This window comes from Phaseolus vulgaris, chromosome 8 (assembly GCF_051622355.1).
Source record: "Phaseolus vulgaris cultivar YP4 chromosome 8, ASM5162235v1, whole genome shotgun sequence".
NCBI lineage: Eukaryota > Viridiplantae > Streptophyta > Magnoliopsida > Fabales > Fabaceae > Phaseolus > Phaseolus vulgaris.
In genome coordinates, this window is record NC_143505.1 from 20,378,121 (window position 1) to 20,450,209 (window position 72,089).

The 72,089-nt window shown below is 36.7% G+C and overlaps 4 protein-coding genes across 8 annotated transcripts; all 4 read left to right on the top strand.

Moving 5' to 3' along the window:
- Nucleotides 1-21,346: 21,346 nt before the first annotated feature.
- Nucleotides 21,347-23,507, top strand: LOC150025501 (UDP-glucosyl transferase 73CC6-like). 4 transcript variants are annotated; one of them, XM_090294397.1, is made up of 3 exons: nucleotides 21,347-21,560; nucleotides 21,811-22,605; nucleotides 22,736-23,507. In XM_090294397.1, exons 2-3 carry the CDS (start codon nucleotides 21,847-21,849, stop codon nucleotides 23,381-23,383), a joined length of 1,407 nt encoding a protein of 468 aa, XP_090150523.1. In that variant the 5' UTR covers nucleotides 21,347-21,560; nucleotides 21,811-21,846; the 3' UTR covers nucleotides 23,384-23,507. The 4 variants fall into 4 exon arrangements, with proteins under 4 accessions (XP_090150523.1, XP_090150524.1, XP_068487857.2 ...); XM_090294398.1 differs by having other exon boundaries at nucleotides 21,347-21,541; XM_068631756.2 differs by having other exon boundaries at nucleotides 21,384-21,541; nucleotides 21,811-22,617.
- Nucleotides 23,508-24,149: 642 nt separating this feature from the next.
- On the top strand, nucleotides 24,150-25,846 carry LOC137825942 (putative inactive dual specificity protein phosphatase-like At4g18593). 2 transcript variants are annotated; one of them, XM_090294399.1, is made up of 3 exons: nucleotides 24,150-24,289; nucleotides 25,150-25,420; nucleotides 25,511-25,846. In XM_090294399.1, exons 2-3 carry the CDS (start codon nucleotides 25,186-25,188, stop codon nucleotides 25,663-25,665), a joined length of 390 nt encoding a protein of 129 aa, XP_090150525.1. In that variant the 5' UTR covers nucleotides 24,150-24,289; nucleotides 25,150-25,185; the 3' UTR covers nucleotides 25,666-25,846. The 2 variants fall into 2 exon arrangements, with proteins under 2 accessions (XP_090150525.1, XP_090150526.1); XM_090294400.1 differs by lacking the exon at nucleotides 24,150-24,289 and having other exon boundaries at nucleotides 25,044-25,420.
- Nucleotides 25,847-29,993: 4,147 nt separating this feature from the next.
- Nucleotides 29,994-30,470, top strand: LOC137824738 (uncharacterized). The gene has a single exon (XM_068630410.2). The coding sequence runs from the start codon at nucleotides 29,994-29,996 to the stop codon at nucleotides 30,468-30,470; it is 477 nt and encodes a 158-aa protein (XP_068486511.2).
- A 9,915-nt stretch (nucleotides 30,471-40,385) lies between these two features.
- LOC150025502 (uncharacterized) lies at nucleotides 40,386-50,784 on the top strand. Its single transcript, XM_090294067.1, has 3 exons — nucleotides 40,386-40,699; nucleotides 43,305-44,685; nucleotides 50,449-50,784. The coding sequence occupies exons 1-3, from the start codon at nucleotides 40,386-40,388 to the stop codon at nucleotides 50,782-50,784; spliced, it is 2,031 nt and encodes a 676-aa protein (XP_090150193.1).
- The last annotated feature ends 21,305 nt before the right edge of the window (nucleotides 50,785-72,089 follow it).

The window sequence follows — 72,089 nt, forward strand, 5'->3', positions numbered from 1 at the left end:
TTCCGAAGGGTAGCTCGGACACAGTTTCCGAAGCGTCTTTTGAAAAGACGTCTCACCATAATAAATATGGTGCGTACACGTGGCACATCATCAATGGTGGGGAGACCTACCATTTCAACTTCCCCTTTTCAAAAGTAACACTCTTCCCTCTCCAAACTCACTACTCACGCTCTCTCACTCCTGTGCAAAACAAACTTCTTTTCCCCTTCTCCTCACCATCTTACATCCCCGTGTCTCACCATAAAAACAGGTACGTTTCGTCCGTACAAAATTCTATTAAGTGGTGGTGATTATCATTTGTTATTGATTTCAAATAGAATAATGCACTTTGTTATACTTCAATTTAGCTTATTCTGTATATGTTTTTCCTAAACTGTGCTTTGTATTCCATTTTTGTTTATGTCTTAGTTGCTTTCAAAGATGGATTATAGCTCTACTTATCCTTGGGCCAAAAAGGAACTGCTTAAAGAATTAAATAAGCTTCTATTTACACTTCCCGTTTGAGAATTAGGGAGTTAAGGGAATCGGGGGCGTTAAGCAAGAAAGATGAAAACTTAGTAAAAGTCGTAGTTTGTAGGGAGGGTGAGCCTATATGTAGTGACTGTTAGAATATATGGCCTTAAACAAGAGGGGGGTGAATTATTTATAAAAGATTTTCGCAAACTTTAAAGGTATAATGAAAGCCAATGAAGAATCACATAGAAAAGAATCAAGGAAACAAATACCCAAAACTGTTTTAAGATGATATCAGAAAAACAATCGGTTGTTTTGTCGAAACAATCGGTTGTTTTGTCGAAACAATCGGTTGTTTTGTCGAAACAATCGGTTGTTTTGTCGAAACAATCGGTTGTTTTTATCAGCAGATAATAAAAACAACTTAAAACAGATATATGTGAGATCAGGGAAAGAGAGAATCACACAAACAAATTTATATTGGTTCACTCTTACACCAAGAGCTACATCCAGTCCCTAAAAACCACTGAGTAGTCCACTATGCAATCAAAACCAGATTACACACATCACACACCAAAGTAGTGACCTTGAACCCCTCAAGAAACACACTACCTTTGGCAAAACATACCAAAAATGTTGATCTTGAACACCTCAAGAACACACAACACTCTTTGGCAACACAACTACAAAAATACAGTAATCAAGGAAGAAGGGAATAGAATACACCTGGGTATTACAAAGCTTAAAGTTCAGAATTACAACCCAATCCTATTCCACACACTTAAGAATGATCTAAAGCTCTTTCAAATCTTGGAAAAACTGTTTTGATAAACTCTTTCTCTTACTCCAAGATTAGGAGCGTAAAACCACCTTTATATAGACCAACCAAGTGGTCAAAAACATTTAATAAAGGAGTCAAGTTAGTTAGGATCATTTAAAACATATTAAAACCACTTAACAAAATTCTGTTAAGGTTTACAGGAAAACAATCGATTGTTTTGTCGAAACAATCAGTTGAATTGACTTGACAGCAAAGTCAAGCTTTTCAAAAACCTTTTCAAAAACTGCTAAGGTAAAAACAACCTGTTGTTTCAAACAACTTGTTGAAATTTTAAAAGAATTTTAGAAAACTCATCTTTTCAAAAGGTTAAAGATTCAAATGAACTTGGATCATCTTAAGGAGTGAATTAACAAGTTTCAAACAACTAGACAACACACACACACACCCAGCAGGAAGGTCTTCAAGCTTTCCTTTTGGATTTGGAGACATCAAAGCATCTTGTTCAACAATCTCCCCCTATTTGATGAAGACAAATCCCTGGTTTGTTTGTGTTGTTGTTTTTGAACTTAAAAGGTCCTGCAAAACAGAATTTGTGCATATACAAAGCAAGTATACCAGCAAGATACCAAGGCACACAAAACCAGTTTTTTGCATAAGCCTTTAAGTAGAAAAACCATTAAAATAACCGTAAAAAATGGGACTTGTGTACAACAGAACTTTGGTGAATAAGAGCATGGCAACAACATAATTTGAACCATGATAAAACCAGATAACACCAGAGTGTAGCAGCAGCACTACAACACATAAAATCAAACCATTCTCCCCCTATTTGTCTTCTCAAATAGAATGAAAGAAGGGATAAAATCAGGATTAAGAAAAAACCATAATACCAGTATGTGTAGCAGCACCATTGCAGCAACAAACCTGTGATACCATATCAAAATTGCAGCAAAGATCTATGGTGTATCAGAGTTATGACAGCAGCAAAATCAAAGTACCATAGATCCCAGAAATTTCAGCAAGGAGACCACAGTTTCTCCCCTATCTTTTCTTCATCAAGCAATTCAAGTTGGTTAAATGATTGCTCAAGAGTTGGATTAGGTAGAAATATTCTTTCTTCTGTTAAGAGCAAACCTTCCAGACACTCCAAAGATACATTGACAAATATTCATCAACCTCATGACCACCAATGTGGTTGCCATTCATAAAAAGCTTTGAATTTCAAGAGAAACAAAGAATATATCTCTTTATGATCTAATTCAGAGGCATAAAGAATGCATATTTGACTCATAATGGGTTATGAAAGAAAATAAACAGTTGTAATCATGCATAAGAAATCATATCAGCTTTATTCAAATGTGCCAGAGGTAAAACAATCGGTTGTTTCGTAAAAACAATCGGCTGTTTTTATGAGACAACAAAAAAATGTTATTTTTCAAAGCAAATCATCTTTCAAAGTGATGGGAAATGCATAATGAAATACATTCATATCTTTGCATTACCTCAAGCATGTTTAGAATCTCATTTGGTCTTATGAAGCCAAAAGCATATGATGAATATATACAACTTACTTTACAAAGGATGAACATATACAAGTTACTAAGCCTCTCATACCACACTGTGTTGGAGCTTGCTTAAGCCCATACAAGACCTTTTTCAGCTTGTATGCATCGTTATGATGTTTATGATCTTCAAAGCCCGGTGGTTGTTCAACATAGACTTCTTCATTGATGATTCCATTGAGGAAAGCACACTTAACATCCATTTGAAACAATTTGATTCCACTCAAACAAGCAAAGGCCAGCAACAACCTTACAACTTCTAATCTTGCATCTGGAGCAAAGGTTTCACCATAATCTATGCCTTCTTCTTGATTATAACCTTTAGCCATAAGCCTTGCCTTGTTCCTTGTAATTACTCCAGATTCATCCAGCTTGTTTATGAAAACCCATTTGCATCCAATGATGTTCTCCACTGAAAGATCCCTTGGAATTCTCCATTCCTTTGGCAACTTTTCCTGTTGTAGATAACAAGACACACACAAACCAGTTTTCTGCATATACACCATTAGTAGAAAAACCAGAAAAATTGAAGTAATCAAGTGCAGAGAAGCAACAACATAATGCATCAGTTTTAAAGCTATCTTGTACAACCAAATCAAGCATAAACAACTCCCCCTATTTGCTCTCACAAATAGACAATGGAAGGGTTGTACAAAGCAGAAATCAGAATGATAATATAGTAGACCAGCAGTACAAACAATGTTGACATTTCAAGAATAAAAAATGATATAGAGCTTTCAAGAAAACAAGTGGATATAATATTTTATTATCAAATTCTGAGGCACACTAAATGTATATTTGTCCAAAAACCAAGATTTGAAAAAGAGGAATGGTTTAATCATGCATAAGCAAACTTGGCAGCATTATACAAAGGTGTCAAAGGAAAAACAATCGGTTGTTTCGCAGAAACAATCGGTTGTTTTACTGTGACAGCAAAAAGAACATTTTTCATAACAAAAAATTACCTTTTAAATTGATGAAAAATGCAGTATGCAATTTGTTCATACCCTGTTACCAGCAGTGAGTCATTCTTTGCTAATAGATGGTGAGCTCCCAATTCCTTTGCCAACAACATTCCTGCTATCGGGGCTTCGTACTCGTCCTGGTTGTTACTTGCCTTAAATGCAAACCTAATAGCTTTCTCGATTAAGACCCCCATTTTGTCCCTCCAAAATGACACCACCACCACTCCCTTGTAAGTTGGAGGACCCATTAACAGAAAGGACCCAGTAAAAATTGTTTAAATCAGGTTCGAAACCTTTGAGGGAGAGCTCTGTCATGATGTCTGCATATACCTGGCACGTGATTGGTCCTCGCGGCTCATAGTGCATGTCAAATTCAGATAACTCAACCGCCCACCGCACCATTCTTCCTGCAATATTAGGTTTCTAAAAGACCTTTCGAATGGGTAGGTCGGTCATTACCACTATAGTGAAACTTTGGAAGTAGTGGCGGAGTCGTCGAGCTGTGCCAAAGCCACCTTCTTGATAGCTTGATACCTAACCTCTGCCCCCTGCAACACTTTGCTTATGAAATAAATTGGTTTCTCTACCTTCTCCTCCTCCTGCAAGATGACTGAGCTGATGGCCCGGTCAGTCATTGAAAAATACAAACGAATAGGAATTCTATTCCACACACTTTGATCAATACAAGCAGAATCCTATTCCACACACTTTGATCAATCACAAACTCTAAGCAATCTCAGCTCTTTGAAAAACTCAAAATCTCTTTTTAAAATCTTGTAAAAGATATATTGTTACTCAAATCTGTTTTTTTGAATTTATTCAAAGATATTGTTTGTTATCAAATCTTAACAAACTCTTAAATTGAATTAAAAGATTGGTCAAAGCATTTAATGACTGGAGCGTAAGCAGTTAAATCATTTAAAGCTCAGTCAAAGATAAAACAGTTTTTCTATTATGGTCCCAAAACAAACAATCGGTTGTTTCCTTGAATCAATCGGTTGTTTTGGTTCTAACAGTTCAACCATTTGAAAAACAGTTTTCAATCTTTTCTCAAAATATCTAAGTATAAACAATCGGTTGTTTCGACAAAACAATCGGTTGTTTTAACTTAGTTTGAAAACATTTTACTTTAAAAAAGATTGAGAATGCCTATGCTTTAGATTTAATCAAAAGGTGGATTACAACACTCAAACTACCCCAGAACTAAACTAAACCAGCACAACAACAACAAACGCATCAAAGGCTTCAACATCCTTCAAAGGATTTGGATTCTTCAAAACTTGAACACCACATGGTTCAACAATCTCCCCCTATTTAATGAAGACAAATCTCTGGTGCTTGTGTTTGATCTGATTGAATCTGAAGCAGTACCTGCAAAAATAGCATTTATACTATCCAATGCTTCTTACAACAACATGTTAGATTTTTATATATTCAAAGCATAAAACATGATAAACAATCGGTTGTTTACACGAAACAATCGATTGTTTTTATCACCAACAACAGAAAACACTTTTATATAAGAGATTTTAACAGATTATACAATATCAGATAAAGATATACAAGAACCAATTAATTCTCCCCCTATTTGTCTTTACAAATAGACTTTAGCATGTATCAAAATAGATTTAGGAGAGATTATTAAGATCAAGGATACCTAACTCATTTTTTAAGAAGAAAAACCTATCTTTTGGTAAAGGTTTTGTGAAGATGTCAGCTAACTGCAGTTTGGTCTCCACAAACTTCACTTCACAGTTCTCATTGTTTACATGATCCCTGATGAAATGATGCCTTATCTCAATATGTTTGGTCCTTGAGTGCTGAATCTGATTTTTGGTAAGATTGATGGCACTTGTGTTATCACACATCACCTTGCTGATTTGTAATCCAAAGTCTGCAAGTTGTTGTTTGAGCCACAAAATCTGTGCACAACAGCTTCCAACAACAATGTATTCAGCCTCAGCAGTAGAGAGAGCAACACATGCTTGCTTCTTGCTATGCCATGAGATTAGGCTTGAGCAAAGAAGGTGGCAAGTGCCACTTGTGCTCTTTCTATCTAGCTTGCAACCTGCAAAATCAGAATCTGAATAACAAATTAAATGGATTGGAGAGTAAGAAGGATACCATAATTCAACAGATGATGTTCCTTTGAGATATTTCAAAATTCTTTTTGCAGCTTTGAAGTGTGACTCTTTAGGATTTGCTTGATATCTTGCACATAGACACACCGCAAACATGATGTCCGACCTACTAGCTGTTAGATAAAGCAAAGATCCAATCAATCCTCTGTATTTTGTTTGATCTACACCTTTTCCAGCAGCATCCGCATCCATGTAACAACTTGATGACATTGGAGTGCTTGCTTATTTGCAACTCTCCATTTCAAATTTCTTGAGAATCTCCTTGCAATACTTTGATTGACTTAAGAAGATCCCATCCTTTGTTTGCTTAACCTGCAATCCAAGAAAGAAAGACAGTTCTCCCATCATAGACATTTCAAACTCGCATTTCATTGCAGTCACAAATTCTTCACACAAACTATCTTGTGTAGCACCAAAGATGATATCATCAACATAGATTTGCACAAGAATTATTTATGTATTTGACTTCTTGATGAAGAGAGTCTTGTCTACCATTCCCCTTTCATATCCATGAGATAGCAAGAAGTTGCTAAGCCTCTCATACCACTGTCTTGGAGCTTGCTTCAGTCCATACAAAGCTTTCTTCAACTTGAAGACATGGTTGGGATACTTATGATCTTCAAAGCCTGGTGGTTGATCTACATAGACTTCCTCATTGATGTAGCCATTCAAGAAGGAACTCTTGACATCCATTTGGAAGATTTTGAAACCACTCATACACGCAAAAGCCAGCAACAGCCTCACAGCCTCCAATCTAGCAACAGGAGCAAAGGTTTCACCATAATCTATGCCCTCTTTTTGATTGTAGCCTTTGGCAACTAGCCTTGCTTTGTTCCTTGTGATCACACCATCCTCATCTAGCTTGTTCCTGAAAACCCATTTCGAACCAATAATATTCATTTCATTAATTTTAGGGACAAGAAACCATACCTCATTCCTTGCAAACTGATTCAACTCTTCATGCATAGCTTCAACCCACTTCTCATCCTTGAGAGACAAAAGCTGTGTGCCTGCAGAAGTTTGAGATGGAGCTACGTGTGGAGACACCTTCCTTTATCTGCCCTATGATGTTATCCACTGACAGATCTCTAGGAATCCTCCACTCCTTGGGCAACACACTCTGTTGCAGAATTTCAATCGGTTGTTTCTGCGAATCAACCGGTTGTTTTTCTGCACAGATTTCCAGCTTCTCCAAACTGATGCTCTGTTCATCTTCTTCAGCACTGGTCTTTGGGATTTGATTGATTCTGCGATCTACCTCATAAAAGACAACGTGAACTGATTCTTCTACAGTCATCAACCTCTTGTTGTAGACTCTATATGCATGACTTGTGAGTGAATACCCCATGAAGATACCAAGGTTCGCTTTCTCATCAAACTTTCCCAAGTTTTCCTTTCCATTGTTAAGAACGAAATAGCTGCAGCCAAAGACTTTGAGATGACTAATGTTAGACTTCCTTCCATTGAAGAGTTCATATGGAGTTTTCTTCAAAATAGGCCTTATAAGCACCTTATTCATCAAATAACATGAGGTGCTCACTGCATCTGCCCAAAAGTACTCAGGAAGTGATGATTCACTAAGAATTGTCCTTACTAGCTTCTTCAAGAGACATGTTCTTCCTCTCTATCACTCCATTCTGTTGTGGTGTTCTTGGAGCAAAGAAGTTGTGCATAATTCCCATCTTCTCACAGAATTTGTTGAACTTCTCTGCTCAAATAAGATAAATAATATCTTAATATTTTACAAATTAAATATATCAATGTATAATTTTTAAATTAACAAACAATGTTAGTATATGTTTGAATAATTTTAAATTCTTAACTTTTTTTCTTTGGATGCAAGTTTCAGTTTCTTCTAAATCTATTAAAATATTCTTATTTAGTCCATGAACACCCTTGCGGTCCCTAGAGAAATGTTATACCTTTTGCTCCATTCAAGTGCATTTGAACTTGATGAAAGGGTTTAAGATAAAGAACCATTCTCCATGTACTCATAAACCAACAACCTATGTTTTCCCTCTGCATTATACTTGAACATGCATATTAAGTTCATTTAGTTAAACTTTCCAATGGTGCTTACCTTAGTCAGAAACTCATTTTCTCCTTGGTTTGCTACTTCATGCAAATGCTTTATTTTCATAACTTGTTTATCGATTAAGACACCCTTACATTTCACCTCTAAAACCCTTTTCAATCTCTTCACCGAAACCTTTGCTAGCTTGTTTCAATTTAGATTAATTGAAGTAGCTAGTGCAAGAACATACCCTTTGTTCCCAAGTTAGTGAAAATCAACATCTTACTTAGGATCGGAAAGATAAACATGAATCGTAAATCAGAAGATCGTAACACGGATCGTAAGATCCTACAAAGTTTATGAAATTCATAATTGAACCTGTTAAAATGTATGACTTTAAACTAGAGGGGGGTGAATGGTTTAAAGAGGGTTTTCACAAACTTTTGAGTCTAGAATGAAAACACTTCGAGAATAACTTGAATCAGAATTCAGTTTGCCAAAACACAAAGCAAAAAACACAGCACCAGAAAAAATATCAGTTGTTTCGCAGAAACAATCGGTTGTTTATACCAGTTCACAAATATAAAAACTAAATTTAAAGAGATTAAGGATAGAGAGAATGCACACAGAGGTTTATACTGGTTCACTCTTAACCAAGAGCTACATCCAGTCTTCTCAGAAACCACTAGGGAACACTAAGCAATCTACCCTAGATTACTTACAACACAACCAAAGAAGTGACCTTGATTCCCTCAAGACACACACTTCCTTTGGTCCAACACAACACCACTAAGAATGCTGATCTTGATCCCCTCAAGAACACACAACACTTCTCAGCTATACACATAGAGTTTCTTTCAACAGTACAAAGGATTACACTTGTTACAAAACAAATTTGAAATCAATACAAGATGAAAATCCTATCTCACACTCTTTGATCAATGCAATCTCTAAGCAATTCTCAACTTTTTAAAATCTCAATCTCAGTGAAAAAGTCAAATCTGTTTTTTTGTATCTTATCAAAGTTGTTTGTTGCATAATCTTAACAAACTATTAATTGCATTTAAAGATTGGTCAAAGCATTAAAAACTGGAGCGTAAACAGTTAGAAAAACATTTAATGCTCAGTCAAAGCACAAAACAGTTTTCTGTTATGGTCCCAAAACAAACAATCGGTTGTTTCCACGAATCAATCAGTTGTTTTGGTTTGACATCAAGTCAACCATCAAAAACAATTTTCAACCTTTCTAAAAACACCTAAGTATCAAACAATCGGTTCTTTCGACAAAACAACAGGTTATTTTTCACTTAGTTTGAAAAACACTTTTCAATTAAAAGGTTTGAGAATGCTTATTTTTTGGATTCAATCAAGAGTGGATTTATACAATTTAACTACCCCAGATCCTATCTAAGGACAACTCAGCAACAACAAGTACAACTAGCCTTTCATCAACCTTCAAAGGGTTTGGATTTTTCCAAGCTTGAACACACTTGGTTCAACAGAACCTCATAATATATAAAAGAGTACATAGTTAGGTGTAAACAACACATCCTATGATAAAAAAATGACACTTGATTACAAAGTGAAAAAATAGAGAAAAAAAGAAAATTGCACTTGGTTGTAGTGAGAAAAAAAGAGGGAAAAAAAACTGCACTTGGTTACAAAGAGAAAAAACAAAGGAGAGCGGGACTGCAGTGGGGAAGTTGAAAGGGAAGGGGAGAGAAGAGCGAGTCATAATTGCATAGGCTTAAAAAAATTAATTTTGTTGGAGAAGTTGTAAAGTTTTCGGTAAAAAATTAAAAATTTGACTGTGCAGTAGGTGGTTTCTTTCACTGTGCAGTAAGTGGATTCTTTTTACTTATATGGGCTTTTTATTTAATTGAGCCCATATGATGTTGTTGCCTCCATCTTAAACAGAAACCCTAATATCAACTACCCCATTTGCTGCTGTCACACCACAGCCACCGTGCCACACATCGCCGTCGCGTTGTGACACTATAAGCGTTGTCGCGCCGCTGCAACAATGTAAGAAGCGTTGCATGTGGTGATTTCCAGCATCGCGAAACTCGACGATCCCACGCAAGTTGCGATTTGCAACGCCGATTTCATGCGATCTGCCGAAATCATATTATTCTTGTGATTGTAGATCGACACCATAAGTATATATCGTAAAATCGTACGATCTTACGATGCAACTCACGATTTTGACTACCATGCTCTTTCCTTAGCACCTGAGGGTATACCATAAATTAACAAGCTAATATGGTTAAACTACAATTCTAATTAAGTAACACTAAAAAATTATGTTTTATCTACAATTACCCTTTTAAAATATTTAATTATTTTATTGTATGTGTTTTATTATTATTATTATTATGATTATTATTATTAGTCATTAAGGAGTTATGTGTTTGGTTTTATTGAAAACTAAAAAGTTTTAGGGAGTGTTAAATGATAATAGATTAAGTTACCAAAACACAAATTTGTTCACCATTATTTAATTAGTGAGATGTATTCTAGTATTTGAATTTAAACAAGAAAAAAAATTGTTTTTAAATATTTTACATCAATCAATCACTACAAGAAAAATCATAAATAGAAACCAATTTTTAGAAACAAAAAATAATTAGTTGCTATAATGACTAAATTAGAGACTATTTTAGAGACTAAAAAAAACTGGTTTTTAAATTAGTTTCTATTATTCTTAAATGGTTTCTAAATTGGTATCTAATTAGCTACCAAGGTTTTAACTACCAATAATTTATATTGTAAATTTTGTAGCAAAAACTTTGAAGCTCACATCTGATAGATAATCATTTATTTAGGATATATAAAGTAGTGATAAACACCAATTGTTGTTGAGCTAGGTAACAGTGATTTGTGACCCAAGTTGGGATAGTAAGGTGATGAAAGAAACAATATTGGAGTAAGAAGAAGATAATGTGTTATTTAGTGTTTCTTCTCCTTAGATATAATAAACATAAGTATGGTTGAATTGTGATTCCTTGTTAGGACTGTCGCCCGCGACCATTGAGCTTGTGCTGGAGAGTAGTGTGTCTGCAGTGGAAGAGAGAAAATAGGAGGATTGTTAGAGATGGTGGACAACGGGGTTGAAGGTTATTTCAAATGACAAGTCATTTTATGAAAAATTTGAAACTCATGGTATTTTATAAAGGTTCTTAAACCCATCAGAGGTTTTGAAACCCATGGTATTTTACGGATGTTCTTAAACCCATGGTATTTAATAGAGGTTCTGAAAGTGTTTTTCTTATTAGGATTGATGGCTATAACAAGAGGGGAGGGGGTGAATTGTTTACAAAAGATTTTCACAAATAGTTTGCTCATAATGAAACTTTAACAATCAACTCGGAAAAGCAATCCAGAAAGCCAATCAAAGTACCAAACAAAAACAGATAACAGAATTATAATCAGTTAAAATTACGATTCAACCGGTTGTTTATGACAGCGAAAAATATCAAACAGATATGGAGAGAAGAGATAGAGAGAATTGCACACAAGGTTTATACTGGTTCACTCTATCGAAGAGCTACATCCAGTCCTCAGTCAAACCATTGAGTATTTCACTATGCAACCAATCACAAATTACACATACACTACACAAGGTAGATTTGAACAACCAAATCAATTAAAATAGGTTTTCAAAAAACTGTTATGAAAACACACATTTAATCGGTTAAAACCGCGATTTAACCGGTTAAATGGTTTTGACAGTTATGCAACTGATTCAAAAAACAGTTTTAAAACACCTTTGCCAGCTAAGTGACAAACAACCGATTATCTTGAAACTTTAATCAGTTGTTTTTTCCTTTGCATGGAAAAACACTTAAATCTTTAAAACTGATTGGAATAAGCTTTGTTTGAGAATCAAGACTGATCTTACAAAGACTCTAAACCCCAAACCTAAACCTAAACCTAAACCACAACACAACTTCAAGCTTCAAAGAGGATTTGATACATCAAAGCTTCCCATCTTCAACAATCTCCCCCTATTTGATGGAGACAAATCCTTGGGATGCTTTTAGGAATGTTCTTTGTTTAGAATTTATTGAATCCTGCAATCAGTGAACAAACACAAAATAGTCTAGTCCAAAACAAATATGCACAGTATATCATATTTCAAATAAGCAGAGCTGCATAGAACAATCGGTTATATCACAGAGATAACCGGTTAAAAAACTGAAAACCAGAAAACACATCTGCTTTAAAACTTCCAGAAATAAAGCAGTAACACAGTCAATGAGGGCAATGTTCTAAAGCAGTAAACACAATTAAACACAGTTTAAGAATCATTACAACTTCCCAACAATACTTCTCCCCCTATTTTTCTCATCAAATGGACAAAAGATAGGATTAAAAACAACATAAGAAAAAAAATTGTTAAGCTAAAAAGAAGGGTTATCCTCCCTTTGAAATTGCAGTTCCAGAATATGCCTCTGAACTTCTTCAATTTGTTCATCCAGAGTAGAGAACCGTGTATCCATGTAAGTAAACCTTGACTCGCACATCTCATAGAGGTTCCTTTGATTTAGCAAAGGTATACATTCTATTGATCATTTGCATTTCAAAGGATGACATGTTTGGCATCCTTTCTTCCATATTGATGTTATGATGTATACCTTCTTGAGTTTCAACAGCAGGTTCATCTTGAATTGTCGTTTCTTCAGTTTCATCTCCTTCATGAGTTCCACTTGGGCCAGCTAGATCACCATCCTTGCTTACCCATCTTCCACCAATTTTAGTAAATCCCACCTTGCTTAGGGATCCACTGTTGATTTCATTGGAGGGCTTGATAACTTCTGCTAGCTCTCCTTCTATGTCGACTTCAAAATAGTGAAGAAACTTAGAAATCAAAATGGCATAAGGATAATGAAAGTCACATAACCTCATAGTTTTTTGCATGTGCTATTTGATAGTGTGAATCCAGTTTATCTCCACTTTATTCATGATGCAGTAGATTAAGAGAAGATCTTCTTCAGATAGAGTTGAATGGTTGCTCCCCCTAGGTGTGATAATCCATGAAACTATGAAGGCCACCAACCTTTCATCAAGCTTCAACCCTTCAATAGAAAAATTCCTCACTTTGGAGTGGGGATTCTTGAGACAACCTTTGTAAAACTGGATTTTGTTGAAATCTTCCATTACTTCAAGGTTTCCTCTATTGATCCTTAGTCCAAAAGACTTCAGTCTGGTCACAACAGACCATACCTCACTTGTGATGATCATATCTACACCTTTGACATGAGAAACAAGTGAGTCACCATCAAAACTAAGGTTAGTGTAAAATACCTTTACAAGATCAAAATAGATATTCCCTGTAAGTTCTAGGAATCTCTTCAACTTTTGTTCTTTGAGAATACTCCTTACAAAATCCAACTTCTGTTGTTTCATCCATGTGAAGGAAACAAATTTTGGGGTATTCACATTCCTTCTACTAGTCTCAACTAGATACTTGTGAAGAGATTGGTATCTCCTGCAAACCACCCTTCAAGCTTTCCAGAGCTTTTGACACCCCTGGATTTCATTCTTTTCGCAGATGGAGGAGTTTCAGCCGTTGCTTAAGTCAGAAACAATTTCTGCAAAGAAAGCTTTTAGAGATAGATATAAATAATAGTTCTATTTCAATCGGTTATTTGTGAGTGAAAGCAGCAACTACAAGCTTTGGGTTTTATAGCAGAGAACACCTGGTCAAAGCTGGTTGCATTCAACATAAAAACGAATCAAATCTGAATCATAAAACTGACATAGACAGTCAAATCAGAAAGTACAGTATCACATGTGATATTTGACCAAGCATTTAAGACATTTGATTTTCAAGATAGCTAGAGATTTGATCTATTAAAAGCAAAAATACTAGAGTTAACCTGTATTCAACCATCCAATTAATGCGTTTTTGACCATACACGTCACTAGGTCTAACAGAATAACAAACCAAAAATTAAAAAAAAAAACATATTTGTCCAGAGCTTATCATATATAAAATAATTGGTTATTTTGAGGAAACAATCAGTTAAATTTCTGTTCCGAAGAAAAACAACTCGTTTTAAACCAAAAACACATGTTGCATGTAATTATTATGTTTTCACATATTTGCAAGCTATAAAACATATGAAGAGTAGATGGAACAAATAGAAAATACACATAGAATCAAAGAGAAGCATATTGAATTGAATTTTATACACCAATAGTTCTCAACAAGGAATGAGAAATTCATTCTCAGATCACTGAATTTCTAATTACAAAAGTTCAAGAAACCAACAAAACTTTGATATGTTGACATGTACAGAACATCCAGTCCTTGCTGAACCTTTCAAAAGAAATCTGAAATCTGCAAAACAGAACTTTGTCAAATCTCAAGATTTGATCCCTTGAAGAATTTGGGACCTTAAGTGTTAGCTTTATCTTTTGTATTGATAGTATATCTTGGAATCCACTAATAGATGCCTTTAGGTACAAGAGATTTACGAAACTTGCAATACTTGAAAAATGGCCTTTCTTCATACAATAGAAGCATGTAACAACCGGTTGAAACGACACTTCAACCGATTGTTTTTCTGGAAAATTTGAAAAAGGTTTTGCAATCTTTTTTTCTTTACTTTGAGGATAAAATCCCAAACCTACTTTTCCAAATACACATTTCGGTGAGGCTAAAACATCTTCAAAGTTGGACTTTCCACTTGTAAGCTTGTCCAAGGTTTTCAAAAGATAGCAAATCTTCTTTTCAAGAAGTTCACAATTTTCACAACTTATTTTCTCACAACTGCAAGAAGAATTCTTATAGATTAAATCCAGATTTTCTAAATCTTCATTTGTTTTGCACATCTCTTCTTCTAGATCCTTAACTTTATTTTCTAACCAGTTATTTAATCCTTTCAACCGGTTAAGAGAAAGGGCCAATCGGTTGGCTTCATCATGAGTTTCATAAAAGCATTAAGCAACTGATCATAGGTGGTACCTTTACTTGTTGAAGTAGAATCCACACTACATGTTACTGATGCTAGAAGGAAAAGATTAGCTTCCTCATCATCTGAAGAACTTAAGGATGAGACATCATTGTCATCCCATGCTATATATGCTTTCTTAGCTTTTCCCTTTTTCTCCCTTTTGAAGTCTCCCTTTTCTTTGACTTCATTGTTTGGACATTCAGACTTAATATGTCCCTATTCACCACAACCATAACAGTTATACTTATTAGAATTGAATTCACCAGATTTCTTTGAATCATACCTTTTAGAAGCTTGTTTCTTTCTCAAGAATTTGTTGAATTTTCTTGATAACAAACTTATGTTCTCTTCTTCACTTTCACTAGAAACATGTTGTTGTTTGCTAGCTTTAAGTGTTATGCTCTTGTTATGCTTGTCTTCACTCTCTTGAACAACAAGCCTTTGAATCTCAATTTCATGCTCTCTTAGTTTGCCGAAAAGAGATGCCGCAGTCATTGAGGTGAGATCCTTTGATTCTGAAATGGCAGTAACCTTTGGTTGTCATGTTCTATAAAGACACTTCAGTACCTTGATGTTAAGTTAATCTTCATCAAACTTCTTACCAAGACTCATAAGATGATTCACAATGTGAGAAAACCTCTTTTGCACATCACATATTGATTCTCCCTTTTGTATTCTGAAGAGTTCGTACTCTTGGATCAGAGCATACTTTCTAGCTCTCTTCACATCATTTGTGCCTTCATGTGTGACCTCCAAGATGTCCCAAATTTCTTTGGCCAAGCTACATTGCGAAACCCTGAAAAACTCATCACAACTTAGAGCAGATGTTATAATATTTTTGGCTCTCCAATCAAATTTAACCTTCTTACTTTCTGCCTCAGTCCACTCGGATGAAGGTTTATCAACTAAAACATCATCTTCTTAACTTGAGGTACAAAAGGACCATTTTCAATTGACTCCCAAAATGCCTTTATCAGTTGAGTGTATAAACTTTTCATTCTCACTTTCCAAAATTGGTAATTGACTCAACAAAACAGAGGTGGCTTGTTTATTGAGGCACCATCCCCAAAGGACATTTTATCAGCCATCAAAAGATTTTAAAAAATTAGAAATCAAAACTTGAGTAACTTTCTAGAACCTTGCTCTTGATGTCAATTGTTAGGATTGATGGCTATAACAAGTGGGGTGGCGAGGGGGGGGTGTGAATTGTTTCTAAAAGATTTTCACAAATACTTTGCTCAGAATGAAACTTTAACAATCAACTCAGAAAAGCAATCCAGAAAGCCAATCAAATTACCAAACAGAAACAGATAACAAAATTATAATCAGTTAAAATTACGATTCAACCGGTTGTTTATGACAGAGGAAAATATCAAACAGATATGGAGAGAAGAGATAGAGAGAATTGCACACAAGGTTTATACTGGTTCACTCTATCGAAGAGCTACATCCAGTCTTTAGTCAAACCACTAAGTATTTCACTATGCAACCAATCACAGATTACACATACATCACACAAAGAGGTGACTTTGAATCCCACAAAGCTTACTCACCCTCTTTGCACACAGCCAACACCTCAAGCCATAATCACACTACTTTACAGGATTTTACAACAGTTTTTCAGAGAGTAATATGAACAATTACAAGAACCTAAACAAGAATAAAAAACACCTAGAATCACAGTACACCAGAAACCCTATTGACCAGTTCTTGAATCACAGCAAAGCTCAAAAGCAATCTTGCTAACACTTGGTAAAAAACCTTTTTACAAACAGTTGGTAATCTCTCAAATCAATCTCTAATTAGAGTATCAAAATTCTCTGTTTTATTAATCTTTTCATGTTTGAAAGAAGACTAATTTTATATTACATGAGAAGCTACCGTTGAAGGTAGATTTGAACAAGCAAATCAGTTAAAACAGGTTTTCAAAAAACTGTTATGAAAACACACATTTAATTAGTTAAAACTGAGATTTAACCGGTTAAATGGTTTTGACAGTTATATAACTTATTCAAAAAACAGTTTCAAAACACCTTTCCCAGCTAAGTGACAAACAACCGATTATCTCGAAACTTTAATCGATTGTTTTTCCCTTTGCATGGAAAAACACTTAAATCTTTAAAACTGATTGGAATAAGCTTTGTTTGAGAATCAAGATCTTACAAAGACTCTAAACCCCACACCAAAACCTAAACCTAAAACACAACATAGCTTCAGGCTTCAAAGAGGATTTTATACATCAAAGCTTCCGATCTTCAACATTTCCAAGGTTTAAAAAAATCCTGGGGAACACGTTTTCCAGGGATGGTTTATCGAGAAAAACTGCAACATTGGGTATATGACTTATTAGACCTATTAACCCTATATAATGTAAAAATAAACCCTCACTAAAATCATGTTTTCTTGTAGTGTATTACTCATTTACGAAATGTTTACTTGATTTTGTTAAAAATTAAAAAATTTACTTGAACATTAAATGATAATTTATTGAATTACAAAAATGAGAAATTTATTCAGTATCTTTCAATCATGAGGTTTTTTTTCAATGTTTTAATTAAAAAAATAATAAATTTGTTTTTAAGTATTTTGCATCAATTACTCCTTATAATACCTAATTTTTTTATTGTATCATATTTTATTTATTTATTATTATCAATACTTTTTTACGAATTGAATTCTTAAATTTGTTAAGTTTCTAACAAAATATTAAATGATAATTTGTTGACTTATAAAATACGTTATCTTTATTCACTATCTTATAATGATTGTTGTATGTTTTAATATTTTAAATTTAAAAAAAAGTAAATTTATTTTTAAATATTTTTTCATCAATTATCCATTTAAAATATTTAATTATTTTATTGTACTGTATTTTTTAGTTATTATTATTAGTCATTAAGGAGTTATGTGTTTGGTTTTATTGAAAAAGTTTTGTGGAGAGTTAAATGATAATAAGTTAAGTTACCAAAATGTCAAATTTATTCAGCATTATTCCATTAGTGAGATGTGTTCCAATATTTAAACAAGAAAAAAATTGTTTTAAAATATTTTACATAATCAATATTTTACAAATATTTAATTGTTTTAGTGTATCGAATTTGTAATTATTAATATTATTATTATTATTATTATTATTTTTGTTTACCAATTGTGTACTTAGTTTTATTAGAAAGCGAAAAATATCCTACCATGTTAAATGATAATATTATTAAGTTACGGGAAAATCAAATTGTTGGGTCTATTAATGTCTAAGTTCAAGAGGGGAGGGGTGAATTGAAGTTATAAAATTTTCGCAAACACACACTGTTTTTTAGTTTATCAGAGGAAAAAGAACAGATTGATTTTAGAATGAACAGATTGATTCTTCACAACACTTTAACACAAACAAAACCTATTCAGATCAGAATGGAGATCAGACAGTGAAATATGGCAAAAGCAGATTGGTTCACTTTTAACAGTTTTGAAGAACACAAAATATGTCAAAAGAGCAATCAAGAGTATTCAACTCAAGGTTTTAAAGACAATGAATCTTTATCAAGGATTTAATGAAGAAAACTATTCTTCCCCTAATCAATTACAAACTTATGTTCAAAAGCTTTGTTTATGTCTTGAAGAACTTTTCCAGATCACAAAGAACAATTTTTATTAAGCCCAGAATTAACAAGTTTATTTTCAAGTAAACAAATTTTGTTCTTGACAAATTAAACAAAAAACCAGAAACTAGTGCAGGGTTGAGAAGATTTATGCAAGTACGGTTTATACTGGTTCACTCATAAAGAGCTACATCCAGTTTCACCTCACTCCAAGGTGAATTCCACTAAAAACCAATTCCAAACAATTACAACACAACAGTTCTTGAAACCTACAAGAACAATACCAACAAAGCTTAAAAAACCCTATTTCAGCACACCTTGCACTCCAAGAAACTCTATCAAAGAGTGACTAACATTTACACCTTTACAAACAAGAATAAAGGAAAGATAACACCTGAAAAGAAGATGCAAGAACTCAAAACCAGTAGTTCAATTGCTACAGTACTGCACCAGCACCTTCACCAAGATCAAAGTTCTCCTAGAACAAGCACACTTGAAGATCACTTTGGAAAACCTTTCAAAAACTCAATTCAATCCTTCTTCTCATATAGAAAGTGTTTAATCTCTTTCAAAATCGTGATTGCTCAACAACCTTTCATGTGAGAGAAGCTTTTCTTTATATAGAAAACAATTTCTAACTACTTTTCAAAAAACAGTTGAAAAGCTGTTATGAAAACAACAAATTCAGTTTAAAAACAACCAGATTTATTTTAGGAAAACTGCCAACTCAGCTAACTGAAATAATTAACTGAGTTGTACCTTTGGTGCCCTAACCAACTTTTGAAAAGCCTTTCAGCAAACCAAAAATAAACCTATTCTTTTACAGAGAAATAAATTTATTTTTGTGCATTATCCTGATTTTTGAGAAAACTGTAAAAAGCTTTTTGAAAAACTTTAACCACTTCAAATGCTTGATCTAACCTTGACTAGGCATCTAGGATAGGTCATGTAGCAAAAGGCAACCTTACACATACACAAGCCTAAATACAAGATCATCTAAACCCATTACACTCTTCAAAGCAAACTAGTTATTTTCTACATCAAACACACTAAGACTAGGTTGAGAAGAAGCTTCATCCATCTTCAACACAAATTTGTTCACCTCTTTAAATTATTGAGATATGTTTCTACCTTTGAATGTAACAAAAAATAATAAATTTATTTTAAAATATTTTGTATCTATTACTCATTTACAACATTTAATTATTTTATTGTATAACTTTCTTTTAACTATTATTATTACCCATTTAAGAATTGTGTGTTTGATTTCATTAGAAATTAAAATGTTTCTTAAAATATTAAAGGACTTAAAAAATGTTATATTTATTCACTCTCTTTCTCTCACCGTTATTGGGATGTGTTCCAATATTTGAATTTAGAAAAATAGTAAATTCATTTTTAAATATTTTTGTATCAATTACCATTTTAAAATATTTAGTTATTTTATTGTATCATATTTTTTAATTATTTTTTATTATTATTACTCATTTATGAATTATATGTTTGGTTTTATTGGAAACTGAAAAGTTTTAGGTAATGTTAAATGATAATTTAGTAAGTTATTATAAGGTTACATATGTTCATTCTCTTTCAATAGTTGAGATATGTTCTAATATTTGAATTTGAAAAATAATATATTTGTTTTAAAATATTTTGCATCAATTGTCTTTTATATTATTGAATTATTTTATGGAATAATGTTTTTAATTATTATTATTGCTCATCTACAAATTGTTTATTTGGTTTTATTGGAAGCTTTAAATTTCCGTTCAGTGTTAAATAATAATTTATTAAGTTATGACGGATCATTTCCTTTTCAAGTGTGATCTGTACCAATATTTGAATTTAAAAAACATTAATTTATTTTTAAATATTTTGTATCAATTTATTATTATTCATTTACGAATTATGAGCTTGATTTTATTGAAAACTGACATATTACGTGTAATGTAGTGTTAAGTAATAATTTATCAAGTTAACAAAAGAGTAAAATATGTTCACTGTCTTTTAATTGTTGAGATCTTAAATGATATTATTATAAATCTAATATAAAATTTACTATTTTACATATAAATGATTTGTTTGTTAATTATGTTTCAAACACAAGTGGTCTTCATATCTATGTTTTGAAGTTATAAGATCATGTTACTCTATTTATAATGATGAGTCATAAAATTAATGAACAAATATATTTTTCAAACAACCAAATTATGATGATATATGTTATTTTTTTTATTTCTGATGTGTAATTATTGTTCTAAAATATATAATAATAAATTTTTATATATATTATTTGTTATCATTTTCAATTCTTTTATTTTTTTGAAATTAAATTTATATTATAAATATTATATATTTAAATTAATTCCTATGAGTTGCACAAGTAAACACACCATGGTATCCATAGAAAGTCACATGTCATTGATGTTTGGATTGTGAAGAGGATTTGTGGGGATGGGAGAAAGTGAATTTGTGAGGATTAGAGATGATGTGTAAGGATATGTGAGGTTGTTTGGATTAAAGGATGATAAACTGAATTTGTGATAATGATTTATTGAGATTTGTGATCGATGTGACACTGATGTAAAATGTAAATTTCCAAATTTATTTTTGTTATTAAAAAATATAAAATAAAGTTTACAAATTTATTTTTATTATTAAATTGTTAAATAAATTTATATAATATTTAATTTTGTATACTATATTATAATAAAATGTATGCCAAGAATTTTATATGAAATGAGTACAAATCTTTAGATAAACTTATGTAAAGAATGAAAAAGTACTTCCACCTTCTCTCTCATTCACTCCCCACCCGCTTTCAAAATAGTGAAAGAAACATAATAACTACCACTCCCTCCTCTTACCTCGAAATAAGAAATAAATAAAGAATGCATAAGAGTGAGAAGAACATTGAGATTGGCACAGACAATAATAGAACTCAATCAGATAATCAGATACATGTCACTCTGAGAAAACTTGGTGTCCTCCTCCTCTTACCCACCTTCAAAATCTATTCCACTCACCTAACTCAACACACATCACAAGCCATAGATCCTCTTCTCTATTGGTAATCCTCTTCTCTATTGGTAAATCTCTCTTCCTTTCTACACAACATTTCTTCTTCTTAATTGTTACCTATCAGTTAAATTTAAGCTAATTTCTTTTGATTTCTAAGTTTCTTCTTGTTTAGGATTGTTAGATTTCACCAATGAAAAAAAACTTGGATTTTAAGCATGCATGGAATCCAATCCACACATATTTCATCACAACTAAACAAGCTTTGACAAATTCTTTACACAACTGGTATGATCTGTTTTGTCTATGCTACACAAACAGGTGTGCAGAAACAATTGAGAAGGAGAAATCTAAGAGATGGAAGGCTTATTTTCAGAGGCAGAATCAAGTTCTCTAAAGCTCTACATCCTCCCATTTCCAGCTCCGGGACACATGAACCCACAGATCAATCTGGCTCAAGTTTTAGCCTTTCGTGGCCACCATGTTACCATTCTCACCACCCCTTTAAACCATCAATTCATCCCAAAACATCTCAACGTTCATACCTTCAACTTCCCCTCCGACCAAGCTGGTCTTTCTTCTACCCTCCAGAACATATCCTCTGCAGAAGACAACCAAACCGCCTACAAGATATGGAAGGCCACACACAGTCTCAAACCCCAGATAGAAACCTTTCTGCAGCAAAACCCTCCTCATGTTTTGATTTCTGATATAATGTTTCCATGGAATTTCGCTTCCACACTCAACATCCCCAGAGTGGTTTTCAGCCCCACCCCCATCTTCGCTCTTTGCGTTGCTGAGGCGATCAACAATTGCCACCCCCAAGTGTTGCCTTCGGATTCTTCGCTTCCTTTTGTTGTCCCTGGTGATCTCCCCCACCATGTCACACTTAATTTTGACCCTTGGTCAACCAGCTTTGGCACCATGGCTCGCTGTTGGCTACACGCCAAGGAAAAAAACACTGCTGGGGTTATTGTGAACACCTTTGCAGAGCTCGAAGATGGGTACAGCGAGTACTTCCAGAAGCTCACTGGCGTTAAAGTGTGGCACGTTGGCGAACTCTCCCTTATGCTGGATTATTACCACAGAAGAGGCTCGTCATCACAGAAGAATCATGTAAGCGACAAAGTAGTGTTTCACTGTACACTTGTTTGGAGAAAATGGATGAATATCCAATTTTTACATGGAGAAAAGGAGGATTATTTACCATTTTGTTATGAATATGTATCTTTTGTGATAATTTCAGGTTGGTGAGCATGAGTGCCTGAACTGGCTTAGTTCAAAGGAAGCGAAATCAGTGGTGTACATATGTTTTGGAAGCTTGGGTGGTCTGAGCAAGGAGCAATATTTGGAGATAGCAAGAGGGATGGAGGCCTCAGGGCAGAATTTCCTTCTTGTGCTTCCAAAGAATGTAAATGATGATGGGTGGGTGCATGGGTTGGAAGAAAGGATGAGGGAAAATGAGAGAGGGATGGTAGTGAGAGGTTGGGTTCCACAGGGTTTGATATTGAAGCATGTTGCGATTGGAGGGTTCCTAACACATTGTGGAGCTAATTCAGTGGTGGAGGGGATTTGTGAGGGGGTGCCTATGATGACCATGCCTAGGTTTGGTGACCATTTTCTGTGTGAGAAGTTGGTGACTGAGGTGCATGGGGTTGGGGAGCCTGTGGGGGTTTGGGAATGGAGCATGTCACCCTATGATGCGAGGAGGAAGGTGGTGGGCTGGGAAAGAATTGAGAGTGCTGTGAGGAAGGTGATGAAGGATGAAGGAGGTTTCTTCACAAAACGAGTGCATGAATTAAAGGAAAAAGCACACAAAGCTGTTCAAGAAGGTGGATCCTCTTATGATCATGTCACAGCCCTTCTTCAATCAATCAAAGAGATGAATGTTTAAGGTTCATGTCAATGTTTTATTTTATTAGGGACTCTTTTCTTTCGAATTTAGGTTATATTTCGTCCCAATTTCTTTTAACAAGATATTTCAACCAGTTAAACCAAAAACATATTATTTATGTTTATTTTTTCTTTGCAGGGGATATAGATAGACATTTGCGTTTTAAGTAAAATAAAAATGTCTTTTTTCAGAAGAGGAAGTGGATATTAAATGATGATAGAAGTAAATAAAGTAAAACTTGTTTAATTAAAAAAGATTTATTCACGAACTCTACTTAAGTCGGTGAATCTAGCATAGTACATGAAACCAATTCCACACCAACCTTACTGCAAAATAGAACAAACGAAAATGACACTTCACAAAAAATACTCGAAAACAAAATAAAATTACGCATTCTTCAACGAAAAGTTTTTTCACATCATAATAAATAGGGTATTGATATATTACAACTCTCAACAATAAAAACATACACTTCACACTTTAAATAAATTAATATTTTATTTATTTTATTTTATTTTTTAATTAAAAATATTATTATATTATTATAAACAATATCAAATATATGTTTTGTACTGTTAATAGTCTCAAATAAACTTTTATCCAGTAAATATTCTTATTTCTGTAACCCTTCGCTTTTTATTTAACTCTTGACATTTGTTTCTTTTCACAAAATAATACTTTCTTATGCCCATTTAACAGAACTTTAATGAAATTGAAACAAGAAACTAATAGAATTAAACTTATTATATTAAATTTTTTTTTCTTGGTGTACTACTTAAACAAAAACATATTTTACCCTTCAAAATGTAGAGTGAATTGATATTCGCTCAACTCAACAACACTGTAAAGATTAAGGTTTTTGGGGTGGAATCATAAATCAGAGATATTAGAGGAAAAGATTCATTGGTAACCCTCTTCCCTTTCTGTGTTTTTTTTTTATAAATTGTAAGGATATCAGATACATGTGTTTATCTTCTTAATTTCTCTGATGGTTTGTTCTTATTATCTATGACTCGCTCCCGTGTGGAAATGAATTTAAATTTTTGCAAATCGGAGTTGAATGCTGTCAATACTGTGAGACGCTTGATATGTTTGTTGGGTTTGTTAATTTAACTTGATGTTAGTGCATACTAAGTGTTTGATAAAACGCCAACTTTGGGTGTGTAAGGAATGAGAGCTACTTGTCTGTTATGAGTTTGTTACTCTGTTTGAGTTGTATTACTTGGTATAAGTACTTTGGTGTAAGCATTCCTATGTTAAGAAGAACAAAGTTATTATTCACAAACTCTGAATTTTGGCTCTCTTTCATTAGCTGTATTACTTTTTGTCCTTTTTTCTCTTGATTTTGGATATACCTTCATAGTGGGTCCATTGGTTTGAACCTGTGCTGATTGCTTCATGGTAGGGGTACTAAATTCTTTTCGTTTAGTTACTATTTGATATGTCTCTACTGCTATTAATTTGATCTAACAACTTTATAGGACTTTCTGTTTGTCCTGTGAGGTGTTCATTTTAATCTTCTGATTCGGTTTGAGATGCATCATGCATGCTGGCTGACTTAAGGTGTATGAACTCTGTGTTTTTCGATATGTTTCATACGAACTTCAAAGTAATTATACCCAGAAGCAAATCCAGTTAGTGTTCCTGAAGAAGATTGCTGTGGTGAAAATTGTTATACGACACTACATGCTAATTGCAGTTTTAATTGTCTGGGAGTTTTGGACATCAAATTCTTTCATTACACTCTTTTGCTTATAAATTTGCAGTGTATAAATCAAATATCATTTGATTATTCAATACAAATGGCTGAAGCTAGTAGCTCTCGGACGGAAGCCACGACCAAATCTCAACTTATATACCGGTGTAAGAAATGCAGAAGAATTGTTGCTTCAGAAGAAAATATAGTTTCCCATGAGCGCGGGAAAGGAGAATTAAGCTTCAAGTGGAAAAAGAGAAGCAGTGAAGCCTGGGAAGCGGAACCGCAACCAGTTGATTGCACTTCAATATTTGTTGAGCCGATGAAATGGATGGAAGCAGGTACGTGTAAAATTTCCCTCATATATTTTACTTGCCATAAAATAATGTCAAACTTCATACTAACACTGGATATATGGATTGGCTTGAAAGTACAAGAAGGTAATGTGGGGGATAAACTTCTATGTATGGGTTGCAATGCTCGTTTGGGTAATTTCAACTGGGCGGGTATGCAGTGCAGCTGTGGAGCCTGGATTAACCCTGCATTTCAGCTGCATAAAAGCAGATTAGATGAGTGCTATATGTAAATCAATCAACTTGCAGATTTTCCAGAAGACCAGAGCTTGAAAAAAAAATGAAGCTTCTTCTTTTTCTGAACAAAACACAATGGCAGCTTAGCTTGGAAGATTGTATTGTTCAACTCCATGCTTGTTATTGATTAAAACTTTGTTTTTATAGTAATAATATGCAAAATAAGTTTTTTTTTCACCATTAAACTTTGTTTTTTCAGCATGCTTACATGAAATGAATGGCATGAAAAGTAAAAATACAATGTAGTTTGTATCAGGTAGAGGGATACGAATTTTAATACTGGAATAACTAAGGAGCCACTATTAACTGTATAGTTTTGTTAAAGATACTATACAATGTAAAGAGGGAAATATGTATAGTTAATATCGAAGACATGTTTCGATAATCTAGGGAAAAATGTATAGCTAACAATCAAGGATTATATCTTTTATTACTTAATATCTTCTTTCTTTATTCTTGATCATTATGAACAGCGAATCCTTTGTATGTTTTGATACATACAACAAATCCTACACGTTGTCAAGTGAAATAGGTTTTCACTGCAAGATATGTGCAGCCGCGAGTTTCATCCTTTTTCTTTCTGAGAAGAATAGTACTTGCTGTAATGCTTTTGCTCTCTGGGTGCTGTCATGTCCCTTGATCACTGATGTGATCCCAAGATCGGAGTCGCTCTTCTCCGGCGAGTGACCATTATGTTGGCTGACCATCTATGGACGATACTATGTTTGCTATTGAGCACAATGAACTACTTTAACTTCGTTTAACCCATATATCTATTCCATATATCTATATCTAAATGACAAATAAACTAATATTCACTGATATTGTTTTAACTTGTCTTCGTGTTAATGAAAAAAATATTTAGATTGATATTGTACGGATAACATTCAAATTTTTAAAATTAGTTTTGGGTAGGAGATGAGTATGTACCAACATACTTGTCGTGTATCCGCTTTAAATTATTAAAAAAAATTAGTTTATTTGATACTCTATTTTAAAATTATTGTAATTTCTTCAATTTATTTTATATTGAAGAAAAAAATGTGTTCTTTTAAATTTAAGAAAATAAAATATGTTAAACATTAAATTCTTGATAATATTATGTTTATTTTTTGTTTTAATTTTTATTTTTTAAGAAATATTATTTAATAAATATTTGAGTGGTTACGGGTGTGGTATGAGTATACCCTTTACATTATCGAAACAATAACAAAACACAAATTTCATGTGTCGGGTATCGAGAATGAGTATGAGCTTTTACTTTGGGAATTAAAAATCCTTAATTTTGTGTCTCATATCATATGACTAGTAATAAAACTTTTTGTTGAATTGAACGTTTACCTTACCATGAGTCAAAAGTTATAGAGAATAGTTAGAATACAACATTATTGGCCAGACCTCAGACATCGGCTGAAGAAAAGGTCGATGTCAGATGTCGACATTGGACCTCAGTGATCCAACCGTAATAATGGGCCATATAAGCTGGCCTCCACAAACAGTATGAGTTAACGTGAGTTAACACCCAAATACCAGAAAGACCTAAATCACAAGAGAATCATGCATGGGGTGTGTATAGTACATTTGGGTACGGCACAAGCAAGTGTTCCCTGGAGGCGCTAAGGCCCGTAAGGGTTAGGGTTTCCAGGGAAAGACTGCATGCATGACACGTGAATAATTAGGGCACCCACAGAACAGATGATGCCGCAACACTGGTACATGAGTTGGTACCCCGACGACTATACTGTTAGAAAGATTGCACTGCAGAAGAGGCAAGTCTTGTGCTGCGGCTGCGCTAAGCTTGTGCAACACGCCGCAAGAGGCCTCTCCAGCGAACCCTAATTCCACTTAAGGAAAGATCCTTGAGGGATAGGGAGTTGACCTAATTACAACCTATATAAAGGGTGGTAAGAACCCTAGAAAAGGTACGCCGTTTCTAAGACTGAAACTGCTTTACACACTTATTGTTTCTTAGCCCAGTACTGACTTGATCGTCAGAGTGCAATCAACAAGTAGGGCCCCCTCTGTTTCAGCGGAGCCACTCTCACCTACCCAAGGAGAGAGCGTAAACCACCAGGAGATAGGAGGAGCCACCATCTGCCTTTGAAGTCAATGGCGGCCGAGTCAACCGGCGAGAACATTTGGAGCCCACCGTAGGGCACGATAAAACTAGGTCTCATTCATAATCGTGTTGAGAGCCAACTAGCAACATGAGGAACATGAGGCAAGGATCAGTCGCAACAGAAGGAGGGGACAACGTCACCATGCAACAGCTCATGGAGACCATACGTGCCCTTCAGCAGGCGGTAGCGACGTCCAGAGTTGATCAAGATCAATTCCAGGTCAACCTGGCCGCGTCGCAAGCAAGCAACGAAGAGCTGCGCAGAAACAATGAGGAACTACGCAGGAGTTTACAACATGTAGGAGAACGTATGGTCGATGAGCGGGCCCCACCCATGCCAGTTAGGGCTCGCCCCATGCCGTTCTCTTAGGCGATCATGGACATTGTGATACCAGCCACATTCATGGGCACGAAGGTCACCTTCACAGGTGTAGAGAACCTAGAGGCTCATATCACAGTTTTCCACACCCAGATGATGCTTTCAGGAGGCTCCGACGTCGTGCACTGTAAGCTGTTCATGAGTACGCTGTCAGGCACAACATTGAACTGGTTCGTTAGTCTTCCTGACAGACACATTACGTCGTTCAATCAATTCTCAACGCTATTCAGAGAACAATACATTGTTAACCGAGCTCCCCCTCTAGTCTCTTACGATCTTTTCGACGTAAGGCAATGCTAAGGAGAGTCATTGAAAGATTTCCTAAACAGATTCGGGGTACAGGTGGTGAAGCTGCACACGAAGGACGAAGACATGACGGTGCATGCCTTCAGGAAGGGAGTGCTGCCAGGACCCTTCAGTGATTCACTGATAAGATGTCGCCCTATGACCTTCTGCGAGATTAGACGTCGAGCTGTGGCCCACATCATCGCAGGAGGAGAGGTCACCGAAAAGTGCGGTCGCGTCGGCCTAGTCCGACTTCGAGGAGCTGGTCGTCCTCAGCCTATGAGGGTACATGAGGCCACAACGAAGAAGAAAGCCCCGGGAGCACAACCATCATACGAAGCAAGGAAGCCCCAGACCAGGGCACGCATGAGAGAAAACGCCCCCACCATATACAATTCTCGGGTGGACCTTAAGTAGCTGATTTCCATCCCCAACGTGGCCGACAGATTAAAGTCTCCACCAAAGACCGATAAGAGGCTAGGGTCCAGCAAAAACGCTTGGTGCGAGTTCCACCAAACCTCTGGCCACAACCTGTGCAACTGTCTGGCATTGGGATTCTAGTTGGACGAACTGATAAGGAGCGATTTCTTGAAGGACTACCTGCAAGAGCTGCAAGGGGCCCTGACGACAACGACCCCAACAGGAGACAGTGCCTCAGGATGCAGACTTCTTAGCTTCCTGGATGCTTTCTTCGGGTACAACCAGATCAAGATGCATCCTAGGGACGAGTGCAAGACAACGTTCATAACAAAGCTTTCTTTTTACTATTACAAAGTGATGCCTTTTGGGTTCAAGAATGCAGGGGCGACCTACCAGCGGTTGATGGACAGAGTACTTGCGTCCATGATAGGACAAAATGTTCAAGCGTATGTGGACGACATGGTGGTCAACTCCTAGGCGAGAAATCAACACGCCTTTGATTTGGAAGAGTTATTTACCACAATAACTAAGTACGCGCTGAAGTTGAACCCTGAAAAATGTGTGTTTGTGGGTAGAGGCAGGCAAGTTCTTAGGTTTCCTACTCACTGAGTGTGGGATAGGGGCGAACCCTGAGAAGTGTGTTGCCCAATCTTAGTGAAGGAGGTGCAGCAGCTGACAGGGCGGATTGTCGCTTTGTCTAGATTCGTGTCAGCAGGGGGAGATAAGGGGCATCCTTATTTCCAATGCCTCAAGAGGAATAACAGGTTCGTCTGGACCAAGGAGTGTGAGGAATCCTTCCTCAAATTGAAGGAATACTTGGCCAACCCACTAGTATTATGCAATCCACAACCAGACACCCCGCTTCGCTTGTACTTCGCAGTCACGGATCAGGCGATCAATTCGGTCCTGATCCAGGAGTAGGACTAGGTACAAAGCGCGATATATTTCGTGAGTAAAGTATTGCAAGGGCCTGATGTGAGGTATCAGGCCATAGAGAATGCAGCTTTGACGGTAGTTTTTTAGCGAAAAGACTTCACCACTACTTCCAGAGCTTCACCGTGATAGTGATGACAGACCTGCCCATTCGCAAGGTCTTACAGAAGCTTGATGTGGCATGACGAATGGTGCGCTGGGCGGTGGAGCTATCAGAGTTCGATGTGCAGTACAAACCCAAAGGATGTATCAAAGGCCAGGTTTATGCTGACTTCGTAGTAGAGCTCTCCTCAACAGCCACACACCAAAAGGAAGGAGGTTTCAGGTGGGTCTTCTTCATAGATGGATCCTCTAACCAACAGGGTAGCGGAGCTGGTGTCATCTTTGAAGGACCAAATGGGTTGTTGATCGAGCAGGCCCTGTGGTTTGCTTTCAAGGCCAGTAATAACCAGGCAGAGTACGAGGCCTTGATAGCTGGAATGCTGCTAGCTAAAGAGATGGGGGCGAAGAGTTTGATGGCGAAGAGTGACTCCCTGTTGGTAACAGAGCAGGTTACAGAAGAGTACCAGGCCAAGGACCCCCAGATGGCTGCAAACCTTCAGTATGTCCAGATCCTAAAGGAGACTTTCGCAGTGTTCGAGTTAGTACATGTCCCTCGAGAATAGAATGCCCGAGCTGACTTGCTAGCAAAGCTCGCCAGTTCAGGCAAGGGGGGCAGGCAGAGGACAGTCATTCAGGAGACCCTGAGACACCTCAAACCATCACAGATGTCATAGTGGAGGTCCAACAGATAAGCACCTCAGAAGGTGTTAAGAGAAGTCATCGGTCGTTGACTCAAGAAACCCTAAAAACGCCTAGAATAGGCACATACGCGTTAGCAGGGGAAAAGTCAATGCAAGTTTGTGTAGTTGAAGGAGGCAAAACTTGGATGACACCTTACCGACGCTACTTGGCTGATGGGATACTCCCGTTGGAACCCACAAAGGCCAGAGTAGTCAAGAAGAATTTGAGCAAATACACCCTGATCGACAAGGATTTGTTTAGACATGGGTTTACTCACCTTACCTTGATATGCGTAAGTGGTGAGCAGTGCACGCGCATTATGGCAGAGCTTCACGAAGGGATATGCGAGAATCACATCAGCGGCCGAGCTCTCTCGTCGAAGGCCGTTCGCGTAGGATATTATTGGCCAACTATGAGGGAATACTGTACGAGGTATGCACAATGGTGTAAGCAGTGCCAACAACATGCTGACTATCACAAGGCGCCCCAAAAGAGCTGAGGTCGATCTATAGCCCATGGTCGTTCCATACCTGGGGGATCGACATTCTGGGGCCTTTCCCTTTAGCGGTACGACAGATGAAGTACCTCGTGGTTGCCATAGAATACTTCACAAAGTGGATAAAGGCTGAGCCAGTAGCGTAGATCACAATCCACAAGGTCCAACACTTTGTGTGGAAGAACATAGTATGCCGCTTTGGAGTCCCAAAACGATTGGTGTCCGATAATGGCACCCAGTTTGCGAGCCAACAATTGGGCAAGTTGTGTACATAACTTAGTATAAAGCAGGTGTTTGCATCAGTCGAACACCCCCAGATGAACGGGCAGGTCAAGTCTGCCAACCGAGTTCTGCTCAGAGGTCTGAAGAGAAGGCTGGAGAAAACCAAAAGGATCTGGGCAGAGGAGGTTCCTAGAATTGTGTGGGCTTACCACACCACTCCCTAGTCCACTACCAAAGAAACATCCTTTAGCTTGGTGTATGGTTCGGACGCAATGATTCCTGTAGAAATCCAGGATAGCTCACCACGTTTCCAGAACTTCGTGGCTGAAGAATCCAACGAAGAATGAAAGGTGAACCTGGACTTATTGGATGAATTCAAGGAAGAAGCAAGAATCAAGGCTGAAGTATAAGTACAACTCCAAGCTGAGACCTCGGCAGTTCCAGGTCACCGACCTGGTGATGCGAAAGGCCCACCCATACCAGCTAGAAAACAAGTTGTCTCCCAAGTGGACTGGTCCCTTCCGTGTGACAGAGGCCCTTGGAAATGGAGCATACCAGCTTGAGACTTTAGAAGGTGGAGCAATCCCTCATACGTGGAACGCGACCAACCTTAAGTTTTATTTCAGTTGAATTATTGCATTGTACACAGTCTTTAGGGGACACTCTTTTTTCCTTATAAGGGTTTTTTAACGAGATCATCCAATAAAATTTCAATTAAAGAGATATTCTTGTAAGTATTTTGTACAGTGCAACAGATGAACCTCTCCGGGTTCGAAACACCAAGATTGGGAATAGTATGGTTCATAGTGAGCCTCCCTCTTGCGTGGGAACGCCAAGGTCGAGAAAAGTATGGTTCACCAGTTAAAATCCTCCCTTGCCCTAGATGGCAAGGACGAGGTCAGTTAACGAACCTCTCCCTTGGGTTAGAAACACCAAGATTGGGAATAGTATGGTTCCTAGTGAGCCTCCTTCTTGCGTGGGAATGTCGAGGTCGAGACAAATGGTTCACCAGTTAAAATCCCCCCTGCCCTAGATGGTGAGGACGAGGTCAGTAAACAAAGTAATCATCTCCTTTGGGTTAGAAACACCAAGACTGGGAGCGGTATGGTTCTTAGTAAGCCCTTCTCTTGTGAGGGAACGCCAAGGTCGAGAACAGAGCAGTTACCAGGTAAAATCCTCCCCTACATATATACGGCTAGGGCGAGGTCAGAAAGAAGGACCTCTTCTTTGTCTTGTAAGGAAAGGTTAGTATGGTTTCCAATTACACGTCTCTCTTATCCCTGTATGGAAAGGTTGAGTCCAGCTAAGTGAATCTCTCCATTGTCTTGTAAGACAAGGTCGAGAACAGTATGGTCCCCAACCAAGGGTCTCTCTTGTCTTGTAAGACAAGGCCGAGAACGGTGCGGTACCTAGTTAAAGATCTCCCTTAACCTCATGAGTCAAGGTTGAGAGCAACATCTCCCTTACCTTTGTTTGACAAAGGATAGGGCGAAGTAAGAGCTTGGGTAAGCATTGCCTCTACCCTAAGACGACGAAGAAAGAATAAAGTCAAACGAGTGGCAAAGAAGCGTGCTACCTAAGTCAAAAAGGCCCTAAAGCGTTGTTAGACCAAGCAAGTCAGGAAAAGCAATTAACAACGAAAAGGGAACAAGACAAGAGAAAACAAATATATATATATAAGAAATCTATACATATATATTTGCAAAGAGACAATTGTTCATCAAGCAGTTAAATAATTACAACAAACAGAAGTCACTCCTTGGCATTGACCAGCTTCCCATCAACGATCTTCTTTGACAAGCCGATTTGAGAAAGATCCACCGTAGGGTGCGCGTAGGCAACCTGGGCCATGGCATCCTCAAACCCAGTGGCATAGGCATCAACAACATTGTTAGTGAGCTCCTCTTTGGTCTGATTGAAGAGTTCGTCCTTGTGAACTAGCTCTTCCTCCATCTGGCCAAGTTGTACCTCCTGTTGGGTCGCCCTTTCCTCGAGCCTGGCCATCTTAACCTACGAATCTTCTGCCTTCTCCTGAAAGTCAATGACCTCAGTTCGGAGAGATAAGGTCTTCGAGTGAGCGCTCAGGGTTTCCTGGGACTTCTCAAACAAAAGCCTCTTGGTCTCTTTGTCAGTCTAGAGAAGATCTGACACCTCCAGATACAGTGCGGTTTCGCGTTGTTTGAGCTTCTTGATCTAGAGGGCATCTTGGCTTGCTGCCTCCCTTAGTTCCTGCATCTCAGTCCTCAGTTCCTGCCCTTTGGTCATAACAAAACTGGATGCGATGAGGTGCATGCTCTTGTAGGGGGTCTTCACCATGCTCTCATCCTCTCCCGATCTTGGAAGGATTGAAGGGTCCGCTGGAGGAAGGCTGGCAAGCCAGCAGCAGAAGGTGCATCGTGAGCACCTCCAGAGGCGCTCTCCCCCCGCCTTCGTGTACCACCATGTCACGAGGAGAAGAGGCACTTTGAGGGTTTTCCCTAAAGGAGGGGGCGCGGTCGTCTGAGGCAGAGTTCGTTGGAACCGCGACGTCAACTTTCCTTTTCCTCTTCAAGCCTGAACATGTGTCCTAGTCCTCAGAGGCAATGGCCTCAACTATCCCCTTTTGCCTATGATCCACAGGGGCTGGAGCAGAAGGGCTTGGGGCAGAAGTAGCCACGGTAGGGGTGTCAACAAGAGCCGAGGCATCGACATCAGAAGGGCCAGAAGCAGCTTTCCGTTGGAGGGCCAGCTCAGCTAGATGCCTCCTCTTTTCGGCATTGAACACCATACCTGCGCAAGGAAACGAAGCATAAAAGAGCTGAACAAGGTATAGTGCATAGACAGAGAGGTATGAGCATAAGCAAAGTTAAACAAGTACCAATATAACCCTTAAGGGTCTTAGGTCTGAACTCAAGTTTGAGCAGCTCAGCCATGTTAAAAGGTGCTTGAAGTTCAGAGAGGAGGTTGCACACCTCCCGGTCTTGTGGAGGCAGGTCCTCGAGGCACCAAGGTTTCTTGAGCTTGGGTTTCTCTGCCCAGTAGAGGGGGAACTCGTCCATGAGGGAAGGGTCCCTCCTATTGCACCGAAGCTTGAAGAAGTGCCCCTTGAAACCCTTGTAAGATTACTGGAAGAGCGTTAGCAGCACCCTCCCAGCAACTCCGTTGAAACTAACCCACAACTTCTGGCCTGGGCTTTTCGCTTCGAAAAAGTTGGCATATGGCCAAGGCAGTGGCACATGATCGCGAAGGCCCTCACGAACGCCCATCTGTTTGGATGAAGTTGGGCGGGAGCAATGTTTATTTTGGTGATAAGGGCTCGCTCGAAGGGCGTGAAGAGAAGACGTAGAGAGAGCCTTCGAAAAACAGTTGATGTGATTCCATGATTTCACCTTCGGTACTAAGCCATTGCAATTTATAAGGCGTGGTATGAGAGATAGTAGGTAAGGTTAACTTCTCCACAACTCTTGTACTAACCACATTAGTGCAACTACCCCCATCAATAATCAAGGAACATAACTTGTTGGTGATAAGACAACGGGTGTGAAAAATATTTTCTCTTTGGGTATCATCCAAAGATTTTGGAATTGTTCCCAACATTCGCCTTATCATCAATAGGTCACCTTCACAAGGACTTTCGCTCTCAATCGCACTTGGGAATGTCTAGAGTTTTCAGAATAATGCTCACTAACTACTACCCCATCATGTATAAACATATTACGTTTAGAAGGGCAATTAGAAGCTATGTGACCATATCCTATGCATTTAAAACATTTTTTACTAGACGATTTGATTGGTGATATATGAGTAGATGTAGAAGGCTTAGACTCCTTAGGGTTGAAAGAAGAATCTTTATAAGGAAGGTTTGAAAAAACTTTTTTATTTTTCCAAGAGTTGTTGTAGTAGCCATCATTGGGAGAGTTTTTGAAAGCATTTTTCTTTGCAAGTTGGGATTCAACCTTCATTGCAAGGTGAACCAAAGATCCCAAAGATGAATACTCTTGAAGTTCAACAACATCTTGAATATCCCTTCTTAGACCACTCACAAACCTAGCTATCTTAGCTTCCTTACTTTCATCCATGTCTACTTTGAGTAAAAGCGTTTCTAACTCCTTAAAATAAGCATCCACACTTAGCGTGCCTTGTTGAAACCGTTGGAGCTTCAACAATAGGTCTTTCCTAAAGTGTGGTGGCACGAATCTAAGGCGTATACACTCTTTCAAATCGTTCCAAGAAACCACGAGAGGTCTCTTGTTATATCCAATGTCCATTACAATGCTATGCCACCATTTCATGGCATAATCTATGAATTCTAAAGAGGCTATTTTCACCTTTTGGTCATCATTGACCTCATAGACTTGAAAAACTTGTTCACATTTAGCCTCCCAATCTAAATGCACATTAGGATCACTATCACCACTAAAGTTAGGTACTTTTACAAAAGGAAGTTGAGGCTTTGCTTCTTGGTGATGTCTTTGTTTACAGTGATGGCTTTCTCCATGAGAATGATGGTGATGCCTCCATGGCCGTGAGCATTGGAAGAACCTTTGGAAGAATGTCTAGGAGAATGATGTCTTCCATGGATGGAATGTGAGGATCGTTCTTGCTTTAATTCAACTTTTGCTAATCTTTCCTCCAACTTTTACATAACATCATCTTTGATGGCTAATCTTTCTTCCAACTTTTGCATAGCTTCATCTTTGATAGCAAAGGTTCGTTTGGCTTCTTTTAACTCATTAAGAACATAAGCTTTATGAGTAGAATGTGGTTTGGAAGATTTAGCACTTGAATATGTTGAACCAAGTGTGTTCAAGCTTTGAAGAATCCAAACCCTTTGAAGGTTGATGAAAGACTAGATGTGCTTGCTGTTGCTGAGCTGTCTTTTAGATAGGATCTGGGGTAGACTTTATGTATAATCCACTATTGATTGAATCCAAAGCATAAGCATTCTGAAACCTTTTAAAAGAAAAGTGTTTTTCAAACTAAGTGAAAAACAACCTGTTGTTTTGTCGAAACAACCGATTGTTTTATACTTAGGAGTTTTTAGAAAGGTTGAAAACTGTTTTTAAATGGTTGACTTGCTGTCAAACCAAAACAACCGATTGAATCGTGGAAACAACCGATTGTGTGTTTTGGGACTATAACAGAAAACTGTTTTGTGCTTTGACTGAGCATTAAATGATTTTCTAACTGTTTACGCTCTAGTTTTTAATGCTTTGACCAATCTTTAAATGCAATGAATAGTTTGTTAAGATTTTGTAACAAACAACATCTTTGATTTAATACAGAAAAACATATTTGAGTTTTTCATAGCTTTGACATTTTGAAAACTTGAGAATTGCTTAGAGATTGCATTTTGATCAAAGAGTGTGAGATAGGATTTTCATCTTGTATTGATTTCAGATTTGTTCTGTAACAAGTGTAATCCTTTGTATCTTTGAAAGAAACTTTGTGTGTATTGCTGAGAAGTGTTGTGTGTTCTTGAAGGGATCAAGATCAACATTCTTAGTGTTGTTGTGCTGGACCAAAGGAAGTGTGTGTCTTGAGGGGATCAAGGTCACTTCTTTGGTTGTGTTGTAAGTAATCTAGGATTGATTGCTTAGTGGATTCCCCAGTGGTTTCTGGGAAGACTGGATGTAGCTCTGGGTTTAGAGTGAACCAGTATAAACCTCTGTGTGCATTTTCTCTATCCTTTAACTCTTTAAATTCAGTTTTGATATTTGTGAACTGGTATAAACAATCGATTGTTTCTGCGAAACAACCGATTGTTTTTCTGGTGCTGTGCTTTTTGCTTTGTGTTTTGACAAACTGATTCCTTAATCAAGTTATTTTCGAAGTAATTTCATTATAGGCTTAAAAGTTTTTGAAAAACCTCTTTAAACTATTCAGCCCCCTCTAGTTTAAAGCCATACATTCTAACAGAATATGTATCCATTGGACAAAGAACACAACAAACACAATAGCAAACAATATTAAGAAAAACAAGGTTAGCAAATGGAACAATTATAGTGATGTACTGAAAATTAAAAGTCACTCAAGTCACTCAAAGAAAGAATACTTCCCTCAACCAATCTGCTCGTGAGGTCTCGGTAACTCTCAAATGAAATATGTCAAAGCAAAAACACTTTTTCTCAAAGCCAATGCACCACAAAACTTAAAGAACAATAAAAGACAAGCAAGAAAAGATGTAAACAAGAAAGACTATATCAAAAGGAATACAAGATAGAAGACAAACACAAAGAATAGTGAAGAAAAGACAATCAAGAAAATTAAGGTACTCAATTAAAGGATGACACACAAAAGAAACCTAGAGAAAAGCACTAGAATAGATGAAGAAAACAAAAACAGAACTACTGGAATTTTTATTTTTTTAATAAACTGTGCGTGACTTTACAGATTTATCTGGAACTGTATAATGCAAACTGGATTATGAAATTTAAACCACAGAAAGTTCAAGATCTTATCTCAACAATGGCACTGGAATTACACAAAAAAAAGTAAGCCAATTAGTTGTGATAAATTTTGCAAAATCACTGCCAGATTACTGTATTTTTTGTGCCAGAATTACACACTGGACGTATTTCATTTATCATTTTTTTGGTACTTGGATTTTTGATGTAATTCTTCTTTCTACTTTTTTATAACACTTTCAAGAACTCAAATCCAGAATTTCAGAATTTTCCAGTAAGCAAAGAAATTGCAATAAATAGAAACATTCAGCATGTTTTCAAGAAAACAGAGGAAACCTAACTGGAATGAAAAACAGAATTAAGAACTTCAAAAGACATAATAGAAGTGATGTTTAAGAACTTGTATATGTCTATTACACAAGTATGAACTCAAAACTAAAAAGAAAAAGCACCAAAGGATCAAGAAAACAAACACATAAAACTGTACTCAAAACAAAATCAAGAAACAAAAATTATCAACAAAAGGACTACATATAATTGATAACATTTTTGGAGAAACATGACTATGACAAAACTTATAAGGATTAAAAAACCAAAATGACACAAACACAAAGTGATTAGAACAAGAAAACAGCAAGAAAACTAAAAAATAAACCTAAAACAGAAAGGTAACAACAAGAATGTCAAGTTCTTGAATTAAAAGTGCCAAAACAACTCAAACACACATAAGAACAAACCTAAGACTCATGATACCACATGATGTGATTCCAATAACATTATAGGGATATGATATGAACATGTTATGGATTCAACAAGAGTTAGAATATGATTAGGCACTTTTTAAGAATTGGATCAATGTTCTTAACATTCAAGAACTCACCAAAACATAAGTACCCAAGCCAAACTCATATAGAAACCCATATTATGGCATATGAACCGATTAAAACAAGAATGAACGCAAATGAACCGATTAAAACACAAGGAAACACAACCAAAACCACAAGAACAACAAACTAAAAGAAACTACCAAATAAAAACAGAAAACAAACTAGTTCTACCAATTGAAAAGACAAGAAACACCAAAGACATGTTTTAGAGTTTGTTTTGGAATGGAAATGGATGAAGAAGATGAAAAGAACTAGGAAACTTATGTGGTTGGAGCTCTTGGATTTGTGCACGCCACTTGAAGGATGAAAGGCTTCAAGATGAGTGTAGTTGCCGCCACTTGAGAGTCCAAGAATGCACTCAAGATAAGACTAAAAGAGAAGAAGACACAACACTAGTGCACAAAGACGAAACGAATGCGACTATTTTAAATTTATAAAAGCAGTTGTATAGCCTCATTTGATCAGCATGCACTTGTAAATCAAAGAGATAAGAGTGCGGCTATATAGCCGCACTTGAAAATACCATTTATAAGTGTGGCTATTTCTTATAGCCGCACTTGTATATGCCAAAACATTAAAAAAAAGTTCAAAAAATTTAAAACACCGCCAATCTTGTGTGAAGGCAACGTTGATGAAGAGTGGCACGGGAGCGCCAACAACGACAGCGGAAGCGGCGGCGGACAGGGAAGCAGCGACGGAGCAAACCAAAAAACCCACAAGAACCCACGAAGGCAATGAAAGAGTACTGAGCAATGCAAGAAACCAAAATGTAAGAAAAACGAAAAAAATTTATACATGAAGAGTGGCACGAGCGCCAACAACGGCGACGGCGGAATAGGGAAGCAGCGACGAAGCAACGAATGTCAGCCAATGAAATAATGCTTCGAGACCAAGAAACTTACATTGGCACAAATGGAATGCAGATGCAACAGAAGGAGATGAGCTCAGAGCGCAAACACGATACGAAAGCAAAGACGAGAAAGAAAGTATGAAATTGTGTGTGGTGCGCTTCAACATTTAGGGTAAAAAATGATTTACGAATGCGGCTAAAGATAAAACTGCATTCGTAAATCAAAATATTTTGATTTACAAGTGCGGCTATACAAATAGCCGCATTCGTAAATCAAGCGCTTTGATTTACAAATGCGGCTATACAAATAGCCGCATTCGTAAATCAAAATAATTTCAAAAATGCCACCGCGTTTTTTACGAAAGCGGGTAGCGCAAAAGCCGCACTAAATAAAAAGTATCCTTTTCTTCTTTTTGCACTAGTGCAAGTCTCTCTTAATTCACTCACCAATTTGGGAGAGGTTCTTTACTAAAAAAATCAATTCTATTATTTCAAAGACCCAAGCCTTCCTTTTATAGGGAGGAGGACCGGTCACCTATTACAAAAGAAGCTTACAAGAGAAGCTTTACAAGGTAGCCTTCTAACTCTTCCAATTATAGCGCCTAAATGGAGAGTGAAGAGGCACCTTCTAGTTTTTTCCTAAAACTAATGCCTATAGGTGCTATAAAAAAGAGGTGTCTTTAAGGTTTCCCTCTTTAGCACATCCTAAAGCTATTCTATATTATTTAGAAATTTATACAAAAGAAACTATAAAGAGAGATATTAATTGGAGCCCATTCTTGAATGCTCGTAGTCTTCTTTTGGCTTTAGGCTTGGTCCTCTCTTTATTTAATTCTTCTTTAATTTTGGAGAAGACTAGAAGGAAGAACTTTAAATATTTGGGTGGATGGCCTCTTCCTCCATTAGTAAAATCCTCTCTTACTTGATCTCTATCAAGAAGGGTCCCTTAGGGTCTGATGACTCGTCAGAGCACACAGGCTCACCTACCCTACAGGGCACAACCCTCACAAATTTATCGTGCTCCTTCCCGAAGACGCAAGACTTGTGACAGGTCTGCTTCTTCCTATAAACAGCTATGCTCGCGAGGGAGGTCAAAATGGAGGTTTCCTGATGGAAGAGGGCCAAGCACCAACCCAAAAGAGAACCAAACATCAAAACATATTGGGCCAACTACAAGGGCCATGGCTAAGAGGCTTGATGAGGATTGGAACACTGCCACTGATGGCAGAGAAACTTACCTCTACATGTTCCAAGAGGTCCAAAATCAAGCGTAGCATAGTCTTTAAATTCTTGTCAAAGTAGTATAGGAATTTTCTTTTGTAAAATTGTTTAATTTGTAATTAGGATGAATTTTGGCTCCTAAAAACCAACCTAAGTTAGATTAGGGTTTCTAGAAACTCCTAATCTAACTAAGGCCGGTCACTTTAGGCCTAGTAAATATCACATGAGACACACCATGTCACGCTTATCATGTGTGCTTGCATTAGGCGCCAATTCCATTTCATTTAGTTTGAATTTCCTTCACATTTGGCTATTCATTTCCGGTCCTCCTTAAGCTATAAAAGGAGGAGCCTACCTCATGTTTTTCTTAGATTAATTCATTAGTGAAATGCTGCCAAATTTGTGCCATTCTCACTCTTTGCCTAAGACTTCTTAGGATTAGGCTTTTAATCTTTTGAAACTTTCACCTCCAAGAAGAGTAGGCCTCACCTCTCTCAAATCATACTTCTCATGCACCTCCAAGGTTATCATAACTCCTAGGAGAGCCTTGTTCCACCATCAAACCATCGAGCTTCCGCAAATCCACTCAAAAACCGCAAAGAACAAGACATAAATCCATCATTTGGTATCATGAGCTATGGTTCTACAAGAGCTAAGTTTCTTCTTCCAAATATATGTTTGTGTTCTTCTTATTTCGTGTTGTTCTTCACTTCTTCATGTTGTCTTGCTGTTTTTTACATTTTAATTTGATTTAGGTGCTGTTTGAAGAAATTCAATCGGTGCAAAATGTTCAAATTGTTCTTGAGCTTCTTATTTTCACATTTTGTGTAGGAATCTATATAGAATTGTGTTGTTGTTTTGATTTTAGGTTGTTTGAGTCTTGTTTGCAATTCTATTTGGTTCATATGATGTGTTTTGAGTCATTTTAATTTCTGAATCATATTATGTTTTGTCTAAGTCATGTTTCTCCTAATTTGTCATCAAATCCATGTAGTGATGATTTATATTTCTGTGTTTGTTGATCCTTTGGTGCATTTTTCTTTTAGTTTGAGTTCATATTTGTATGCTAGTTCTATACAAATTCATATACATCTACCCCATTGTGTTTTTGAAGTTTTTTAATCTATTTTTAAATTCCAGAATTAGGACTCCTCTGTTTTTCAAATTCTGCACTAGCTGTTTTTTTGTTATGAATTTTAAATACGTTGGAGAAAAATTCTGAAAATATGGATTAATACATTTTGATGTGTTAGAAAATCAAGAAAAAAATAATTAGATGAAAAGACAAAATAGAGAAAAAATGATAAATAAAACAAAAAAAGAATGCATCCTGGCGCCAAAATATACGGCAGTTGGATAAGAATTTTGACAAATTTATCACAATAATTTGGTGCATAATTTTGGTGTGATTATAGCGCCAAAAGTTTTCTAAGACCTTGAATTGTTTGTGGTTCAAATTTAAGAATCAAATTTCAAATAGCCAGCTCAGCATAAGTTTTATAAGTCACGCTTTTTGGACCTAAAATTTCCAGTAGTACTGTTTTGCTTTTTCTAATCAATTCTAGTGCCATTCTCTAGGTTCCATTTGAGTGCTACCTTTTGTTGAGTCCCTATTTTATTGCTTGTCCAATATTATTCAATACTCCTTCTAGTTGTGTCCTATAAATCAAATCCAATTGTTGTTGTCCTATTTTTAAAATTTGAATTGTTTCTTGCTTTCATTTCTTGACCTCTAAAATTAATTGGAGAACAAAATTCAAATTGGTTCTTTTAAGTGGAATTAACCTTGTGGTGAGTCTATCCCTACTTAGTAGGTACTGTTTTGAAGATTTTAATTGGCTAACCATAAGAGGTTAAGGCAAGGAGTTGCAACAAATATAAATACAAACACATACACTTTCTAGAACACAACAAGGAAGATCAATCACAAGCCAATGAGTGCATAGTATAGAAAGCTGAAATTTAATTTGTGCAATTCAATTTCTTTGTATTTCTTTGAGTTGTAATTACATTTAACCTTTGTTTAATTAGTGGATTAATCACGTATAGACGGTGAGTGTGTCTTCAAAGGCTCAAAGTGTCTAGAAGCCTCACCTAGGAAACGTCTAGTTTAAAGCTTTGTAGATTAGCAATCTTTAATTGTGCTTAGCTAGTTTGCTTTACGTTAATTACTTGTATAGCTTTGCTTAATTGTTTACGGTAATTACTTGTTTAGCTTTGGTTAATTGCTTTGCATTGTTTTCCATCGCATAAAATTTGACTTTTCATTCCTCATTGTGGTCTAAGTAATTTATTTAGAAAAAGAATTGTGTGAAGTTTTTGAGGGATAGGTTTTGGCAAGGAAAGACTTGGTACTTAAGAAGTCCTAGTGACTCACCTCTCTTTCCTAGAAAGCTACCTTCACTACTTTCCTCTTCTTTCTTGAAGTAAAATACTTTTAAACACAAATCTTTAGTCATGTCAACTCACTCTTCTAAATCTAATGAAAGTGATATAAAGTCCATCAAATCTCTTATACAACAATTAGCCAAGGACTTTCAATCACTCTCATATAAACAATTGGAGCATGAGGCCCAAATCAAGGAGTTGAGAATGACTAGAGAAAAGGATGAGAATTCTCAAAAATAAAAAAAAATACGTTCTCATGCATCTAGTTCTAAAGATCATGAATCTTTTGGGGAGGAAAGCCTTAGGATAAATGAGTATTATCAACCACCCCCTAGAAGAACTAGAAGAGATAGAAGAGAAAAAGAGCGCCCAAGAGAGGTTAGGGTAGACCTACCCCATTTCCATGGAAAAGAAAATGTAGAACTCTATTTAGATTGGGAAATGAAGGTAGAACAATTATTTGCTTGCCATAGAGTGAGTGAAGAAAGAAAAGTACCCCTAACCACTCTTAGTTTTCAGGGAAACGCTATGTATTGGTGGACATCTTTAGAAAGAGATAGGCGTCTTCATAGGGAGCCTCCCATAGAGTATTGGAATGACCTTAGGGGAGCCCTAAGGCGCCACCATATACCCTCCTACTATAATAGGGAGTTGATGGATAAGCTCCAAAGACTCCAACAAAGAACAATGAGTGTAGAGGAGTATAGGCAAAAGATGGAGCTTTATATGATGAGAGCCTCCATTAGGGAGAATGAGTCCACCACCATAGCTAGATTCTTAAGTGGGCTAAATCTTGAGATAAGAGATTGGGTTGAACTTTTACCTTATCAAGACTTGAATGACTTGGTTCAACTTTGTATCAAAGTTGAACAACAAAATTTAAGGAAAACTTCAAGTCAAAAGGTAGGTTCATATCCTAACTCCTATCCCAAGAGAGATTTCAAAAGGGAGGGTAGTACATCCAAAGAAAAACCAAAAGAGACTACCAAACCCTTAGGAAAAGATACCCTCACTCCACCCATTTGCACTAGGGATGTCAAATGTTTTAAATGCTTTGGAAGAGGACATGTGCAAGCACAATGTCCAAACCAAAGAACCTTGTTTTTTAAAGGAATAGATGAATATACTAGTTGTGAAGGCGAACCTAGTGAGAAAGAAGAAGGGGGAGATGATGAGATAGTGTATCCATTAGAGGGGGAATTATTGATGATTAGAAGAACCCTCAACAACCAACCTAGTACAACCATGGAAACACAAAGAGAGAACATCTTTCACACAAGATGCAAAGTTTTAGAAAACATATGTTCTCTCATTGCGGATAGTGGCTCATGCTGCAATTGTTGTAGCACTAGGATGGTTGAAAAATTAAATCTACAAGTAGTTCCTCACCCTAAACTATACAAGCTTCAATGGATGAATGAAGATGGGGAACTAGCTGTAGATAAACAAGTGAAAGTCAAGTTCTCTATAGGTAACTACAAAGACAATGTTTTATGTGATGTAGTACCTATGGAAGCTTGTTACATCTTATTAGGTAGACCATGGCAATTTGATAAGAAAACCATGCATAATAGTCTAACTAATGAGATTACCTTCACCCACAAAGAAAAGACATTTATACTTAATCTTTTACGACACTCCCGAGTGGTAAGAGATCAAATACAAATGAAACATAAGAGGGATGAGGAGAAAAAAAAAATAGAAAAAGAGAAAATCCTTAGGGATCAAAAGGCGTGGGAAAAGAATGTTCCTTCCCACAAGGTCATTCAACAAGACAAAAAATTTGAAAATACCTTTGAAAATATGCTTCTTGTTGAACAACCTAGCCTTATCTTTTGTAAAGGAACACTTACATGCACTGCCACAAACCTTGAAACTATGATTCTACCTCCTCAAGTTGAAAATATTTTAAATGAATTTGATGATATATTCTCTAAAGAGGGACCCATAGGACTTCCTCCTTTTAGAGGTATAGAACATCAAATTGATTTGATTTCGGCGGCAAGCCTACCAAATAGGCCAACATGTCGAACTAACCCCGAGGAAAAAAAGGAGATAGAGTCTCAAGTCCAAGATTTGTTGGAGAAGGGTTGGGTTCAAAAGAGCCTAAGCCCTTGTGCTGTACCTGTCTTGTTGGTGCCCAAAAAGGATGGACAATGGAGAATGTGTTGTGATTGTAGAGCAATCAACAACATCACCATCAAGTATAGGCACCCAATCCCAAGGCTTGATGATATGGTTGATGAACTACATGGGTCAATCATATTTTCCAAAATTGATCTTAAAAGTGGATATCACCAAATTAGAATCAAGGAGGGTGATGAGTGGAAAACCGCTTTTAAAACCAAGTTTGGACTATATGAATGGTTGGTGATGCCTTTTGGTCTCACTAACGCACCTAGTACATTCATGAGGCTAATGAATCATGTCTTGAGAGATTGTATAGGTAAATATGTGGTAGTTTATTTTGATGATATCTTAATTTATAGTAAAAACCTAGAAGACCACCTAAGCCACCTTAGGGAAGTTTTTCTAGTGCTTAGAAATAATAATTTGTTTGCCAATAGTGATAAATGTACTTTTTGTGTTGATAACATAGTTTTTCTTGGTTTTGTAGTAAACAAAAAGGGGGTACATGTTGACCCCGAAAAAATCAAAGCCATCCAAGAATGGCCAACTCCACAAAATGTAGGAGATGTTAGGAGCTTTCATGGTTTGGGTAGCTTCTATAGGCGCTTTGTGCCTAATTTCTCTAGTCTAGTTTCACCACTCAATGAGTTAGTGAAGAAAGACACTACATTTTGTTGGAGTGAAAAGCATGAACAAGCCTTTCAAAGGCTAAAGGCTCAACTTACTAATGCACCCATTCTAGTTCTACCAAACTTTGCTAAAACTTTTGAGTTAGAATGTTATGCATCGGGGGTTGGCATAGGTGCGGTTTTGTTACAAGGGGGGCATCCAATTGCTTATTTTAGTGAAAAAATTCATGGAGCCACCGTTAACTACCCCACCTATGACAAAGAGCTCTATGCACTTGTGAGGGCCTTTAAGACTTAGGAGCACTATCTTGTTTCAAAAGAATTTGTTATTCATAGTGACCATGAGTCTTTAAAATATTTGAAAGGCCAACACAAGCTCAATAAAAAACATGGAAAGTGGATATAATTTCTTGAACAATTTCCTTATGTCATCAAATACAAGAAGGGAAGCACAAATATAGTGGCGGATGCTCTCTCAAGGAGACATGTGCTCTTTTCAAAACTTGGTGCTCAAATTCTTGGATTTGACAACATAAAAGAACTTTATCAAGAAGACCAAGACTTTGCATCCATCTTTGCTAAATGTGAACATAGAGCACAAGAAAGTTACTATGTGTCCGAGGGGTATCTTTTTAAAGAAGGCAAACTTTGTATTTCCCAAGGTACACGTAGAAAACTTCTTGTAAAGGAATCACAGGAAGGGGGTCTCATGGGCCATTTTGGAGTTGACAAAATTCTTGATCTTTTAAAAGGAAAATTTTATTGGCCACACATGAGAAGAGATGTTCAAAGACATTGTTTTAGATGTATTTCATGTTTAAAAGCAAAATCTAAAACAATGCCTCATGGACTATATACCCCTCTACCGATTGCAAATGCTCCTTAGGAAGATATTAGCATGGATTTTATCTTAAGACTTCCTAGGACTGCAAGAGGTCATGACTCCATCTTTGTGGTAGTGGATCGTTTTAGTAAAATGCCACATTTTATTCCTTGCCACAAAGTCGATGATGCTCAAAATATTTCTAAACTCTTCTTTAGAGAAGTGGTAAGACTTCATGGTTTACCAAGGAGTATAGTATCAGATAGAGATCCAAAGTTTATAAGCCATTTTTGGAAAACCCTTTGGGAAAAACTTGGCACTAGACTACATTTTTCAACATCATGTCATCCTCAAACGGATGGACAAACCGAGGTAGTCAATAGATCTCTTGGTACTAAGCTTAGGGTAATCATGAAGGGTAACCACAAATCTTGGGAAGAGTACCTTCCCCATATTGAATTTGCTTACAATAGAGTAGTTCACAAAACTACTAATGCTTCTCCATTTGAAGTTGTATATGGTTTCAACCCTCTTACTCCTTTGGATTTGTTACCCCTTCCTAATCCACAAGAATTTGTGCATAAGAAAGGAGCTAACAAAGCTGGATTTGTTAAGAAAATGCATGAGAAGGTTAAAATGCAATTACAACAACAAACTGAGAAGTATGCCAAATACAACAATAAGGGGAAGAAAGAAATCATTTTTGAGGAAGGAGACTTAGTTTGGCTTCATCTTAGGAAGGATAGGTTTCCAACTAAGAGGAAGTCCAAACTTAGTCCCCGTGGTGATGGACCCTTCCAAATCCTCAAGAAAGTAAATAATAATGCATATAAATTAAATTTACCTACCGAATATGGAGTACATGATACCTTTAATGTCATTAACTTGTCTCCTTTTGTAGGTACTAATGAAGAAGATGACGTCTTGGATTTGAGGACAAATCCATTCCAAGGGGGAAGGGATGATGGAAGAGGGCCAAGCACCAACCCAAAAGAGAGCTAAACATCAAGACATATTGGGCCAACTACAAGGGTCATGGCTAAGAGGCTTGATGAGGATTGGAACACTGCCACTGATGGCAGAGAAACTTACCTCTACATGTTCCAAGAGGTCCAAAATCAAGCGTAGCATAGTCTTTAAATTCTTGTCAAAGTAGTATAGGAATTTTCTTTTGTAAAATTATTTAATTTGTAATTAGGATGAATTTTGGCTCCTAAAAACCAACCTAAGTTAGATTAGGGTTTCTAGAAACTCCTAATTTAACTAAGGCCGGTCACTTTAGGCCTAGTAAGCATCACATGAGACACACCATGTCACGCTTATCATGTGTGCTTGCATTAGGCGCCAATTCCATTTCATTTAGTTTGAATTTCCTTCACATTTGGCTATTCATTTCCGGTCCTCCTTAGGCTATAAAAGGAGGAGCCTACCTCATGTTTTTCTAAGATTAATTCATTAGTGAAATGCTGCCAAATTTGTGCCATTCTCACTCTTTGCCTAAGACTTCTTAGGATTAGGCTTTTAATCTTCCGAAACTTTCACCTCCAAGAAGAGTAGGCCTCAGCTTTCTCAAATCATACTTCTCATGCACCTCCAAGGCTATCATAACTCCTAGGAGAGCCTTGTTCCACCATCAAACCATGGAGTTTCCGCAAATCCACTCAAAAACCGCAAAGAAGAAGACACAAATCCATCATTTCCTCTAGAAGGTTGTTGAGTGCCCAACGATACAAAGACCTATAGTTAGAGGAAGAAGGAGTTGGGTTGGGGTCGAGACTGGAGTTGAGGTTGGGGTAAAATTTGGTATTGAGACTGGAGAAGGATTCGGTTGAGCCATCTTAAAGAGAAGACCTAAAAAAGGAGAAGAAAAAACGAAGCTTTAGAGGAAGAAGATGGTGCGATTCAGGAGTCCAGAAAAACAGAGAATGCGCGAACAAAAGCATGGAATGTAAAGTGCAGAAAACATAAATAGTCCTAGAACAATTATAACATGTTATGAGCATCAGAATCATAAAACAGGGGCGATCATAAAGCAAAGAACTCACCTTTGAGCAACTAGGGTTCGAAGGTTGAAGTGGTTGAAGAAGACGAGAGAGTGTTTTGAGAGCAAGAAATGCCTGAGAAAATGATAAGTAAAGTAATAAAACAGTAAGGAGTGTAGGGGTTTGAAGGGTTTAACGTATACGAAGAAGTGCAAACGGCAACGAGCCTTAGCCGTTGATCTTGCCACGTGTACGCTAATTGAAAAAGTATGGTGAGACATCACTTCGGTGCACTATTCACGTCCCGTCACTCTAAGTGCCACGTAGGTTGCCGTGGGCGATCCCTTAGCCTCTTCGCTGAAACAAGTTATAGCTTGAGCTTGGGGGGCTTGTGTACAGGCCAGACCTCGGACCTCGACTGAAGAAGAGGTCGACGTCAGATGTCGACATCGGACCTTGGTGGTCCAATAGTAATAATGGGCCACGTAAGCTGGGCCCCACAAATAGTATGAGTTAATGTGAGTTAACACCCAAATACCAGAAAGACCTAAATCACGAGAGGATCATGCATGGGGTGTGTATAGCACATTCGGGTACGACACAAGCAAGTGTTCCCTGGAGGCGCTAAGGCCCATAAGGGTTAGGGTTTCCAGGGAAAGACTGCATGCATGGCACGTGAATAATTAGGGCACCCACAGAACAGATGACGCCGCAACGTTGGTACATGAGTTGGTACCCCGACGGCTATACTGTTAGAAAGATTGCACTCCAGAAGAGGCAAGTCTTGTGTCACGGCTGCGCTAAGCTTGTGCAACGCATCCCAAGAGGCCTCACCTGCAAACCCTAATTCCACTTAATGAAAAATCCTTGAGGGATAGGGAGTTGACTATATTACAACCTATATAAAGGGTGGTAAGAACCCTAAAAAAGGTACGCCATTTGTAAGACTGAAACTGCTTTACACACTTATTGTTTCTTAGCCTAGTACTGACTTAATCGCCGGAGTGCAATCAATAGGTAGGGCCCCCTCTGTTTCAACGGAGCCACTCTCAACTACCCAAGGAGAGAGCGTAAACCATCAGGAGATAGGAGGAGCCACCATATGCCTTTGAAGTCAACGACGACCGAGTCAACCGGCGAGAATAATTATCCTTGTATTGGTCGATGCTGGACGAGCCATGCCACTCGACCTTGGGGACTGACCAACTTGGTTGGAACACATTTAAAACAAATATAATAAATAGCAGTTAAAGCAGCTGCAAAGACTCATTGAGAATCAGAGTCACATCCCACAAAATTCGAGTAATGTCCCAAGAAATCAAGATAACCATCCTAGAAATCAGCTAATGATGGTACATGTTAGATTCAACCAATCATTCAAATGACCAATGGCTTAATATTATAAATAAATTCTCTACAGAGATGTAAGGTACACTTTTTGATCAGTTCTTAATATACACTCCAAATATTGAACACTTACTTGATCGTCGGAGTACCTTTTGCAGGTCAACCCCGAACGAGTGCCGATGAATTGAGGAAGGAGTCTTAAAGTCTTAAGGAGTAAAGTATTGAAGAGCAAAGGAGTGACCAAAAGACAATTGTTACAACCAGTCTCAGGTACTATCCAGACCCACTTTGTCTATATAAGTACAATTGGCGTCCACCGTGAGGTCAAGATAGAATTACAAGCAATCATGGTTTCAACAAGACACACGATAAAAAACGAACGAATTTTTGAAGATCAAATGGCTATGTTTCCAACTCTACAAAAGCATATGGAAGAGATACGTCAGAGAAGCAAAAAAGATTGTCAAAAGAATGAAGAGAGGTGTGCCTCTTCAAATAGAAAAACGAAGAACACTCATGTTATCTTATCCATCACTCTTATGGGCAAGAGCAATCTGCTGGTCATGCTGGAAGTCATAGGACAAGCTCCCCATCTGTAGAAGTCAGAGGAGACTCACCTGCTCCCCAATCAGTGCATGAAGAGGCTGCTGCAACTCATCAGAATGCCATTGTTGCCTATCAAACTCCAGAATACCGAGGTGAACCATTATCCATGTTTGAAAGGCAAGTTCTGTATCGCCTTGATGTCATGACTGCAGAACAGAGGGCATATTTTGAGATCACTCAAGCAAGGTTTCAGCACCTTGATGATCAAATTGAAGGAGTTCAGGCGTAGCTTGCAGAGCTATACTACAAGGATTATAAGTATGTTGCTTTCCATGCTTTCTTTTATCAGTGTTTTAAAATTCTGTAATGCTGAACAATTTGTCTTTATTTTTTGGACTATTATGGTTATGTTTCTGTTTTATCTTCCCTTATGCTTAAATGTTGTTTGATGAATCCAAAGGGGGAGAAAAATAGCTCACCATGCTAGGTGAAGCTAGCTGAAACAGGAAGTTACATTCTGCACCTTAAAACTGATTTACATGTTATGCAATGTTTCAATTTTCTAGTTTATTATTTGGTGCAGTACATGTTCTTAAAGCAACAGAGCTATGGGGATTTGTCTCCATCAAACAGGGGGAGATTGTTGAAGATGGTTGCTGTCCCTTCAAAACATGTGTTTGATGAAGACTTTTATGTACAATTCATGTATATTTCCTTTTGCTTTAAGAATGTCTTAGGAAGTGTTTAGAGGTTGTTTAAGAGTAGGCTTTTTGTTGAGTAACTCACCTCCTAACCCCTGGCCATGTGATAAGAGCAAGCACAAAATTTCTTAAAGTGTTTTTCACATGTTTTCCAAAAAACACGTTTACTGCATAAAAATAAATTTGTTCTTTTCTAAATAAACATATTCTTTTTTAAATTGATGCTTTGGCTAAGTCTTGTGAAAATTAGATTTTGTGCATCAAGTATTTTGACTAAGTCTTCTAGCTTTCAAAATGACTGTGTTTTAATAGTTAAGCTTTTTCTGTTATCATTTTGAAAAATAAATTTGTTCATCTGTAAATGAATGGATTCTTTTTAGTCTGGTGCAATGCTTATCTTAAACAGGTTTTCAGTTTTGTCCCTGCACCAAAATGGTTGGCTAAGTCTTCTCTCATAACAGATTCTCTAACTGCTTTTGAAAATAAATCTGTTCATTTTATTTTCAATATGTTCTTTTTATAACAGCTTTAACTGTTTTTCAAAAATCTGTTATAAGTTGGTTTTCTATAAAAAGAAAACTTGCTTCTGAGTTTAAGTGTCGATCATACAATTGAGAAAACAAGTTGTGCATCAGAGAATTAAGGTTTTACAAAGAATTAGCATTTGTTCTTGAAAGATTTCCAAAATCAAAAGTGTGTTTGTTCTTGTTTGGTTCCAAAGCTTGGTGAGAGGGGTTGCTACTGTTTAAGCGATCTGTTCTACTAGGTTAAGGCAGATTTCTGCGTCCTCTATCAGGTGTATTCGTTTCACATTTCATTTCTTGTAAAAGTGTGGTTGTAAACTCCTCTTGATAGGGTTTCTTGAAGAGTGTGTATGCTAAAATATGGTTTTTCAGCAAGTGTACCAAAGTTCTTGTAAGGTTCAAGAACAGTGGTGTTTGTGTTTGTTTGAATTGTGATTTAGTGAATTTCACCTTGGTTTAGGTGAATACTGGATGTAGCTCATTGGAGTGAACCAGTATAATTGCTTCGTGTTCATTCTCCCTTAATCTCTGCACTTGAATTACTGCATATTTGTTAAACTGTCAAGAAATAAATCTGTTCAATTAATAATAAATCTGTTCTTTCTGGGCTTGTTTCATACTGTTCTTAATTTCTTGAAAATCTGTTTGGTTATGAAAAGAACATATATAATCTGTTAAAAGCCACTGGAACAGATTGATTGTGATATGTTACTCAATTAATTGTCAAGCTTTCAATTGAACCTTAATCACTAGCTTAAAATTGAAGCTTGCTGTTTTGTGATTCACTGGTTTTCTTTCTAATATCAGGGTGTGTGTAACTTGCAAATTAATCTGCATAATCTTGTGATTAACTTGAGTGATATAAACGTTTTCAAACATAAATAATGCCAAAATAAATCTGTTCATTTCCAAATAAATCGATTTACTTTTTGTGTACTGTGATAAATATTGTTTATGCGAGAAATTTTTAAAAGGTCAATTCACCCCCCTCTTGAACTTTGGCACTATTAAACCCAACAATTGGTATCAAGAGCTAGGACTTGTATTTTAATCAAGTTTGTTTGCAATAATGTCTGAGTTTAAAGTGTTTTTTTGCTGAGGGATCTGCTGTTAATAGACCACCTATGTTCAATGGAATGAATTATGCATTTTGGAAAATTAGAATGCGAATTTTCATGGAATCTATCGATGCATTAATTTGGGAAGTTGTGGTCCATGGACCGTATGTGCCAATGCATGTTGTCAAGGATGAAGAAGGGGTAAAGCCAAGATCTGAATGGAATGAGACCGAAAGGAGGAAGACTCAATATGATCTTGTGGCCAAGAACATCATAACCTCTGCATTAATAATGGATGAGTTCTTCAGGATATCCCAATGTAATTCAGCTAAGGAGATGTGGGAGGTCTTAGAAGTCACTCATGAGGGTACTGAAGATGTTAAGAGGTCAAGAAAACATTCTCTCATCCAAGAATATGAATTGTTTAGAATGCAACCCGAGGAGAGCATTGCTGATGTGCAGAAAAGGTTCACTCATATTGTGAATCACCTTACTGGTTTGGGAAAAGAATTTGACAGAGAGGAACTCAACATAAAGGTATTGAAGTGCCTCGACAGAAGCTGGCAACCAAAGGTGACTGCCATATCAGAAAGTCGTGATCTGTCAAAGCTGGGAACTGCTACACTCTTTGGAAAGCTAATGGAGCATGAGCTAGAGCTCAAGAGACTCAAAGAGCAGGAAACAACAGAAAGAAAACCCAAAGGGCTTACACTGAAAGCAAGTGAATAGAATAAGGTCAAGGAGGAAAAAGAAGATGCTGAAAATGATGAAACAATCAGTCTTCTTACAAAGAGATTCAGCAAATTCTTGAAAAAGAAGAGCAGAGATAGGAACCAACAGAAAAGAAGGTATCCTAAACCTAATGACTCAAATTCCTCTAACTATACTTGCTTTGGCTGTGGCAAAACAGGGCACATCAAAATGGACTGTCCAAACAATCAAGCAAAGGACAAATCTGCCAGCAAGAAAGTTGGAAGGAGCAAGGGGAGAAGAGCTTACATCTCATGGGAAGAAAATGAAGTATCTTCAACCAGCAGCTCTTCAACTGAGAGTGAGGAAAACAATCAGTGCTTCATGATGAAGGATGAGGAGTCAATCTCTGATTCAGTAAGTGAATTTTCTGTGGATTCTGATAACTATGATCAATTGCTTGCTGCTTTCAAGGAAACACATGATGAAGCAAATAGGCTAGCTGTAATATGCAGTAAGTTGCAAAAGGTAAATAATGTGCTTGCACCTAAAGTAAAAACACTTGAGGAAGAACTGCATAAGGTCAAAACAGATTTGGTAAGCCTTGAACTAACATGCTTGCATGCCTTTATTAAAACCTGTGAAAACTGCAAAAAAATTGGAAAAACAAGTGGAGTATTTGCTAAAAACCCTTTCCAATTTCAGCAAGGGAAGAGAAAACCTTGAGTCTCTCCTTGGCTCACATAATGTTTTTTTCAATAAACATGGTCTTGGTTATATCCCTGGAAATGTAACCAATGTCAAAAAGCTTTCAAGTTTTTTTGTTCCAGCAAAATCAGGTTTTTCAGCTTTTAACAGTGGCAAAAAGGCATCTCATGTAACCTGTTTTTACTACATGAAATCTGGTCATACCTCTAGGTCATGCATTGCTAGAAAGCATCTTGTTCCTAAGAATTTAGCAAAATGGCTACCAAAGAGAAGGTTTTAATCTGTGTTGGACCCTATACTGAAAAGGGTACCATTTGTATCATTTTTATTCTGTTTTGCAGATGAGCAACAAGAAAAATCAGTGGTACTTGGACAGTGGCTGTTCCAAGCATATGATTGGAGATCTTACAAATTCACTAGCTTGAAGCTCAAAGCAGAGGGACATGTAACCTATGGTGATAATAACCGAGGAAGGATTTTGGGCAGAGGCATTGTTGGAACAGGGAATTCAACCACTATTGAGAATGTGCTTTATGTAGAAGGACTCAAGCATAGCCTTCTCAGCATAAGTCAACTTTGTGACAAAGGATACAAGGTGAACTTTAAGTCAAAGGGTTGCACAATCTCAAGTGATTCATCTGGTAAAGTGTTGTTTACTAGTAAGAGAGTGAATAACATATATCTTTTGAATATCAAGGAAACTAACTCTTCAAATGAGTGTTTGCTGTCTAGAAGTGATGAGTCTTGGCTGTGGCACAGGAGGATAACAGGCTTTGTGATGCTTGTGTGAAAGGTAAACAAATCAGATCCTCTTTCAATTTAAAAAATATTGTTTCTACAAAAAATCCATTGGATGTATTACATATGGACTTATTTGGACCATCTAGAGTTGCTAGCTTGGCTGGAAATTTGTATGCTTTAGTTGTTGTGGATGACTACTCTAGATTTACATGGACTTTGTTTCTTGCACATAAAAATGATGCTTACATTGCTTTTAAGAAATTAGCAAAGGTTCTGCAAAATGAAAATGGTTGTTGCATTAAATCAATTCGAAGTGATCATGGGGGAGAGTTTCAGAATGTTAGATTTGAGAGGTTTTGTGAGAAGCATGGGATATCACACACCTTTTCAACCCCTAGGACTCCCCAACAAAACTGTGTAGTTGAAAGGAAAAACAGATCATTAGAGGAACTTGCGAGAACTATGTTAAATGAATCCAAGCTTCCTAAGTATTTTTGGGCAGATGCAATCTATACTGCAGCTTATGTGTTAAATAGAACCTTAATTATACCCATCCTTAAGAAAACTTCATATGAATTGTATAAGGGCAAAAAACCTAGTGTGAGCCACCTTAGAGTTTTTGGGTGTAAATGCTTTGTATTGAATAATGGCAAAGAAAATCTGGGTAAGTTTGATGTTAAATATGATGAAGGTGTGCACATTGGTTATGCTTTGAATGATCATGCATATAGAGTCTTCAATAAAAGGTTGCTCATAGTAGAAGAATCAATGCATGTTGTTTTTAATGAAACTGATCATAACATATCTAAAACTGTTGCTGATGACCTTGACAGTAATGAATTTAAATCTATTTTAAATCAAAATGAATCGATTCATTTTGATACTGCTGATACACATGTTATGCAAGAATCTATTGTGTCTGCAGGTTTGCCAAAAGAGTGGAAAACCCCTAGAGACCTAACCCTTGACAATGTCATTGGGAACATTGAGAAAAGAGTGTCAACTAGAAAATCCTTGAATAACTTCTGTGAAACAATGACCTTTGTATCTCAAGTGGAACCCAAGAATCTGAATGAAGCTCTCAAGGAAAGCAACTGGATTTTAGCCATGCAAGAGGAACTGAATCAATTTGCTCTTAATGAGGTTTGGACTCTTGTTCCTAGAATACCTGAGATGAATATAATTGGATCAAAATGGGTATTCAGAAACAAGATGGATGAGCATGGAGTGATTACCAGAAACAAGGCTAGGCTAGTAGCTAAAGGGTACAATCAAGAAGAAGGGATATACTATGATGAGACATATGCACCAGTGGCTCGGCTAGAAGCTGTTAGATTGCTGCTTGCCTTCTCCTGCATCAAAGGGTTCAAGCTATTTCAAATGGATGTGAAGAGTGCCTTCTTGAATGGTTATATAAATGAAGAGGTATTTGTTTCACAGCCACCAGGTTTTGAAGACCATCAACATCCAGAATACGTGTTCAAACTCAAAATGGCTCTCTATGGGCTCAAGCAAGCTCCTAGGCAATGGTATGAGAGGCTAAGTGATTTCCTCACCTCACAAGGCTATGACAGAGGCACATCTGATAAGACCTTGTTCATTAAGAAGAAAGTAGATGACACGATTCTAGTACATGTATATGTGGATGACATCATTTTTTGATCAAACAATAGAGAATTGTGTGAAACTTTTGTGAAAGTCATGAAGAGTGAGTTTGAAATGTCAATGATGGGTGAGTTGAACTATTTTCTAGGATTACAGGTCAAACAACTCAAGGATGGCATTTTCTTAAATCAAGCTAAATACTGCAAGGATCTGCTGAAGAAATTTGAAATGGACAAGTGCAAACCAATCAGCACACCCTTCTCAACAAGCTGTCATTTGGATCATGATGAAGCTGAAATTTCTGTTGATGAAACCAAATACAGAGGACTCGTAGGATCTCTATTATATCTCACAGCCAGCAGGCCAGACATAATGTTTGCAGTGTGCATGTGTGCTCGGTTGCAATCTGCTCCTAAAGAATCACACTACAATGCTGACAAAAGGATTTTGAAGTATTTGCAAGGAACTAAAGAAGTTGGCTTGTGGTATCCAGGTAACATTTCAGTAAGTTTAACTGGATATTCTGATTCAGATTTTGCAGGTTGCAAAATTGATAGAAAGAGCACAAGTGGAACCTGTCACTTGCTTGGATAAAGCTTGATCTCATGGCAATACAAAAAGCAGGCTTGTGTAGCTCTCTCCACGGCTGAAGCAGAGTACATTGCAGCAGGGAGTTGTTGTGCTCAAACTATATGGCTAAGACATCAATTAAATGATTTTGGTATCTTACTTAACCATATACCTCTGCTATGTGATAACACAAGTGCAATCAACTTAACCAAAAATCCTGTCATGCATTCAAGAACCAAACACATTGAAATTAGGCATAATTTCCTAAGGGAACACATTTCAAATGGAACATGTGATATTAAATTCATTGGTACAGATTTACAGCTTGTTGATTTGTTCACAAAACCATTGGCTAAAGATAGGTTTAATTTTCTGCTTAATGAATTGGGAATTATAAATGTCAATTGTGCCTAGCAGTGAAAAATTAAATATGTTTATTCGTAATTGAATGTGTTTATTTTTTGGTACTGATATGCATTGATGACTAGGAAAGAGAAATTCTGATCTTTGACTGCTTGACTGACTTAGTAGGCATTAACCTCTGTACCTTTGACGGTTTTGGTCATGGTTATGTAACCGATTTGATGGTTTGGGTGCTCAATGAAGGTATGAAGTTGTGTGCATCGTGACCCTAAATATTTGCTGCATATTTTCAAAGATTCTCTGCACAATTTCAGAGCATAAAATCTTCATGCATATCCATTCATAACTGCCATATCAACCTATTCATTTCTCAATATAAATCTGTGTGAAATCTGTTACCCACATTGGCTATCTATTTTCGGTTCTCACCATTTTAAACAAGAGAAAATTCTGGTTCAACCATGGCTTCTTCTTCAAGACAAAAACAGAAAAATAAGGGCAAGCAAAGCACCTTTCAAGGTGTGCTAGAAGGTTGGTTCGCTGGAAATGAAGAAGGTATCAATGCCTACATCCACGAGACAAGCAAAAAGTAGATTAATATACCCAAGGTGCTGGATTTCAATTGGCTGAAATCAGAAAAAATTGGTAGAAACAAGAGTTGTATTGAAGCACCAGAAACTAAAAAAGCTGCTACAAATTAACGGGTAATGTATATCCTGATTTAGTTAAGGTGTTTTACACTAATCTAACCTTGGATGGAAAGAACATTGTCTCTTATGTGAAAGGGATCAAAATGAAGATCACAAGTGATGTTTGGAACTCTGTGGCTGGAATCAAGTATGCTGGACTGAAAATGGGAAAAGGAAACACCAGTGGGATTCAAGAATTTAATAAACTGCAATACTACAAGAGCTGTATGAGGAACCCTACCCAGAGCATAAGCAGATTCCATGCAGGTCATTTGAATCTTACACCATGTCTTGTTTCCTACATTATAGCATGGCAACTCATCCCAAGAGGTACAAATCATGTTGTTTACATGAAGAGGATTTAATCCTTTTATATTGCATCATGAACCAAATTGAGGTAAACTGGGTTTTTATCATCAATGAACATATGCTGAAATCCAAAAGGTTGGCTGATTATCGCTTTCCTTATGCTATACTTGTTTCAAAATTGATTGAATTCTTTGGTGTTGATGCTTCAAATGAGACAAACGAACCCATCAAAGCTGTAAGTGAGATTGACAATTCAACTCTCACAAAAATGGAATTTCACAAAATAGAGGACAATTGGGTGGTTCTCAAAGGCAAGAATCCTAAAGAAGAACATGGAGCCTCAAACCTTAACAATGAAGATGAGGATGAAGTTGTTCCCATGGAGGATGACACAGTTCAAGCAACAGAACACTCGTCTTATGTTATCCATCACTCCTATGGGCAAAAGCAATCTGCTGGTCATGCTGGAAGTCATAGGACAAGCTCCCCATCTGTAGAAGTCAGAGGAGACTCACCTGCTCCCCAAAGAGTGCATGAAGAGGCTTCTGCAACTCATCAGAATGCCATTGTTGCCTATCAAACTCCAGAATACCGAGGTGAACCATTATCCATGTTTGAAAGGCAAGTTCTGTATCGCCTTGATGTCATGACTGCAGAACAGAGGGCATATTTTGAGACCACTCAAGCAAGGTTTCAGCACCTTGATGATCAAATTGAAGGAGTTCAGGCGCAGCTTGCAGAGCTATACTACAAGGATTATAAGAATGTTGCTTTCCATGCTTTCTTTTATCAGTGTTTTAAAATTCTGTAATGCTAACAATTTATCTTTATTTTCTGGACTATTATGGTTATGTTTATGTTTTATCTTCCCTTATGCTTAAATGTTGTTTGATGAATCCAAAGGGGGAGAAAAATAGCTCACCGTGCTAGGTGAAGCTAGCTGAAACAGGAAGGTACATTCTGCACCTTAAAACTGATTTACATGTTATGCAATGTTTCAATTTTCTGGTTTATTATTTGGTGCAGTACTTGTTCTTAAAGCAACATAGCTATGGGGATTTGTCTCCATCAAACAGAGGGAGATTGTTGAAGATGGTTGCTCCCCTTCAAAACATGTGTTTGATGAAGACTTTTATGTACAATTCATGTATATTTCCTTTTGCTTTAAGAATGTCTTAGGAAGTATTTAGAGGTTGTTTAAGAGTAGGCTTTTTGCTGAGTAACTCACCTCCTAACCCCTGGCCATGTGATAAGAGCAAGCACAAAATTTTTTAAACTGTTTTTCACATGTTTTCCAAAAAACACGTTTACTGCATAAAAATAAATCTCTTCTTTTCTAAATAAACAGATTCTTTTTTAAACTGATGCTTTGGCTAAGTCTTGTGAAAATTAGATTTTGTGCATCAAGTATTTTGACTAAGTCTTCTACCTTTCAAAATGACTGTGTTTTAATAGTTAAGCTTTTTCTGTTATCATTTTGAAAAATAAATTTGTTCATCTGTAAATGAATGGATTCTTTTTAGTCTAGTGCAATGCTTATCTTAAACGGTTTTTCAATTTTGTCGCTGCACCAAAATGGTTGGCTAAGTCTTCTCTCATAACATATTCTCTAACTGCTTTTGAAAATAAATTTGTTCATTTTATTTTCAATCTGTTGTTTTTATAACAGCTTTAACTGTTTTTCAAAAATCTATTATAAGTTGGTTTTCTATAAAAAGAAAACTTGTTTCTGAGTTTAAGTATCGATCATACAATTGAGAAAACAAGTTGTGCATCAGAGAATTAAGGTTTTACAAAGAATTAGCATTTGTTCTTGAAAGATTTCCAAAATCAAAAGTGTGTTTGTTCTTGTTTGGTTCCAAAGCTTGGTGAGAGGTGTTGCTACTGTTTAAGCGATCTGTTCTACTAGGTTAAGGCAGATTTCTGCGTCCTCTATCAGGTGTATTCGTTTCACATTTCATTTCTTGTAAAAGTGTGGTTGTAAACTCCTCTTGATAGGGTTTCTTGAAGAGTGTGTATGCTAAAATAGGGTTTTTCAGCAAGTGTACCAAAGTTCTTGTAGGGTTGAAGAACAGTGGTGTTTGTGTTTGTTTGAATTGTGATTTAGTGAATTTCACCTTGGTTTAGGTGAATACTGGATGTAGCTCATTGGAGTGAACCAGTATAATTGCTTCGTGTTCATTCTCCCTTAATCTCTGCACTTGAATTACTGCATATTTGTTAAACTGTCAAGAAATAAATCTGTTCAATTAATAATAAATCTGTTCTTTCTGGGCTTGTTTCGTACTGTTCTTAATTTCTGGAAAATCTGTTTGATTATGAAAAGAACATATATAATCTGTTAAAAGCCACTGGAACAGATTGATTGTGATAGGTTACTCAATTAATTGTCAAGCTATCAATTGAACCTTAATCACTTGCTTAAAATTGAAGGTTGTTGTTTTGTGATTCACTGGTTTTCTTTCTAATATCAGGGTGTGTGTGACTTGCAAATTAATCTGCATAATCTTGTGATTAACTTGGGTGATATAAACGTTTTCAAACATAAACAATGCCAAAATAAATCTGTTCATTTCCAAATAAATCGATTTATTTTCTGTGTACTGTGATAAATACTGATTCTGCAAAAAATTTTAAAAGGTCAATTCACCCCCCTCTTGAACTTTGGCACTATTAAACCGAAGAATGTTAAGCATTGAAGGATAAAATTGAAGAAACTGTCCAAGCTGATAACTTCTTCAAATTTGTCCCAACGACGAACAGGAGCTCATATCGATCTCCACAAAGAGAAAGGTATCCATCTAGAGATGAACGAAAGGAACCATACCCTAGGCATGGTCGAGAGGAGAAACGATCACATCGTCATGAGGACGACTGACATCCTACAAAACAGTAGAGAAAGAGTGAAAGTCCCAGGCGTGGCGATCGCGCAAGACCAGGCGTTCGTGAAGTAATAAACACGATTGCTGGGGGATTTGCGTTTGGTAGTTTGGGTCGAGAAGAGGAATGATCACGTCGTTATGAGGATGATCAAAATGTTAGAATTATAGGTCTTAAACAAGAGAGGGGGTGAAGATAAATTGAAAGATAGTGAGGAATCAATCAATTAGAAATCAGTTCAATCAATTTCAAAATTGTTTTTGATGTGATTGCAGAAAATCAATCGGTTGTTTTTGCGAAACAATCGGTTGTTTTTGCTAAACAATCGGTTGTTTTTTGCGAAACAATCAGTTGTTTATATCAATAGTGTTAAAAACAAAGCAAAAACTATTTTAAAGATAGTAAGGATAGAGAGATTAAAACAAATAGTTTATACTGCTTCACTCTTTACCAAGAGCTACATCCAATCCTTAGCAACTATTGAGAATTCACTAAGTAATAAAAAACCTTGATTACACACAACACATCAAAGTGGTGATCTTGAATCCTTCAAGAACACACACCACCTTTGGAAAAATACACCACAGTTTTTAGAACAACCTCTGAAACTGCACAACAACAATTCACAAAGAATTACAATAGTCAATAAAGAATGAATGGAGTACACTTGGGTATAATCATAGATTAAAGCACAATTGATACAACACAATCCTATTCCACTCTTAGAAAAGATCCAAAGTTTTTTGCAATCTTGGAAGAACTTATTTGAATAATTTCTCTTGAATTAATTAAGACCAAAAGCGTAAAACAACTTATTTTAACTTCAATCAGTTGGTCAAAACATTTAATGCAAGAGCTAAAATAGTTTAAATCATTTAAAACAGATTAAAGCCACTTAACATAATTTTGTTAAGGTTTTTAGGAAAAAAATTCGATTGAAAACATGAAACAATCGATTGAATTGGCTTGACAGAAAAGTCAACCAAAGTCAAGCTTTTTCAAATCCTTTTCAAAATACACTAAGTGTAAAACAACCGGTTGAATCAAAATTTCAACAGGTTGATTTTTCACTTTCCTTTGAAAACACGTATTTTTCAAAAGGATTAAAATCAAATAAACTTGGATCATCAATTAGAGTGGATTCAAATCCAACTCTAGACACACACACAACCAACAACAAAGATCTTCATCAAAGCACCTTGTTCAACACAAAGTTCATCCAAACAACAAAGGAGTGAAAGCCCCAAGCGTGGCGACAACTCAAGATGAGGCGTTCATGAAGTAATAAACACGATCGTATAAGGATTTGCATGCGGTGGATGTTCAAATTCAGCCCGCAAGAAACATCTAAACATTGGTGTGTTCTCATGCCCATATTGAACTTAGAATCGTTTATTATTATTTAGATTTAATTACCTTATTCGTCCCTACATTTAGAGGGTCAATATTCAATTTAGTACCATGGTTTTTAAAAAAACTAATTTAGTCCCTATGTTTTTTAAAAAGTACCTAAATTCGTTATTTCCGTTAAACCTCACTTATGGCGTCAAGTACTGCTTATATGGCAGAGACAGGTGGGATTAGGTGTTCTGTGAGGTGTGAGGTGTTAAGTGACGTGGATTGAGAAATTAGTTTAGTGAAAAATTAATTAGAGATTAGGGTTTTTTTTAATTAGAATTGGGGATTGTGGTTTTTTAATTGGAATTGGGGATTAGGGTTTTTTAAATTTGAATTGGGGAGTACACTGCAGAAGAAAATTCGCCTGCTTCGCCGACCAATTCGCGGGAGGGGGTTGTGCGGTGGATAAAGGCGAGCTGCGCGACGAAGGTTGCACGGTTGCGTTCTCCGCGAGAAAGAACCAAATGTCTTCTAATCCAGGGCGTCTCCGCAACCTGTGCTCATAAACAAACTAATGTTTTCATCTCTCAGCTTCACTTCATTGCTCCCGCTCACCCACCCCCCGCCATGGAACTTTAACACCACCGACAACTTTTTTCAGCAACTAGCACCAAAGGTGAAGAGTGTTGCTACTTGTGAAGGTGAAGCCAATTTCCTCACTTATGGACAAGGTCGTTCTTTCTCCCCCAATTGCAATTAAGAAAACCCTAAATCCCAATTAATTTTTCACTAAACTAATCTCTCAATCCACGTCACTTAACACCTCACACTCACATAACAACTTGTCTTTGCCACATAAGCAATACTTGACGCCGTAACTGAGATTTAACACAAAGGACCAATTTGGGTACTTTTTAAAAAACATAGGAACTAAATTGATTTTTTAAAAAATCACGATACTAAATTGAATATTGACCTTAAATGTAGGGACGGATAAGGTAATTAAATTTATTCTTTATTTGTGATTAATTATTCTTTCAATCTTTATGTGATGGAAGAGGGCCAAGCACAACCTTTCATGAAAAGCAAGAGCCAAGTCAAGAACATCCAAGATCAAGCTAGGAGCGTCTAAGACCAAGCTAGGAGCGTCTAGGACCAAGCTAGGAGCGTCTAGGACAAGAAGACCAAGCTAGGGGCGTCTAAGACAAGCTAGGAGCGTCTAGGACAAGAAGACCAAGCTAGGGGCGTCTAAGACAAGCTAGGAGCGTCTAGGACAAGAAGACTTGGATCAAAGCTATTAATGGGAGAGTGGCTTACTAACACAAATTCCGTTAAGGCCCAACAAGTGTAGTTTAGCTTTAATTGGGGTGTAAATAGCATAGCATGTGGACAAAGGTTTATTTTTCTGCACATTAGAATTAAGGAGGAGTTAACCTTGATTAGCAAAGGTTTCTAGAAGCCTTCACTAATCAAGGGACGATTTTGGTAGCCATGTGAACCCATGTGCACCCATGTGCTCCATGTGCCATGTGCCTCACATTTACATTTCATTTTGCTCACATTTCATGTGGAATTAGCTTAGGATTTACGACCTCCTTATCCTATAAAAGGAGATGCCTAGCTCTTGTATTTTTAAGATTAATGAGAGTAAAGTTATGCTGCCAACATTGTGTCATACTTTGCTTTTCCCTAGTTTCTAGGATCTAATCTTCACCTTCATCACCTACCATAGGGCTGGCCGAACCTCCCTCTTTCCATACACATCATGCACCTTCAAGATCACCATAGCTCCTAGGAGGATCTTGCAGATTTACATCCATAACTTCTGCACCATTTTTCACATGATTCCGAGAAGAGCTCCATGAATTTGCCATCATTATGTATGAGTCACAATTTTTTTTCATGTTTTGAAGTTATAAAGAAAAAAGATAATTTCATTCTTTGGTTCAAATGGGTAACATGTGAATTTTCATAATTACTCTTTGGCTAATTGCTCTTTAAAAGAAGCAAGGTATTGATCATACCCCAACACACATATGTATAAAGTATATGTAAGACTTAAACCAGATTAATTGTTCATAAAAGAAACATTACCAATCAGTAGATTTGATCACATCACTAAACTCACCTAGTATACTATTGGAAGTTAACTATTTCATTCACAATTGTTAATCATTAAGAAATAAAATCAACAATAAAAAAATTTCACCCAATAATCAAAACAAAAATCTTTATGTTTACCCAAAAATAGATAATTGTTCATTAACAAGAAAAGATTTTATACATCTCATGCCTTGAATTTTAAGAAAAAAAAATTTCACACAAAATAAACAAGAAATACAAATAAAAGCAACTAGAAGGGAAAAATGTTACTGTTAGAAGAGTATATGGAATTCAAATAAAGAAAAGAAACAAAGACATCACATCGAAGAGGAAAAAAATAGGATTCATCCAAGCGTTAGTCCTCTTCTGAAATATTTATCTCTTCCTCTTCCATGGGTGCCTCATATACATCATTCTCTTCTACTTACATGTGTTGTGTCAATTTTTTGTGTGAAATAAATTAAAAACAACTAGGGAAACAAAATGTACATCCTCTGTTCGAGGTCCAAACAATACTCGTTTTGTATCTTTGCGGCGTTAGTCTGCTTAGATAAACTTGATCAAGTTGATCGAGAATTGGACAAAAACTTCTATTTATATACCGAATAATATAAAAACATTAAAAGCAAATCCTTGTCCTCGATAAGTGTCATAAATCAGTAATATTTCATACAAAAAGATACACACTTATGAACTTTAATTGATAAAATAATTATAATTCAACCTCTAATTTAGGAATTTCAACCTTTTTTATTATGAGATGAATAAAAATGATATATTCCCAATTTTGTGTTATTTTTATGAATATAAGGAGAGATGAAGAATATAAATATATTATGAATAAATATGTCACTTAGCCCAAACCCAATTAGGTTAAATAGAAGACATGAGGCATAACCCTAGACATCATTGGGATCATTGGGAGGAACCAAAGGAAGGAAACCAAAAAAAAGGCAAGTCGTCAAAGAGAAACGCTCTGAATCTTCTTGTCCATGCTTGTAATAGTCACCATGAGTGGCTAATTCTTTTCTTTGAGATTGGGAGTAATATGTTCAAACTCTTATGTATTAAGGTGATATTTATCCATAATATTTTGTTCTTAATTGATGATTGGTGCTGTCATTTTATTCTCAAAGCTTGACTTATTCATGATTTTGATCCATAGATTTGACTAGAAAGTATTTCTAAGCATCTGACCTAAATGCTTATGCTTAACATATTTGAATGCTAGGATAAATTTTAAATGTTAATCGCTAGTAACATCTATTCATAATGATAAGGAGTTTTTATAAATATGCGAGGAATTGATATTTAGGAGACTCTCTTAATAATTTTGTATACGACAAATCGATATGAATGATTTTTATATGGGCATCAATATCAATCAAAGATGTTATATGCTTTTCAAAATACAAAAGAGTGAGAAGGATGAACTTCTATCCCAATTTTCCCAATTGACTCATACAAATCTTTTACTTTGCTTTTATTTAATTTTCGTGCAAACTATTGTCAATAGCAAATCAAAATCAGATTATAGTACATATTCTTATACTTAGTGAATGTTACTATTAGGATTTTAAAAAAACTGTTTCTTATGGGTTCGATATTCGTTCTTAGGAACAAATTATTACTTCTGACTCAGTACACTTGCCATGAAAGAGTCATCATTCTCCTTAATCTCTTTATGTTGTATGTTACTTATTAGCAACTAATATAAGAAAGAGATATTTGTCAAACTGTCTTTTAAAAACCTTTTTAGGTAGTGTGTTTGTTTTATCGAAGTTGCATCTGACGACATTTCATTAGATGCAGTTCTTAACAAACTTGCTTGACAACACATATCTTCCATTTTAAACCTCATTTGTTCCATTGAGCTTTATGAAAAGTTTTTGAATTTCAAAAAACACAATTCAACCCACTTTTATTGTGTTTTGGCCTAGTTTTCACATAACTCCTCTCCTCCCAAATCTTTTCTTTAAACTTTATATATCCTCTCCCTTTTAAGGATCATCAAAAGATGACCTTAGGCCAAAAGAATTAATATAATCTCCCCTTAAGTTGGAACAAAATGCTTTCACACGGGTTTGATGACTAACTTCTTTCTCGTAGAAGTGCACAAATATTGTATCCTTAGGTTTGATATTTTTCGTTGTGACACAAAAATTGTTTGATGATTATAAGATAATAGTTAAAGTTGCACCGACTCAACAAAGATAATAGTACTACACGATCACATCATCTAGTTAAGTGCCATCCATAAGATCAATCATATTTAGATTTTCTTTAATAAATTTGAAACATTCTACAATGAGAGCCTTTGTAAAGATATCAACCCATTGATGATTTGTGTTAACAAACTTAGTTCAAAAACATTTTTCTAGGTATAATCACGAATGAAATTGTACCTCACTTTAATATGCTTAGCTTTGAATGTTGGATAAGGTTTCTAGAGAGGTTAATTTCACTAATGTTGTGATGTGAGTTGATTTTAGATTTGTCTATTTTAAGGGTGACACTTTGTTTATGATTTGAGTTTTAACAAATATAGGGTGAGACCTAGTGATGTGAGTTGATTTTTTTTTCTGGTTCCATTTCATGATGACACTCTTACTTAGAGTTGGGATTTTAGCAATTTATGGTGAAAACCTAAGGAAGATTCCCACTGGACACAAACTTAACCAAATGGTTAAGTAAGTGTGAAAGTTCACTTCACAAAGGCAAAAATGAAAATCAATACAAAGTGACATGGAATGCAATGTAGAATGAAAATAGCAATAAGGTAAACACCAATGGTGGTCATGGTCGAACCAAATGATGAACAATAAGCATATAACAAAGAAAAAACGAAGAGTAAGAATTTAAGACAAAGACATATATATAATGGAAATGAAATGAAAAGAGTGGAAGAAGAGTAGCTTATGGAGTGGTTGTGAGAGGGGTTCACGCCATTTGGGGTGTGGTAGCCACTAAGATGAGTGAAGGGACACCACTTGAGAGTCTCACACTACTCAAGATAAGACCTTGCCAAGAGGACTCAAACCTCACAAACTTCTCATACAATTTGTGCAGAGTAACTTTTCTCTTCAAAATTAACATGTAAAATACAAGGAGTATGACACCCTATTTATAGGAGATGGTGCCTTGGAAAACAAGAAGCAATGGTAGGATGTGAAACCTAAAATATGGGGTTGCCTTTAGGGTTTGACTAAGTCAAACCACACCTTAGGCTTGTTCTTCTAGAAACTAGGTAAAAAACCAGCTAAAGTGATAAGTGCACCCCCCTTTTATGTTAAAGGACACCTATTCTACTGAAATTAAAAATAATGACATTAACTGATGTTCAGCACCCAAGGCCTTTACTCTACTCCTCGTGATCCTCTGGGGCAAGCTAGGTGCTGAGACAGTAGTTGGAGAATCCTAACCTAGCCTTGTGTCTTGAGGCATGCTCCTAGTCATTCTCCTAGGAGGCTAGGCTTGGTCAGTAGGCGCACTCTCTCATATGTCCTCATTATGCTCTCCAGGTGGGAGGGAATTTGTCCACGGATTTGGAAGACTTACAGAGAAAGGAGTCAGATAACTGATATTGAAAGAATTACTATCTAAATACATATCATGTAAATCCAACTCATATGCATTGTCATTGATCCTCTTGATGACCTAAAAAGGGCCATCACCACGAGGTATAAGTTTGGACTTCTTTTGAGTAGGGAAGCGATCCTTCCTCAAGTGCAGCCAAACCCAATCCCCGGGTTCAAATATCAATGCCTTGCGCCCCTTATTAGCATGCTCAACATACTTGCCTACCTTTCTTTCAATTTGAAGCTTGATGTGATGGTGCAAGTCTTTAATAAAGGAAGCTTTTTCAAAACCATCCTTGCACAAAACCTAATCAAGTATGGGAATAGGAATGAGGTCAAGGGGTGTGAGGGGATTGAACCCATTCACAACTTTAAAAGGAGTGTGGGAAGTAGTAGAATTAACTACCCTGTTATAGGCAAACTCAATATTTGACCCAAAGTCCTATTAACCACTCCTGTCTGACCATCAGTTTGGGGATGGCAAGTAGTAGAAAACAAGAGTTTAGTTCCAAGTTTTCCCCACAATGTCCTCCAGAAGTGACTTAAGAACTTAGAATCTTTGTCAGATACAATACTTCTAGGAAGCCCATGCAATCTAACAACTTCCTTGAAGAAGAGATTTGCAATAAAACAAGCATCATCTACTTTGCAGCATGGAATAAAGTGTGCCATTTTAGAAAACCAGTCCACCACCACAAAGATAGAGTCCATACCCTTTGATGTCTTGGGAAGACCTAGAATAAAATCCATGGAAATGTCTACCCAAGGCATGTCCAGGATGGGAAGAGGGGTATATAAACTATGGGGTTGCACCTTAGACTTAGCATTCCTACATGGTATACACTTATCACAGAAGCTATGTACGGATTTGCGTAGTGGGGCCAAAAGAAATGCTCATGCAAAGTCTAAGGTCTTAGCTACCCCAAAATGTCCCATAAGACCACCCGCATGGGCCTCTCTAACTAGAGATTGCCTCAAAGACCCTTGGGGAACACAAAGTCTTTTCCCTTTAAAGAGAAAACCATCATGTATGAAAAAGTCTTTGTGTCCTCCCTTTGAGCACTCTTGATAGATGTGAGAGAAATCAAGGTCATCCTTATAGATTTCCTTTATGTGATCAAATCCTAAAAATTTAGTATCCAAAACATTTAGCAAGGTGTATCTTCTTGAAAGATCATCCGCAACCACATTAGCTTTACCTTGCTTATGTTTGATCGCATAAGGAAATTGCTCAATGAACTCTACCCATTTGGTATGTCTCTTGTTGAGCTTGCTTTGGCCTTTCAAATACTTAAGGGATTCATGATAACTATGGATCACAAATTCCTTTGGAAAAAGGTAGTGTTGCCAATTTTGCAAGGCTCTCACAAGAGCATAAAGCTCCTTGTCATAGATAGAGTAATTGAGATGACTCCCCTTGAGTTTCTCACTAAAATAAGCTATGGGGTGACCCTCTTGAAGAAGGATAGCCCCAAATCCTATGTTGGAGGCATCACAATCAATTTCAAATGTCTTAGTAAAGTTAGGGAGTGCTAAAATGGGTGTCTTAGTCAATTTATCTTTCAAAGTTTCAAAAGCTTTCTCTTGTTCTTGGCCCCATTTAAACACCACATCCTTCTTTACTATGGCATTGAGAGGTGCGACAATGGTATTAAAGTCTTTCACAAACCTCCTAAAGAAACTAGCAAGGCCATGAAAGCTTTGTACCTCACTAACATTAGGGGGTGTGGGCCAATGTCTAATTGCTGCAACCTTTTCTTCATCCACATGCACCCCTTTAGAACTCACAACAAACCCTAGGAAGTCTATGTGATCTATTGCAAACACACATTTTTCCGGATTAGCATACAACTTTTCCTTCCTAAGGGTTTCCAACACTTGCCTAACATGCTTCTTATGGTCCTCTAAAGACAAGCTATAGATGAGAATGCCATCAAAATAGATCACTACAAACTTGCCAATGAAAGGCCTTAGGACATGGTGTATAAGTCGCATGAAGGTGCATGGAGCATTGGTTAAGCCAAAGGGCATGACTAACCACTCATATAAACCAAACATGGTCTTAAAGGCGGTTTTCCATTCATCTCCCAGTTTAATCCGGATTTGGTTATAACCACTCTTAAGATCAATTTTGGTAAATATTTGAGACCCATGTAACTCATCCAACAAGTCATCTAATCTAGGAATGGGATGTCTATATTTAATGGTTACGTTGTTTATAACTCGACAATCCGTACACATCCTTCAACTCTCATCCTTTTTAGGGACAAGATGTTGAATCAAGTGTGTTCAAGCTTTGAAGAATCCAAATCCTTTGAGTTTGATGGAAGGCTTGATGTGCTTGCTATTGCTGAGGTGTTTTAGAATAGGATCTGGGGTAGATTATCTGTGTAAATCCACTCTTGATTGAATCCAAAGCTTAAGTATTCTCAAACCTTTTGAATTGAAAGTGTTTTTCAAAATAAGTGAAAAATAACCTGTTGTTTTGTCGAAACAACCGATTATTTTATACTTAGGTGTTTTAAGAAAGGTTGAAAACTGTTTTTGGTGGTTCACTTGCTGTCAAACCAAAACAACCGATTCGAGAATTCAATCGATTGTTTGTTTTCAAACCATAATAGAAAACTATTTTGTGTTTTGACTGAGCTTTAAATGATTTTACAACTGAATGCGCTCCTCTTTTAAATGCTTTGACCAATCTTTTAAAGCTATAAAGAGTTTGTTCAACTTTTGTAACAAACAAGAACTGAGATTTAATCATAGAAAAGCAGATTTGAGTTTTTCACTGATTTTGTTTTTCAAGAGTTAAAGATTGCTTTGAGTTTGCTTTGATCAAGAGAGAGTGGAATAGGATTTTCATCTTGTATTGATATCAGATTATTCTGTAACAAGTGTAATCCTTTTGTACTTTGTGTAAACTTTGTTGTGATAAGCCAAGAAATGTTGTGTGCTCTTGAGGTTGTCAAGATCAGCATTCTTGGTGGTGTATGTGCTGAGCCAAAGGAAGTGTGTGTCTTGAGGGGATCAAGGTCACTTCTTTGGTGGTGTGTGTAAGTAATCTAGGTTTGATTGCTTAGTGGATTCCCCCAGTGGTTTCTGGGAAGACTGGATGTAGCTCTTGGTTTAAGAGTGAACCAGTATAAACTGTGTGTGCAATCTCTCTATCCCTTAAACACTTTAATTTCAGTTTGTATAGTTTAACTGGTATAAACAACCGATTATTTCTGCGAAACAACTTATTGTTTTACTGGTACTGTGCTAAATTGCTTTGTGTTTTTGGCAAACTGAAAACCCTCTTTAAACCATTCACCCCCCCCCCCCCCCTCTAGTTTAAAGCCATACATTTTAACACAAGAATCACAGGTATAGCACAAGGACTCATGCTATCTTGCACCCACCCCTTAGTTATTAAACTCTCCATTGTTGTTGAATTTCCTTGGCCTCGGTTGGATTGGTCTTATATGCTGGTCTATTTGGTAAAGAAGCCCCGGTATGAAGTCGATTTGGTGCTCATTTCCCCTTAGAGGAGGTAGTCCTTTAAGGGGATCTTGAAACACATCTTCAAACTCTTTTACCAAATTTTCCAAGCACTTAGGATTATCTACCGTCGACTCACTCCTAAGGGTTTTCTTTAGAAAAGCTATGAAAATAGACTTTTGTGAAAGCATTACCTTTTTAACCTCTTGTGGTGAAATGAGAAGACTTCTCTTAGAACGCCTTTTTATTTTTCTTTTTCT

Bases quoted from the DNA above. Each gene is read 5' to 3' on its own strand.
- LOC150025501 (XM_068631756.2), top strand. From the start codon at position 21,847: ATGGAAGGCTTATTTTCAGAGGCAGAATCAAGTTCTCTAAAGCTCTAC. The intron at 22,618-22,735 runs GTAGTGTTTCAC...TGATAATTTCAG, and splicing joins AGAATCATGTAAGCGACAAA to GTTGGTGAGCATGAGTGCCT.
- LOC137825942 (XM_090294399.1), top strand. From the start codon at position 25,186: ATGGCTGAAGCTAGTAGCTCTCGGACGGAAGCCACGACCAAATCTCAA. The intron at 25,421-25,510 runs GTACGTGTAAAA...TTGGCTTGAAAG, and splicing joins GATGAAATGGATGGAAGCAG to TACAAGAAGGTAATGTGGGG.
- LOC137824738 (XM_068630410.2), top strand. From the start codon at position 29,994: ATGGTGCGCTGGGCGGTGGAGCTATCAGAGTTCGATGTGCAGTACAAA.
- LOC150025502 (XM_090294067.1), top strand. From the start codon at position 40,386: ATGACTCGTCAGAGCACACAGGCTCACCTACCCTACAGGGCACAACCC. The intron at 40,700-43,304 runs GTAGCATAGTCT...TCATGCATCTAG, and splicing joins CAAGAGGTCCAAAATCAAGC to TTCTAAAGATCATGAATCTT. The intron at 44,686-50,448 runs GTAAGAGATCAA...CTCTTCAAATAG, and splicing joins TTTTACGACACTCCCGAGTG to AAAAACGAAGAACACTCATG.